This window comes from Panthera pardus, unplaced genomic scaffold (assembly GCF_024362965.1).
Source record: "Panthera pardus isolate Hobbes unplaced genomic scaffold, ASM2436296v1 HiC_scaffold_12, whole genome shotgun sequence".
Classification (NCBI taxonomy): Eukaryota; Metazoa; Chordata; class Mammalia; order Carnivora; family Felidae; genus Panthera; species Panthera pardus.
Genome location: NW_026526677.1, coordinates 53,913,759 through 53,985,847, shown reverse-complemented (window position 1 = coordinate 53,985,847; position 72,089 = coordinate 53,913,759). Strand labels below are relative to the sequence as shown.

The following is a 72,089-nucleotide window of genomic DNA, read 5'->3' as shown; positions in this document are numbered from 1 at the left end:
GTTTTTGGAATAGTTTTGTATAATTTTCTAATATGTTCCTGGTCTAGTACAGCCCACCTATAATTTTATCTTCCCTGACTTTCTAGAACTCCTGTTTAGTGATATGTTGGTGTTCTTGGATTGGCCCTATATAGTTTTTCATCGCAGCCCCCATACTTAACACTTGTCCTTCTGTTCTACTTTCTTATATCTAACTTCTGAGAATTTCATTGTTTTTTTTTCTTTTATTTCTCATATTGCCGTTTAATTTACAAATTATCTTTTTGTTCTCTAATTATTTCTTTTGGTAGTATTCTGTTCTATTTTTTGAAAGACAGAGAAAGACAGAGCACAAGCAGGGAAGGAGCACAGAGAGGGAGACGAAGAATTCGACTGCTCTGAGCTGTAGCACAGAGCCCTACAGGTGGCTCAAACCCATGAATTGAGAGATGACCTGAGACTTAGTTGGAGGCTTAACTGACTAGGCCACCCAGGTGCCCCTTCGATATTTTTATCTCATTACATCCTTAAAGATTTGGCTTCTATGTACATGTTTGCTCTTTGTTTGTTTCTTAGCCCAATATGCTTAAAATACACCTTCTCAAAAAAAACCTGTTTAGGTGACAAAAAGTTCAACCCAAATGAACACCTTGTTTTCTTTGAGTACCTGCATGTTCTAAAACAAAGAGGTTGGCGGCATTTGATTTCAATGATAGATGCATATTTATGAATCCTTCTGGAGAAGAATCCATAGAGAAGAAACTCAACCAGGAAATAAAAAATAAAAGAGGAAAGGAAACAATATATTTTCACTATTTTAATCTTTAGGTTTATTCCTCTTATTAGGCGGTAGCATCCCAAAACCGACCAAATAATAGTTGTCATGGGGTATAATGAAGTGAAAACCATAAAATGCAGACAAATTACACAAAACCAATATACAAAACTGAAGCATTGCAGATAATGTGGCTTCTTAAATGTTGTATTTAATTTTGAGAGATTGTTACTAGTGCGGAGGTTGAAGAAGTTAATCACAGTGAATTTTATGAATAGAGCATCTTTACCAGGTGAATCCGGATCTGCTTGGTCTTGGCACCATAGACAAGTGGATTGAGAAATGGGGGGACCAGCAAGTAGAGGCTAGAAAAGAGGATGTGGATATAAGGGGGAACATGAGCACCAAACCTATGTGTGAAGAAGGAGAAGAAGGCAAGGAGGTAGAACTGGAGGAAGACACACATGTGAGCGATGCACGTGTTGAATGCTTTCAACCGAGCCTCCTTCTGGGGCAAACGAAAAACTGTGGAAAAGATCTGTGCATAAGACAAAGTGATGAATGTGAGGTCAAACACTGCAATGGTGAATGCCACAAACAAGCCATAAATTTTGTTGACCCGCACATCTGATGCAGCCAGTTTCACAATGGCCATATGCTCACAGTAAGAGTGGGAGATGATGGTTGTATGGTAAAACTGAAACCGGAACTTTATCAGTATTAGGCACGGGGCTACTAGGAAAGCGGCCCTGAGTGTTATCACTGCCCCTATCTGGGTGACTAGGCGGTGCGTGACAATGGCAGCATGTCTTAGTGGATAACAGATGGCCACATAACGGTCCAGAGCCATGGCCAGGAGGATGCCTGACTCTATGCACTGAAATGTGTGGATGAGCCACATTTGAAGTAAACAGGAATCAAAATAAATGTCTGGCACACGAAACCAGAAAATTCCAAGCATCTTGGGCATAATGGTGGTAGCAAGCACAATATCTGTGACCCCCAGCATGCCTACGAAAATGTACATGGGCTCATGGAGGCTGCGCTCTGACCTGATGATGATCAGAAGCATGGAGTTTCCAATGATGGCAATGAGATACATGACACAGAATGGAATCCCAATCCAGCACTGCACAGTCTCTAGGCCTGGGATCCCTATCAGCGTCAACACAGAAGGCATGAAGACTGTGATGTTGGAAGTGGACATAATGTCTTTGGGCTTCCAGAAGCAAATGAAAGAAGCTTCTCAGTCAGTGGCACTCTTCTCCTCTACTCTTGTTTTTATAAAGGCATCATAGTGGGTCTCTGATTTTGTCAGAACTCTAAGATCATATCATCCTTCTTATTTATATTATGGAAGGAAAAACATCCGCAGATACACATTGTGTTTTCAGAACGGACATCCACGAGTAGTGTAGCACAATGAGAAGTTACATGGAAGGCAAGTCAATTGCATCACAACCAGCCAGATCACGTGGGTAACAGAGTAACTGCTGATCTCTCTGTTATGTCCCTCTGCACCTGGGGTTACAATAATTATACCTGTTAAACGTGCTTGGAAATGGCATTTCAAGCAGAGTTTGATGAATCTCCATATTCCACATTCCAACTACCTGATAATATTCTGTTATTTTCCATTGTGTCTAGGTCTGGAACTGACACTTTGGATCAACAAATCTGACTCTGACCAGTACATTAGTAGATAAATCTCCATAAGGTTTATATTTTAAGGTGTTTTTTTTTTTAATAGAGAGAGACAGAGATCACAGGAGGGGCAAAGAGAAGGGAGAGGGAGAGTATTCCAAACAGACTCCATACCATCAGCACACAGACTGACATGAGGCTTGAACTCACCAACCGCAAGATCTTGACCTGACCTGAAATCAAGAATGGCACGCTCAACTGAGTCACCCAGGAGCCTCTTTTTCTGTTTAATTCTCTTTTTTATTAAGTGAAAAAACTCCCTATGAAAGAGAACAGAGAAACTGGTCACAACCATAAGCACAATATATTCATCTATCTATATCATTTGTATCTACGTAAGACTGGATGTCTCTCTTTTCCATTAACAATTACACTTTTTAAATTTAAATCCATGTTAGTTAACATGTAGTGTAAGAAGGGTTTCGGGAGTAGAATTTAGTGATTCGTCATTAAATATAATACCCAGTACTCATCCCAACAAGTGCCCTCCTTAATGCCCATCACCCATTTAACCCATCCCCCCCAACACCACCCTTCCAGTAGCCCTCAGAGTGTTCTTTATACCCAGGAGGCTCTTATGGTTTGTCCCCCTCTGTTTTTATCTTATTTTTTCTTCCCTTCCCCAGAAGTCCTTTCAAAAGAAAGTAATGGAAGCGCTTTGAATACATCATCCAAACCCATGCACTTTTGGTGAGTCTGAGTGAAAATTTCATGCCATTTTTACATGCCTCAAAAAACTCTGTTTTATTTTGCCCACATATGAACAATTGAATTCCTGAAAATTAGTGGTGTGCTTAAAATCGCTGACATTTTGGAATACCCATTTCTGAATACCTAGATGGAAGGAATCTCTAGAAAACATGGAAACTCAGAGGCGATAATGTATAGAGGCAAGAGGACTCAATCTTGCTGACAACAGAGTTGGGAAAATGGGTACATGGGTAATTCATGGACGAGAGGCTAGGTTCTTGGGCTTAAACTGCTCACAGCTGCCAGTAACATGAGATTTGGCCAATGTAAGCTCATTAATTCTTAATGAAATATATATCACTTGAACATTTGAATTTTTCATGAGCTCATGCATGAGAAAAGAGTCAAAAATAAAGGGGTGAAAGGACACGTTTCCCAACAGGAGTCCAATATGGACGTAGGAATGGAAGACAGGGAGCAGACTTGGGATACCAGAAATGATGGAGGAGAGGGCTCAACTAACGAACATTTAATCACCTCTATTCATGATGACTGACTTTTCTGAAAACTAGGCTCTTAGTCTAGTTCAGATACATTTGTATCTGAAAAGATCATTGCTTTTAAAAAATCACATATCTTAAGTTAGAAAGCCTCAAGCTACATTAGAAAGTTTCTATTTGGTGAAAAGCAGGGTTCAGTTGTTTCACTCTTTCCTAGTTGGTCCAACACTGTTGCTTTCTGTCAGCAAGCCCATGATCATTTAATCATATATTTATCGTCACTAAAAATGCCAGTAATGCAGGAAGGGCTGTGGTTTATGTGGCTAAACCTCAAGTGAAGGAACCCACTCAACAGGTCCATTCTAGAAGCAAGTCTGTATCAGCTGATGCATATTTAGAATAGACCAGTTAGTTAGTCAACTAAAACATGATTTCCAAAGCTTTGCTCCCCAATGCTTAATCCTAGAGATTCCTCGGTCATGGATTCGTTTATTCACTTCTTCTTTCTAGAGTTAATCGGAATTAGAAGAGAAATCCTTCAGTACCATTTACATTGTCTGGCATAGTTAACAGTAAGGAGCTGATGTGGCAGCATTACCTGACAGGGACAGGTGGTGGGAAGGCAGGTGGGAGAGGACCTAAGTGAGTACAGGGCAGGGGGGATGGAGTGGTTATCACTGGAAAAGCTGGTAGTGAAACATTATTGGGTGAACATGAGGAAGGAGACTTCATGCTTTGTTATTGGGGGCCAGTTGTGTTTTTACAAGACACCTGAAAACCATGGTCCGTCTTCGTAACCCTATCACTCATCACTCATCACTCATCACTCACCTGTCATTCACTCTTTTTCCCCCTGATACTCTCATCTCATTCACTTGTGCTTATGCTGGCAGCATCTCTTTCTTCTCTCTGCACCCTCTAGAACAGCCCGCTGTAAATATAATGAACTCTTATCCATTTGCTGCTCGGCCATCTGCGAAACTGTGCACATCTCTGGAATAGACTTTCCTCTCTTCTTCTGTCCCTGCAAAACAGACTTGCACCCTCTTTTGTGAATGTGTCTGAGCTCCTGTTGGTGGAATCACACTCCAACAAAACTCACAGGAAGGTCTATAATTTGCTAGACACAGCATAACTTTATTAAGCTTGAATTGGCAAGTATAACGTTCCCCAGTGTACATGGAGAGGGAGGAGGTCTGAATATGAGATTTCCTAGCCACTAACCCAAGCCCCCAGGGACCCAACAGCTCATAATGAAGCCCTCTTTGGTCCATCCACATCTAATGTCCCTGAAGCCATTTCTGCAACTTGCAGAATCCCCTTGGTCTCTTCATTTCCTTTTCTCCACCGGGGAGATGTAGAGAAATTAATATATACAATCTGCATTTTTTGACATTCCTTAAAAAATAAAAAGATTTCTGTAAAAATTAAGTAATTATATTTACTTTTGTCAGTTTCTTTCTGCTGTCCTCATTTGGAAAAAGATCAAAAGGACACTTAAACTTAAATGTATGTTCCTGTGCCAATGAGTTACATATAAATAAGTATTCTGTGACCTTATTTCACTGAGACACTTCTGGAGACAAAATCTGTATCCACAATGGCTCTCTATCACACATTTAACACTCATTCTCTTGTAGTATCATTTTTTAGATGTTTATTTTATTGAAGCTTTGTAAATTGGGTAGTATTCTCACAATGACCAGTTATGATGGACATTTCCACATTCCGCTGATTAGTAGACTTTCATTACAGAAAACTACACATCTGATTGTCATTATTATTATTATCAATTGTAAATGATACATAATTATATATAATTATATCAAATTTTTTTTGGAATTATGCTTGTCACTTTTTATGTAAATTCTTACAAAATAGTCTTTGTTTCCTTGCCCCCCGATAACCCAAACTATTTATTTGCATAAATGTTTGCTGAACTCTGACTAGAACATTAAAATTGCCTCCGATGTTTTTTACTTTTATTTCAAAGAAATTGTTATTAAAGCACCACAACCCCTATTGGTAATCCAAGCAAATCCTATCTGGTAAATACTGACATTTATTTTTTTTCATATGAAATTTATTGTCAAATTGGTTTCCATACAACACCCAGTGCTCATTCCAACAGGTGCCCTCCTCAATGCCCATCACCCACCCTTCCCTCCCTCCCCCCCATCAACCCTCAGTTTATTCTCAGTTTTTAAGAGTCTCTTATGGTTTGCCTCCCTCCCTCTCTAACTTTTTTTTTCCTTCCCCTCCCCCATGGCCTTCTGTTAACTTTCTCAGGATCCACATAAGACTGAAAACATATGGTATCTCTCTTTCTCTCTATGACTTATTTCGCTTAGCATAACACTCTCCAGTTCCATCCACGTTGCTACAAAAGGCCATATTTCATTCTTTCTCATTGCCAAGTAGTATTCCATTGTGTACATAAACCACAATTTCTTTATCCATTCATCAGTTGATGGACATTTAGGCTCTTTCCATAATAAACACTGACATTTAAAACAGCCTCCAAAGATGCCTCAGGATAGCCTCTGGATTTACAAAGTGATCAAACTCAGTATTCATTGATAAGGCCCAGTCCATAAAACAAGCCAGAGTATCTACATCCATGTGACGTGCAGTCTAATATTGCTTATGTATATAGTATTTTAAGTGTCCTAAATCAAAGTATGGACATCTGCACACATGTGAATATTTTCCATGCTCTTTTTAAAGTGATCCATGAGCTCAGGTTTTCAGGAACAGCCCACAAGCCTTAAGTTCTCAAGTCATTAATTTGGACAGAACCCTTCATGTGTTCATTAGTACAATAACCTTGAGTGATTTAAAAGCATGATGTTTTAAGCCCACTGAGAAGATACGCTGCCATGTGTCAAATAGATACACACATTCACACACATGCGCATTTTTGGAGTGAAAACTGGCCAGTGACATATGATAGCTTTCAGAATAAATTTCAAAAATTTTGCATAGTGCCCCTAACCATTCTTGATATTTGTAGTTTTCTTGTCTCTACAAGTTGTGCATTACGTTGAGAAAAACTGTGCCATTTCTTGATTCTCTATTTAAGCTCCAAGACCATCTACCTGGCATGGTATGTCCTTACGTACCAGCCATTCATCTGTCATTCCTTAAGACTCCCTACAGGGAAAAACTAATACCACATGATTTCAAGCATATGTAGAATTTAAGAAACAAAACAAACAAGCAAAGGGAAATAAATAAGAGACAGAGAAAGAAAGGACTCTTAACTGTAGAGAACACATTGATGGTTACCAGCAGGGAGGTGTGTGGAGGGATGGGTTATATTGGTGATGGGGATTAAGAAGTCCACTTGTCATGATGAACACAAGGTGTTGTATGGAAGTGTGGAATCACTATATGGCACATCTGAAACTAATATAACACTGTGTGTTAACTAACTGGAATTAACAAAAAACTTAAAAGAGGAATCAGACTTTGTAATTAAAAACCAAAGAAAATAATAATAATTCTACAGATGCTGCTTTCCTTTGGATTTCAATGCTTCACTCTCGTGGCTAACCCCACATTCCAGAGGTACCTCTATTACTTCTTTCATTTTCGTTCCCTGGTCTCTCTCTTTCTCCCAGTAATATTAAGCTATAATGGCTATAAACCCAAAACACATAAACACTGTCAATTTGTCATTATGCTTCTATTCTTGAGTATAGCATTTATAATATTGTAGGGTTTTGATAACACTTGAGGAATTAATAAAGGCATAATTGGTGAGTGTGCATAAAAAGTCCTGAATTGTAAAATAGAATGCTGGATTGTTCATAATGTTTAAACCTTAATGCCCTGAATGACACCGGAAATGTTGAACTTTGAGGAATATGTGTCTTTAGATTGCATACAGTTTTTTGTTTCTTTGGGTTTTTTGTTTGAATAAGAACAAAATGCTTCCTCTCATTTATTTTATTTCTTAAGTTTATTCATTTATTTTAATAAATGGAAAGAAAGTGCACAAGTGAGGAGGGGCAGAGAGAGAGAAGGTGAGAGAGAATCTCAAGCTGGCTTTGTGCTCTCAGCAAAGAACCCAGTGCAGGGCTTGAACTCATGAACCAGGAGATCATGACCTGAGCCAAAGTTGGACACTTAATCAACTGAGCCATCCAGGAACCCCTCCTCTCATTTACTTTAAAGATGATGAGGATGATCCAGAAACAAAAAGAATCAACAATGTGATTTCATCAAGTACCTGGACAATCCAAGACAATGATTCTTGGGTGCTTGGAAATTCACTGAGAAATAGATATTTATGGATCATTGTGGAGAAGAATACTTAAGGAGAAAATTCAATCAGGAACTGAAAAATAAGAAAAAAAACTGGAAATGATACATATTCACTATTGCTGTTTCTACCATTCCCAACTCATTACCTACTAGGATTTAAATGGCACTGACTGATAGGTGTCATGGGCTGTGATCTGAAAACTGCCTAAAATGCAGGCAACTTTCACAAAACAATTAAGGAGACAAGTCAAACATCATGAATAATATGCATATTTCTGTTTTATTCTGTTTTGAGAGATTGTTATTTTGCAGAAAGGAGAAGGTTGAAGGTGTTAATCACAGTGCATTTTATGAATACAACATCTTTACCAGGTGAATCCGGATCTGCTTGGTCTTGGCACCATAGACAAGTGGATTGAGAAATGGGGGGACCAGCAAGTAGAGGCTAGAAAAGAGGATGTGGATATAAGGGGGAACATGAGCACCAAACCTATGTGTGAAGAAGGAGAAAAAGGCAAGGATGTAGAGCTGGAGAAAGACACAGATGTGAGCAATGCATGTATTGAATGCTTTCAACCGAGCCTCCTTCTGGGGCAGACGAAAAACGGTGATAAATATCTGTATGTAGGACAAAGTGATGAATATGAGGTCAAACCCTGCAACGGTGAATGCCACAAACAAGCCATAGATTTTGTTGACTCGTACATTTTCTGCAGCTAGTTTCACAATGGCCATATGCTCACAGTAGCAGTGGGAGATGATGGTTGTATGGTAAAACTGAAACCGGAACTTTATCAGTATTAGGCACAGGGCTATTAGGAAAGCGGCCCTGAATGTTACCACTGCCCCTATCTGGGTGATTAGGCGGTGCGTGACGATGGCAGCATGTCTTAGTGGATAACAGATGGCCACATAACGGTCCAGAGCCATGGCCAGGAGGATGCCTGACTCTATGCACTGAAATGTGTGGATGAGCCACATTTGAAGCAAGCAAGAATCAAAATAAATCTCTGGCACATGAAACCAGAAGATTCCAAGCATCTTGGGCACAATGCTCGTACCAAGTACAATATCTGTGACTCCCAGCATGCCTACGAAAATGTACATGGGCTCATGGAGGCTGCGCTCTGACTTGATGATGATCAGAAGCAAGGAGTTTCCAATCATAGCAATGAGATACATGACACAGAATGGAATCCCAATCCAGCACTGCACAGTCTCTAGGCCTGGGATCCCTATCAGCGTCAACACAGAAGGCCTGAAGACGGTGATGTTGGAAATGGACATAATGTCCTCTGGCCTCCAGATGAAAATGAAAGAAGGTTCTCAGTCAGGGGCACTCTTCTCTTCTACTCTTGTTTTAATTCAAAGTCATCATAGTGAGTCTCTGTGATTTTGGCAGAACACTAAGATCATCTCATTCATCTCATTTATATTATCAAAGGAAAAAGATCCATAGATACACATCACTGTTTTCAAGAAGGACATCCATAAGTAGTGTACCACAATTAGAAGTTATGTACAAGGCAGGCCAACTGCATTAGAACCACCCAGATGACGTGGATAAAGGAATAAATTGCTGATCTTTCTGTTATGTTCTTCTGGACCTGCGCATAAAATAATTATACTTGTTTATTTGCTTGGATATTGCACTTTAATCAGATTTTAATAAATCTCTCCCTTTCCCACATTTCAGCTGACCTTAATGTTCTATTTTTTCCCCCAGACTCTCGGAGTCAGAAACTGTCAGTTTGGACAATCACATAATCAGACTCTAACCAGTATTTTGGTTTAAAAGGCTTCCTATGAAAGAGAAGTGAGATAGACATAGCTTCACCCAGGAACATAATATATTGAGATAACTGTATCTGTGTATTATGTATTTATGTAGGACTGGCTGTCCTTTTAAAAAAATGTGAAATAGAGCTTGAGAAAAGATGATCAAATCCGTGTAATTTTAATCTAAATCAAAGTTCCATGTTGATTTTTACATTATAAGTGAAACTTTATTTTATTTTCCAATATACGTAATAGCAGAATTCTTTGACATGAGTTGTACACATAAAATAATGCAAATTCTGAAATAAACACTACAGAATGAATAGAAGGGAGGAATCTCTAGAAGGCAAAGAAATCTAGAGAAACAAGGCATACACAAGAGGACTCATTCTTGCTGACTATGGGATATAGGTGAATGGGTAACTTAGCCAGAATAAAGGTTAGTTTCTGGGGTTGAAAGTGCTCAGGGTTACCATCACCAAAAGATCAGCAAGTTTAGGCTCATTGATTCTTAATAATATGCAGACCATTTGATTTCTTCACTCATATTGTGAGCTCAAGCCTAAAGAATGAATAAAAATAAAGAGGTGAAAAGACTGTCTCCTTAAGAGGAGTCCAAGATAGAAGTAGAAATGGAAGACAGAAGGCAGACCTTGGGGTTCCAGAAATGATGCAGGAGAGAGGGCTGTAGAGCAACTAAGGAAACTTTAGTTGCTTCAATTCCCTGATGACTGAATTTCCTCAAAACTTGGGTTCTTAGTCCCTATATGAACGTTCTTTCCAGATAAAGATAATTGCTTTTAAGAATTACATATGTAAAATCATGAAATTCTCAAGTTATACAATAGAAAAATATCTGCTGGGTGCATGGGTGGCTCAGTCAGTTAAGTATCCCATTCTGTGTTGTTGTTGTTATTGTTTTTAATGTTTATTTATTTGGAGAGAGAGAATGCAAGCAGGGGAGCGGGGATTGGGGGGTGGGTGCAGAAGATCCACTCACAGCAGAGAGCTCCATGCAGGGCTCCAGCTCCTGAGCTGTGAGGTCATGACCTTAGCTGAGGTCTGAGGCTTAAGGGACTGCAACTGCGCCACTCAGGTGCCCCACACTTCCAACTTTTCATCTTGGCTCAGGTCATGATCTCATGGTTAAGAGATTGAGCTCCATGTCAGGCTCTGCATTCTCTCTCCTCTCTCTGCTCCTTATCATGCTCCTCTGTAAACGAACAAACAACCATTTAAGAAAAAAAAAATAGTTGCTATCCTGTATAAAACAACGTTTAGTTATTTCATTCATTCCTACTGTCTCCAACACTGTTGCATTATGTCATCAAGCTCATGACCATCTAAACATATACTGAATGTTAGGGCCACTGGGGTGGCTCAGCAGGTAAAGCAACTGACTTTGGGTTCAGGTCATGATCTTGTGGTTCATGAGTTCAAGCCCTGTGTCCGGCTCTGTTCTGACACCTTGGAGCTGGAGCCTGTTTCAGATTCTCTCTCTCTCTCTCACCCCCCACTGCTCATACGTGCTCTCTCTTTCTCTCTCTCTCTCTCTCTCTCTCTCTCACACACACACACACACACACACACACATAAAGTAAACATTAAAAAAAATTTAGGGGTGCCTGGCTGGCTTAGTCGGTTGAGCATTCGACTTCAGCTCTGGTCATGATCTCACAGCTCGTGAGTTCAAACCCCGTTTTGGGCTCTGTGCTGACAGCTTGGAGCCTGGAGCCTGCTTCCGATTCTGTCTCCCCCTCTCTCTGCCCCCAACCCACTCGAATTCTGTCTCTGTGTCTCTCAAAACTAAATATTAAAAAAAATTATTTTTAAAAATTTAAACATATGCCATATGCCAAGAGCCACCAAATATACCAGTAATTCAGCAACAGCTGTGGTTTAAGCTGCCAAAACTCTAGTGAAGAATCATAGACAGAGGGACCATTTATGAAGACAGGCTGTATCACCTGACATGTATTTAGGATAGACTAGTCAGTCAGGTAAGTTCTTGATTTCCAAATCATAGAAATCCTTCAGAAATGATCACCTTGTCTGACTTATTCAAGAATTAGGAGCTGACATAGGAGCATTACCTGACAGGTGCAGATGGTGGGAAGGCAGGTGGGAGAGGATCTGCATGAGTACAGAGCAGGGGTGGGGTGGGGGTGGAGTGGTTATCCTTGGAAAGGCTGGAAATGAAACATTATGGGGTGAAATTGGGCGAGAGTGAGACTTCCTTGCCCTTTCTTGTTGGGAGCCAGTTCTGCTCTTACCAGACTCTTGAAGACCAAGGTCAGTCTTCATAATACTATCACTCAGCACTCACTTGTCATCCACTCTTTCTCCTCCTGAGATTCCCATCTCATTCACTTGCATCTCGTGCTGGCCATGCCTCTTCTTTCTATCTGCACCCTCTATAACAGCCGTCTTCAATGTCATGAACTCTGAGCCATTTGCTGCTGGGCTATCTGCCAATACGTGGGAAGTATCTCTGGGAGAGCCTTTCTTGCTTTTCTTCTGTTGCTGCAGGACATGCTCCCTGTTCTGTCAGTTTATCTGAGATCATGTTGGTGGGTTCATCTCCACCAAAACTCCCAGCAAGGTTTGTATCATGCTGAGGCAGCAGCATAAATTTATTGAACTCAAACTGTAGAGAACTCAAACAGTGAATGTGAGAAGGACCCGGTCTGAACACGGACTGAGAGACTTCCTAGCCAGTAGCCCAAGCCACAGGAGGCCCAGCAGCTCATAATTAAGACCCCTTGGGTCCAATCACGTCTCATGTCTCTGAAATCATTTCTAACACTTGCAGAATCTCCTTGCTCTCCTCTTTTCGCTTTCCCACGGGGTAAATGCAGAGAAATTAAAGTACCCATGTTGTATTTTTTAAGAGTTCAGTTCCTTTCCTGCTGTCCTCCTTTGGAAAAAGATCTAAAGAACATTTAAATGTAGGCATGTTTCTATGCCATGAATTCTATAAGTATCCTTTTGACCCATGTTTCACTTAGGCACTTCTGGAAAGAAAAGTCTGTATCCACCAGGGCTTTCTATCACATATTTCACTCCAATTCTCTTGCAGTCTCCTTCCTCAGATTTTTATTGTATTGAAGCTATTTTTGTAAATTCAGTGATTTTCTCAAATGACCAGTTATGATGGACATTTCTAAATCCTTCCATACTGAGCCGTGAATCAGTTGTTGCACATTGGACTGAGCTTTTCTCCATCCCTCCTTTTCATACATTTCTTCCACTTTTCTTGCACTCTTCCTTCAGATTGCAGGTGTTTTATGCCTCATAGATGTGAGGGAATCATGCCATTCTGAACTTGATGCAAATAAAAAGAAGATATGATATATCTTTCAAATTTTTAGAAATGTGTGGAGAAGAATTAGCATATCTTTAATCATGAGAACAAATGATGACTTCTAAAAAAACCAAACAAACTTATATACATTGTACCTTTCTTCTTGATACGATTTACCTGGTTTCCATACCTTTCTTGTATGTTGCTCACCTTAAGAGGTACTTAAAGTAATGTTGAGATGCTGGCAAATTTAGGAAGAATACCTTCAGTATGATGGAGGAAGACATTCATAATGGATTGCAGGGAGAATAAGAGGTGGAGGTCAAAGGGCAAGGGGGCCTTGCATGCTCTTTCCACAATTCCCTCTGTAAAGGAGACTGATACCATGGTATTGAGTCATGTTGACTGCAATTGATTCAGAGGTCAAACTGTCACATGTTGCCTAACAATAGCTCATTGTTAAGTCATCAAGAAAATTAGACTATTATACTTTTGTTTCCTTTTTCTTCCTCTCTTCTACTGACTTTACTTCAATAGATATACTTTCCTTTTTACTACAGTTGTAAGGGTTGTGGGGGCTAGGCTAATGAATCATCTTTAAAGGATCATCATTTGAAAATGTTCTGGTTGGGGGTGCCTGGTTGGCTCAGTCTGTTAAGTGTCCGTCTTCAGTTCAGGTCATGATCCAGTTCCTGGGTTCGAGCCCGGAGTCAGGCTCTGTCTTGACAGCTCAGAGCCTGGAGCCTGCTTTAGAGTCTGTGTCTCCCTCTCCCTGCCCCTCCCCCACTCTTTCTCTCCCTCTAGCTCTTGCTCTCTTGCTCTCACTCTCACTGTCAAAAATAAATAAACATTAAATTTTTTTAAAAAGTTCCTGTTTCTTCTAGCAATTTTATCATTTTCGATATTTCATTAAATTTATAAACCATTTCAAGTTAACTGTTGTATAGTAAAAAGGTTGATTTTGTCTGGATATAGATATCAGCATTATTTGCAGAGAAAACTTCTTTCTCTGTTGAACAGCCATGATATTATTTATGATTTCAATTGACCCCATATGAAGACCTTAATTTCTTAGCTCTGTATTCCACATGATTTAGCAGTGATTTTGGCAATATGAGTCTCTTAATTACTGTAGCTTTCTTAAAGGATGGACAGGAAATTGATTTAATTGATTTTACTCTGCTAAAAACCTGGATTGCAAGATTGATGTATTATTCTTCATCATGAATACGAATCAGTATTTTGGGGAAAAACTTGAGTGATGTTTTTGAACTTAAAATCCGTATACAGAGCTACTAGCAGGCAGCATGAAATTAGTGGGGTGATTTCACACATTTCTATCAGATTTCATGGGAAAGGAATGATTAATAAAATCTAAGTAGTTATTGAGGAAATTCTACCAGGAACAGTGCAATTGCTTTATTTAGATCATTGCCTTTAATCTTCAAAGCATCAAAACTAAACTGTATTTTATCCCCCATTTATAAATGAGTAAATTGAATTCAAACAGGTCAGAACACAAACAATGTCCCATTTATATTAAGAGCAAAATAGCTAGAATATGGATATAAGTATACATATTTAAAATTTTTTCAATGTTTATTTTTGAGAGAGAGACACAGACAGACAGACAAAGCATGAGCAGGGGAGAGGCAGAGAGAGGGAGAGACACAGAACTCAAAGAAGGCTCCAGGCTCCATGCTGTCAGCATAAAGGCCAGCAAAGGGTTAAACTCAGAGTGGGAGATCAGGACCTGAGCTGAAGTCAGAGGCTTAATGAAATGAGCCACCCAGGTGCCCTGGGGGACTTAAGTATATTTAATTCAATCATCCAACATCACATTGCAGACTTCCTTCTTGCAAGTACCACCTTTTCACTGTGTGCCTTTAATAAATTTGCATAAATTCTTTGAGTTTCTTCAATTATGTAATGAGAATCATAATACTAACTAGTTAACAGGATTGTCATGGAGATTGCCACTAATTATTGCTGTGGGATGGCTTCTGAAACTATCTGGAAAAATTAAGAACTGGGTCCAAAAAATATCCTTGTCCATTTTGGTGATTGCTGTGCATTGAGCACTTTCAAAGACAGATATATACAAAATGGAAGAAAACTCAATAAATTGAATGAATTATATAAAAGCAGAAAAAATTATATACATAATGCCACCCATCAACTTATATACTTATCACTTGTTCAAGACAAAGACCTTGATACTCAGTAATTCTTCAAGGCTCTAGTTTATAAGAATATTCATTCTAGTTTGTGGAAAGTCACAACCATGTAGGAAAAAAGGTGAGTCTGCAGACCTGTCTAGGAAGTTTATCTCAAATAGTTCCTTCCCTCCCTCCCTTCCTGTTGATCAAAAGCAGGTCTCCTAATGTCTACTACTGGAAGACTGGTGTCTACCAGAGCTATGAAAAAAGTAGAGGCTTACATATTTTAGTCATTTCCTGCTGAAACCACTGTTTTCAGGTCACTGTTTTTTCTACCCATTAGCTAATTAAAAACAAAATGGTTTCTTAAAGTCAAATAGTTTTGACTGCAAATATTTGTTCTGTGTATTAAATAATTTTCATCTCTGTAAATCATTTCATAAGGTACCAGTTGAAAGGTATCACTGCTTCAGGGCACACACTCAGTGAATATTTAGTATCAGCACAATTAGTGTGTTTTCAAGTTGTTTACTTACAAAAACTTTAAACAGGCACAAAACAAGCATTATAATGAGATTCCATCTACCCGTCACCAGGTTCAATAATTATCAACATTATACCATTCTTTTATCTTCCCTACTCGCACCATATCTATCCCAATAATTATTGTTAGTAATATTATCGTCATCATTATTATTATTTAGAGAGTTAGAAGTAAAATTGACATTCATGGAAGTGTGCAAATCTTAGCTGTACCAATTTGACAAATGAATACAACCATGTAGCTTACAATCCTAACATACGTATGGCATTTCCATCTTCTGGCAAATGTTCTCATGTGGTTCCCCAGTCATTCGGTCACCTCTACATCCATCAGAAGTAATCACTGTCGCAATACACCCATTATAATAATAACACACACTCTTTTTTGTCCTGATTCTTTTCCACTCACAAATATGTATCCCTAAGTTGCATGTACTTGGAAACAAAAACATCCCCAGGACCCAATCTGCCTATCCCTCAGGGAATAAAAACAAAGGAATCAAGTATTTAATAGCAAACAAAGGAATCAAGTATTTAATAGTTAATATTCCTTAACAAAGGAATCAAGTATTTAATTAAGATTGAATAGTGAAACGATGTCCTCACCAGGAAAAATCTCATGGCCCATGCCTCCTTCTAAAAGCTTACATCAAAGTAATGACATTCTCTATTTTCAGGGAGAAAGGTGAGGCTACTTTACTTTCTCCATCTACTAAACCTTGTAGCTTATTCATAAGCAATAATAAACTATGGAATTTTTCCAATTGCAGAGCTCATATCCAGCCAATAAGACCTGATGTAAGTTCCTATGTTCTTAGCGTATTATCTGTCTTGATTAGACCTCATCCCAGTTTCTAGTCAGTGTACGGACAATGCTATTCCAAATTTCCTGAGTATAATACTATGGACGATCCGACTGACCACAGGTGGGAAGAACATGTAGGCATTGGCCATGACAGATTGGAAGAGTGGAGCTAATCGCCACCCAAAAGGATGCAGCAAGGAGAAGCTGATCATGGGCACATAGTACACAAGAACAGCACAGACGTGTGACACACGTGTTGAGTGCCCTCCACTTCCCAGCGCCAGAAGCTACTCCCAGTACCCTATGAAGAATCAACACCTAAGGAACAAGGAACAAGGAGTCCAGCCCAAATGTGGAGGTAATGACAAACAGACCCAGGACGCTATTGGGGCGGATGTCTCCACAGGGCAATTTGATTAGATCTGAATGGAGACAGTAAGAGTGTGTGAGGGTGTTGTAGCCCCAGAAAAGCAGACCTTTCACGGGGAAGAGCAGTGGGAACATGAGTACCACACTTCATAGAGACACCAAGTTCAACAACGGCCAGCATGGCCAGAAAGAGGTACATGGGTTGGTGCAAAGCAGGGTCAATCCGGATGAAGGAAAGAATGATGCCATTTCCTAGGACAACGATGATGTACACCAGGCAGAAAGGGATAGATATCCAAACGTGTTCTGCCTCTTCCCTGGAGTGCCAACAAGGCTGAAGGTTGCAGGTGTGCACTCAGTGGAACCATCGAAATGTCATGGTGAGACTTCATTTGAAGATACAGGGAAACACGTGGGGACTGGAGAATATCAATCTCTGGTCAGTTATTGTATGTCAAATGTCAAGCTCTTGATATCATATATAAGATATTTCCTTACAAAAGAGATGGAAAACGTATTTCTGAAACAAGGACACATGTAAAGCACACTGTGTGGGAGAGAAATGTGTTTAGATGCTGGGCAGAGTGTTTCTACATGGGCCACATGCCAAAAAAAAAGGCATTGAGAGAAATCTCCACAGGGTCATTTATGGCAGTGAAGGTGGTGATAATAAGCATAGAAATGACAGCTTCCTGTGGAAATGGAAGACGGAAGGATCTGGTAACTTTCTGCAGTTTGTGCAAGAGTGATGGAAGTAGCAAAAGTAATGTAGCACAGTGATAAAGAGAGTTCATGGTTCTAACACTTAATGACTTGTGACCTTGGGAGAACCACTTAAGTTATCTGAGATCCAAGTATTTGACATAAACAAATAATACTTATATAAGATAATGTATGTAAATTGTTTACCATTATATTTGGAACAGTAAATACTCAACACAGGAAATAAAAGAAACAATTAAGTCTCTTAGAAAAGGAGGGTAGTTTCTCCCAGTTTTTAGAATTTTCCAATCCCTTATTTAACTTACCAGTTCACTCTTTCTCCCCCTACTCTCCATGGATGATGGCCTTCTCTATATTTTGTAGGAGGGTAAGTGTCTCCTGCTGGAACCCGGGGCCAAAGCTGAGAGCAACACCAAAGCCATTAGGGTCTCACAGGCTGAATATGATGGCGAGGGTGGAGTTTAAGGCGAGGGTTCTTTATCTGGGAACAAGTTCATGAACACTAAAATTCTACTCATCAGTAGCAGAGCCTTGGGTGTTAAGGTTAGGAGCCAGAGGTGGAATTCAAGATCAGGCTTGAGATAGAGTTGATGAGTGAAAATGGGACAGAGATTTTAATAGAGTTGACAGAAAGAACAAGGAGAAAGGAGAGAAGTTTAACTCCATCTGGAATTTGTTTTGGGGACTTGGGTGACTAAGGATTTCATTTAGTTATTCACAAATGTAGAAACCACGTTTAACACATGTGTTAATGGATAGCCTGGTGTTTCCTCAACTATTTTGAGCAACTATAGGTCTCATTTTAAATCTTTATGTAAATGTAGATCTATATCTTGATTCTGTATCCTGCTTTTGGATCCAATGCCTATTTTGTCAGAGTCACAGTGCTGCAAGTATCTGATTTTATAATACATAAGTTCGTATCTAATTGGTCAAGTAATTTTTTGTATTTTTCTGTCTAATTTTTATGTTTCTTCTTTTACATAAACACTACAACTCAGAATGCATAAAAATAGAGCAATGACACAAATATAAAAGTTACAATCATAAAATTCTTGGGAAAAAACATAGAGGTACATTTTCATGACCTTGGATTGAACAATAGATTCTCAAATGCCACACCCAAGCCTGAGGATAAAAATAAAAAACATAGATAAATGGACTTCATCAAAATTAAAATTTCAACATTATCAAATGACATTAACAAAAAGTGAAATGATAAGCTACAAAACGGGATTTGCAAATTATATATCTAATAAGGGATTAATACCCAGAATATACAGAGAACTCAAACAACTCAAAACCAAAAAGATAAACAACCGAATTTAAAAATAGGCAAAGGAATTAAATAATTAATCCGCTAAAGAAAATATGCAAATGCCAATAGCACATGAAATAAAAATCAAAACCACAATAAGACACCACTTCACATCTACTAAAATGTGTATAATTTTTTTACAAATTTAAAAACTAGGGGTGCCTGGGTGGCTCGGTGGGTGGCTCGGTCGGTTGAGTGTCCGATTTCGGCTCAGATTATGATCTTGCGGTTTGTGAGTTCCAGCCCCAGGTCAGGCTCTGTGCTGTTGGCTTGGAGCCTGGAGCCTGCTTTGGATTCTGTGTCTCCTTCTCTCTCTGCCCATCCCCCGCTTGTGCTCTGTCTCTCTCTATCTCTCAAAAATAAATAAGGAAATGTAAAACACAGTTAAAAAATTAAAACACTAACAAGTTTTGACAAAATAGGGAACATTGGAACCATCATACATTGTGGAGGAAATGAAAAATGGTGCACATTCTGTGGAAAACAGTTTGCAGTTTCTTAAAAACTCAGGCAGAATTACATGTAATGCAGTAATTCCACTCCTGAGTATGTACCACCAAATTAAAAACAGGTAATCAAAGACATACTTGTACATGGATGTTCATTACAGCATTATTTACAGTAGGCAAATGGTGGAAGCAACCAAACTGCACATCCATAGATGAATGTACAAAACGATGTATACACACACACACACAAACACACACACAGATGTGTGTGTTTGTGTGTGTGTGTGTGTGTGTATATTTATATGTGTATATATATATATATATATATACATATATATATATATATATACATATATATATATATATATATCGGGAACATTATGCATCAGTATAAAGGACCGAAGGATAAAAACATGCTACAACATGCATGACCTTTGAAAAACTTATATTCAGCGAAATAAGCCAGACAAAAAACATAAATATTATATGATTCCACCTCTACAAGTAAACAAATTCATAGAAATATAAAGTAGGTTAGAGGTTAGCAAGGGAGTGGGGAATTATTACTCAGAGGCATAGGGTTTCTGTTTTGGGTGATGAAAGATTTTGCTGCTGGTGGCAATAGGAACACAACATTGCAAATATGATTAATTGCTCTGAATCGTACACTTAAAAATCATTATTATCACAAACTTTATGGTACAGATATTTTGCCATAATAAAAATTTGAAAAAAATATCAGCATGGAAATGATAAAATATATTAGCATTTATTGGGATTATGGGGAATTTGTAGATCATTGTGGATGCCATATTATCATTACAATGAATAATATGCAATAAATATTTCCTACATGTATTTCAGACACATGTACAGTTTTGTTTACCATTTTAAATGATGTCATTTTCCACTTCATTTTTCTAATCATTCTAGTCACAATAAGACACTAATGTCTTCTCCCCCACCCCTGCCCCAGGTTTACTGAAGTATAAGTGACAATCAGAAATTGCTTATAACGGATGTGTGTAACTGATGACCCAATATATGTATACATTATGAAAAACTCACTAAAACGAAGCCAATCAACATATCCATCACTTCACACCTGTACCATTTTCCTATGTTTTTTCTCTTTTGTGATGAGACTACCCAAGGTCTACCCCTGAACACGTTTCAAGCACACAATCCAGGATAAGTAAATATGGATTAGTATGCCATTCTTGTGGAACTCTGTTGGCTTTACAAAGACTAGGAAAATAATTAAATACAGAAATAAGGAAAAATAAATTAAGACACAAAACCTAGGATTTGTCTTCTTCTTTCCCCACTTCTAATTCTTCCTTAACTTATATTAGCTAAAACCCCAATTATAACACGATATTCTGCAACAGTTTTGACATGGCCAACTAGTGTCTTTAGCCTCTTCCCACTTTTGGATACATTTTCCTAATACCCTATGCTTCATGTCACAGCGTTTCACCATGTCTGAGACCACTTAGGGCAGAGCAGAAACCATCAGAGGAAGATTTGTTCTGACTCCATAGTATCTCTATATCTGCTACTGCTCAGCTACCCAGGTAATGTATTCTTTAACTCGCTGGGTCTCAGAGTCTGATATTAAATGACCCGGTGTCTTCCTCTCATGAAACACTGTACTCACTTTAACAATCTCTCAGTGCTTTTTTTCTTCCACTTCTTCTTTTTCTTTTTTAATTGTACCTGGAAGAGTAGGTCAGTTTTCTCTAAGCCCCTCCAGGGCTCTCCGTTTCTATCGTGCATGGTATACCGTTTTTCTTACTCACTGTGACCCAGCGGGGGACTCTGTGGTCAAGAAGATGGTAGAATGGTAGGATACGGAGCATCCCCTTCAAAATTTCCAGGGCAACGACTCAGTGATTGTGCTTCTACCAGCTCAGCACACACAGTGATATCCTGACTCCATCAGCATCTACCAATCCCTGAGCCCTCACCCTGAAAGCTTCTCTACAATTGAGGCTGACGACTCAATCATTGTTTATTCCTGTCATATTTCATACATTCTGGGTGGGAAATTGGTATTTTCTTAGTTCCTCACTGCCAAAACTCAAGCTTAAAAAACTCTTCTTGTTTTTATTATTTTTTAATGTTTATCTATTTTTGAGAGAGAGAGACAGAGAAAGAGAGAGAGAGAGAGAGAGAGAGAGAGCGCGCCTGAGTGGGGGAGGAGCAGTGAGAGAGGGAGACACAATCTGAAGCAGGCTCCAGCCTCCTAGCTGTCAGCACAGAGCCCGACACAAGGCTCAAACCTCAAACCATGAGATCATGACCTGAGCCGAAGTCAGATGCTTCACCACCTGAGCCACCCAGGCACCCCCTTAAAAAGTTTTCTCCTTGAAGGCTCACTTACACCACTCATTAAATATATTTTGTTATCATTCTGTACTCTATTTCCTCTCTGACTCCCCTTAAATCCTTGGAGAATTTACTTCTGAACCAGAATCCTATTTGCTACAACTTTTAGCAACATTTTATGTGACTTCCATATCTATGATGATGACCCATTCCAACCATTTTTCTATGAATTATTGTTAGCAGGGCTATGTTGAGTTTGGTGAGATCAGTTCTTTGATGTTTCTGTTCATAAAAGTTACCAACACCATCAAAATAAAATTTGCTTTTATTAAATTCCAAATACATCATATGACATATTTCATTTAATTGTCAAGCCAATAAGGAAGGTACTAAAATAATTCCATTTTATTTGTCAAAAACCAATAGTTACATAACAGGACAATTTTATACAGTTAGTGTGGGACTGGGAAAACAGGATTTCTCATATCAAAGGGGTTTTTTTAACTCTTAAAATAGATTTCCTTGCTCAAATTCAAGTGAATATAACATATATTTCAAACCAAAGTAGTTGTCCAGGATTCCAAGGGTCAAGGCAACACACGTTCATTTCCCACATTAATTGTTTTATATATATATCTGATATTATATATATATATATGTATATATATATACATATATATAGATGTATATATATATATATCATTTATATATCATGAACATGCATGTGTATATATGTGTGTTTTTATAATGTGTATACAACATTGTACATATATTAATGTGTGTAGTGTATACAAACACACATCATATATACATAATAGAAAAACAAAGAAAAGAGGCTAACACGGAAAAGGTTGCACGTGTTCAAGGTAATGCTTGAAAGTTCACTGTTAGTCTGTCTTCAAGGGTATATAAGGTCAGATTGCACATTCTCAGAGCATGTGCTAAGGCCTGCTGAAGGAGAGGTTGTAAAAATACTATCTTGAATGTGGAAATTACGGTACAATCTGGAGACAAGCTTCTATAAAATAATATTTGGTGTGAATAGAACCTTTTTAAATACAAATATGTGCAAACATTGTATTTAGTCTTCCACTGCCTTTTAATTTTGGACCTGGGTATGGTATTTTTCATCTGTTAGTCCCTCCCTTGGTGAAGTCTGTTGACACCAGGATGCTTCATTAATGATTTGGCCCCAAGGTCATCACTATGTAGGGAACAAAGTGTGGTCTGAGGTGGGTTGATTTCACTAATTACTTGTTTTCATTCAGTATTATCTGTTCATTCAATAAACCTATACGATGTGCCTTTTCTATACATAGACTTTGTATCAGAGATTCAGAAAATATCCCTTTAGAACTCACATTTTAATTGCCGTGAAAGGTACAGATAGAAATAATTACATAATTATCTTATGTATGCTTAAGAATAAGTTAAATTGCAAGATAATAGGATATCTAGGAGAATTGAGAATATCATTCATTTATTTTTCTCAAAAATTTTATGTGCTTTAGGGGCGCCTGGGTGGCGCAGTCGGTTAAGCGTCCGACTTCAGCCAGGTCACGATCTCACGGTCCGTGAGTTCGAGCCCCGCGTCGGGCTCTGGGCTGATGGCTCAGAGCCTGGAGCCTGTTTCCGATTCTGTGTCTCCCTCTATCTGCCCCTCCCCCATTCATGCTCTGTCTGTCTCTCTCTGTCCCAAAAATAAATAAAAAACGTTGAAAAAAAAAAATTAAAAAAAAAAAAAAATTTTATGTGCTTTAGGAAAATACATTGGAAACTTTGGCATTTATTATCCTTCTGGTTTATTGAGAGTTACTTATGGATTCTCTTTATTCCCATTGCTCATTCAGTGTGTGTGTATGTGTGTGTGTGTGTGTGTGTGAGTGAGAGAGAAAGAGAGAGAAGAAAGAGAGAGAAGTGGGGCGGGGGGGTTTATTCAGAAATAGCCAGCATTACGCATTATTCTCCATTTTAACAATGCGTGCTGATGGGGGAGAAAAGCAAAATTACTCGGTGTTGAATCTGTTTGGTCTTCACCCCGTAAATGATGGGGTTTAGCATAGGGGGCACTACCACATAGAGGTTGGCTACCAGGATGTGGATGTGCTGAGGGACGGTTTTATCCCCAAAACGATGGGCAAAAAAGGAAAAGAATGCTGGGGCATAGAACATAAGTATGACACAGATGTGGGAACCACATGTGTTGAGGGCCTTGAATCTAGCAGACCAGGAAGGTATCTGAAACACTGTGCAAAGGATCATCGCATAGGACATAATGATGAACACAATGTCTAGTCCTGTAGACAGTAGGGCCACAGTCAGGCCATAAATGATGTTGACACTGATATTGTCACATGACGATCTGGCAATGCCCATGTGCTCACAGTAGGAATGGGGAATGATGTTTCTCCCACAATACGTAAGTCGGTGTACCAGGAAGATGAATGGAAAGCAGATGATAAAGCTCCTGACAACAGCTGCGATGCCAATTTTCCCAGTGGCTGAGGAGGTTAAGATTGTGGTATATCTCAGTGGGTGACAGATGGCCACATAGCGGTCAAATGCCATGGCCAGGAGAATAGCAGATTCTACCGCAAAGAGGAAATGGATGAAGAACATCTGAGATACACAACTCCCAAGGATATATCCGTGGAATGGAACCAGAAGATGGCCAGCATCTTGGGGGCTGTGGCTGTGGAGAGCAGGACATCTGATAAGGCCAGCATGGAAAGGAAGACATACATAGGCTCATGGAGACGGCGCTCAGTTACAATCAGGAAGATCAAGAAGATGTTGCCTATGATAGCCAAAATGTGCATAGAACAGATAGGGATGGAGATCCAGGTATGAGAATCTTCCAGTCCTGGGATTCCAGTCAGGACATACCACATGTCCTGGGGATGGGTGTGATTGTAAGAGAAAGGGGCCATCTGGGGCAGTATATTCCAGACCTAGTATCTGGATTAAAGACCACAGGGCTGACTGAGGATTGAGAGGCAGCACCACTTTAGGTGAATGATGTCTCATTAGATTGTTTCGCAATATTTTCTTCTCTGTGAAAAGATAGTGAGATGTATTAATGCACCTAATATTGCACTCTGACTCCTTCCACGGAAGAATTAAGTCGTAACTTGGGAAAAAAAATGCTTCACATTAATAAGTGCTTAATATGTGCCATAGCACTTTATAAATATCATCTTATTAAATCTTCACAGTAGCCTGTTGAAAAGACCTTTACAATGATCCTCAACATGGATACTGTTGTTATTCCAACAGATGCAAAAATATCCTACAGACTTTCAGCTTCTGTGAGTGAAGTGCAGTTATGGGGAGGGGATGTTTAGTGAGTGGGGCTTCATTAGGATATCCGAGATGGGGGAGTAGAGAGTCTAAATGATGGAGGAAACAGAAACAGAGGTAGAAGGGACATAAGACAAATTTTACAGATTTTCTTCTAACTTTCCCAGTGATCTTTTGGGACACCAGTGAGTGATCTATTTTATTGTGTTCCTTTTTGTTGTGATATAGCATTATCACTGCAGCTCCCCAACTTATAACTCTGGACCTCCGGGAAGCATTTTTTATAATATTACTTATGGCAGATTCTGACTGAATCGTGAATATATGCATAGAGGCAGTGTGGTTAATAGGGATTGTGTACGTCTGGGGCACATAGAATTATATTTAAGTGATGGCAACATCCTATTCTGACTGTATTACCACTAAAAACTACTTCATGGGAAGCTTGGTTTCCAGTTGTAAAACACCTAAAAGTAAACATCAATTACAAATGTGGGTCAGTATGTTAGGGTGGTTGCCACATAAGTCAGATACATTTTTAGCTCAGCAACAGATGAGATTAGGGAATTTACAAAATTACCATCATTAAGATTAAAATAATTATTACACTGAACAAGTTCAAATTTTTGGACTTTAAGCTTCGGATCCGCTAGACAGAGATTGAGCTAATTTAGAGTATCCATAAAGGCCAAGACTTACTTTCGTATGCTAGACACAAATGTGAATTGGTAATTTTCACCCCCAATCTATCATTTCTGTCTTACAAGGTGCAGACGGTTCAGCATGGTGAACTTGGCTTAGAAATGGAGTTTTAGGAGCACTTGAGTGGCTCAGTTGGTTAAGCGTCCGACCTCAGCTCAAGTCATGATCTCATGGTCTGTAAATTGGAGCCCTTGGAACCCTGGGTCAGACTGTGTGCTGACAGCTCAGGCTCAGAACCTGGAGCCTACTTTGGATTCTGTATCTCCCTCTCTCTCTGCCCCTCCCCTGCTTTCACTCTGTCTGTCTCTCAATACAAACAAACATTAACAAAAAGAAATGGGGTTCTATTCTAGCCTCATGTTCAGTGTAACATCTTTGTTATATAGGGAAGGGAGTTGAAATCTCTGAGGTTCAGTTTTTTAATCTGTGTTTAGCCCAGCACCTGATGTATAATGAATAGTCAGCAAATTTTAGGGGGAAATACGTGCAGGTATTTACATACATACACATATATATGCATTGTCTTTAACTACTAGACTTGTTTAGTTACGAAGCCTTGCTTTTACTACTGGAACTTGACTCCAAATTCATTGCATCTATGCACAGCATTCAGGGCCACATTTCAAAGAAAAAGAACCATTGCGTAACATATTCTAAAAGGAAAAATGCCCATTTGTGCCCGTTGCAGATGGCCCATTTAGGAAAAGAGCACAAAGAGATACTACAATTGTCCAAGAGTCCCATTACAACCATATCCAATGCCTCATAGGGCAAGGCTGAGAGAAATACAAGATGATCAGGTGCTAGGAAGACGGAGCTACCTCTGGAGTTCCCTAAGATTTTCTTTCTTTCTTTCTTTTTCCTGTGTTTCCAGGTGCCTTTTTCTACATGTCTTTGCTGAGCAAAACTCAGCTTACTTACCTATACTTTCTTGGATCCTGAAGGTATTTAACTGGTTGAGAGGGAAAAATAAAAGCAAGATGATGTTCAGAAGACAAACAGCAAATGTGGAGCTATTTATCCTCCTCTAGGCATCTCTCAGGCCCTAGACCTTCAGTCCCCAGAGGACTGAACTTTACACACTGGTGGAAGGAGATGGCCCAGAGTTGGCTCCTGGGAGAAACACGCCCACTGTCTCTCCCTCTACAGCATGTGCAGGGTTTCCTTGGTCCAGCTCTCTGGGACATCCAAGTTAGCACACACTTGCATTGAGTACCCAGATCTCCTTTGCGTGGCAGAGATTCCTGCTAGTGCAATACTGTCTTGTTCCCATGGAGGCATCTGCAAATGTAGACTGTGAATGCCACATGTGGAAGGATTGTACGCTTTTTCAGGGCACCTAAGACTAGATTCTGTCACCTTACTTACCTTGAATTTTAAGGCTCTTTGGCTTTCTCTCTTTTCCATTGGTCACATGGTAGAATTCGTATCAGAAGGGTCCAGAAATGCCATTAGCTACCATAGAGAGTTTTATTTGGATTTTTATGTGGATTTTTATTTTCTCAGCCTGAGCTGCTCTTCTTCTTTTCTTTCTCCCTTTCCTCCTCCTCCTCCTCCTCCTCCGCCTCCTCCTCCTCCTCCCCTTCTTCCTCCTCTTCCTCCTCCTCCTTCTTCTTTCAGAGACAAAGAGAGTGGACGAGGGACATAGGAAGAGGGAAAGAATCCCTCTTCAGTGCTCAGTGCTCAGCGTGGAGCCTGACATGAGTCTTGGTCTTACAACCTGGGATCATGACCTGATCACGAGTCGAACGCTTAACTGACTGAACCACCCAGATGCCTCTCTTTTCCTTTTCCTCTTTCTTTTTAAACTTTCTCTATCCTGGTAACTTTTCTCTAAATGCATTGGGATTGTTGGGGGGTTGGGCTAAGGTTCTAATTATAATCATAATCTTAATTTCACATTTCTTTTATTGTTTGATTTTGCTTTTAAAAAAAATTTGGAGAATCCTTTCATATATGTAGTAAACCTTTTTTGTCTTTTCTGTATCTATCATGGACCCTCACACGAATTTTGTCTCTCTTGGTTATTATTCTTTCTCCAATCCTATTACAATAGGTTCGCTTTTCCCTTCTGCACACTGTGGAAGGTAATCTGAGAAGCTGACTACAATCATGCCCTTCTCTATCTCTCTGTGTGTGCTGCTGCTATCTTCTGTGGTGGAGCCCAATCCTCCTCCCCTTGAACCTGGGATGACAGTTCTTGTGACCACATAATGTAGCAGGAATGATGGTGATGTTCTTGGGTGACTGAGCCAATGTAATACGAAGTCTGGCAACTTCTACCTTGTTTTTTTATTCAAAGCCAGGCACCCATATTGGGAATAGAACTCCACTGAAATCATACCAATAGTATGAAGAAGCTATCCCCATGGAGAGAGGGTGACTATGGAGATGAGCCCAAAAGCACCAGGCATGGGACTGAAGTCCGTGGACTTTTCAACTCAGCTGAAGCTGAATTCTTAGTTGAATGCTGCCTATTGAGGTACCACAGCCCACTCCTTATGGAAACAGAACCATACGGTCAAGCCTTACGTGGATTGTTGACCCACAGAATTGTGAGAAACAATAAGTCATTGTTGTTTGGAGACACTAAGTTTGGGGATGGTTTGTCACAGAAGAGATAACAATTATAACATAGCAAACATTTTGAAATGATTTCATAATTTTCTTTTGGTCCTGACTGCAAACAATTTGTTAAATTTAATTTTTTTTAAGTTTATTTATTTTTGAGAGAGAGCAAGCATGAACGGGGGAGGGCCAGAGAAAGAGGGAGAGAGGGAGAGAATCCTAAGCAGACTCTGTGCTATCAGCATGGAACCTGATGTGGGGCTTGAACCCACGAATCACAAGATCGTGACCTGAGATGAAATCAAGAGTCGGCAGCTTAACCAACTGAGCCACCCAGGCACCCCAACTTTAAACGATTCTTATATCATATGATCTATTTCTTGTCTATTTCTCTACTGTCTTTATTTTCTTATTTTATTCCCATATCTACCAATTATTCATAGAATGACTTCAGATCGAAGCAATATAATGTAGTTTCTCTAGGACACACCAGTGTGAGTGTGTCTGTGTGTGTTGTGTGGGTGTTCATGCAGGGGAGACAGAGCATTTATCACCAGAAACATTTTTATTTTTATTTTTGGTTTCTATTTTCGACAGAAGCTCTTCACTGGAAATGCTTCCTGTTTTCCAGGAATATTGATAACAGTTGTATACAGGAGAGTGAGGGGGTTCTTTCAGAGTAAGGTGGTTACTAGTTTTTTGTCAGTTTTAACTGACAACCATTTCTGTCATGGTTTTTCCTCCCACAAAATCAACACTTGCTCAAGAGTATTTTCAAGCCTATTTCCATGCACTTTCAACTACTCCTATTAATTCCCCATTTGAGGAATGTCTGACTCAAAAGGCCTCACCCTGTTCTCACTACTTTCCATGACAGGGTGGACTCTCTTTTTTGGTATTTGTGTCGGGGTTTGTGGTATTTTCAGTGTTTTCGCTAACAGTAGGCTACTGTCCCCCAGAAAGTGGGGGATACCTGTACATCATGTCATATACCCTCCATCACAGTATCATACAGATCACTTTCACTACTCTACAATTCCCTGTGCTCCACCCATTCAACTCTCCCTCTCTCTTCCTACACTCCTGGCTACACTAATCTTTATGCTATTTCTAATTTGTATAGTTTTGCCTTTTCCAGAAAGTCATATAGTTGGAATCATATACAGATGTAACCTTCTCTGGATGGCTTCTATCACTCAAAACTGTGCATTAAAGGCTCTTCCATGTCTTTTCATAGCTTGATAGCTCTTTTCTTTTTAAATTTTTTTAAATGTTTAATTGCTTTAGAGACAGAGAGAGACAGATGTGAGCAGGGGCGGGGCAGAGAGAGAGAGGGAGACATGGAATTCGAAGCAGGCTCCAGGCTCCAAGCTGTAGCGCTGAGCCCGGCGTGGGGCTCGAACCCACAAATGGCAAGATCATGACCTAGGCCGAAGTCAGATGCTCAGCCCACTGAGCCTCTGGGGCACCCCTAGCTCTCTCTCTTTTTTAATCAAATACTCACATTACATTTTAAAGAGGTGCCACGGTCTGTTTTTCCCTTCATCTTAGTTGCCTCCAATTTTTGGCAATTAAAAAGAAACCTGCTCTAAACATTTATGTGCGTGTCTCTGTGTAGACATAAGTTTTTAACCCATTTGGTACCATATCTAGGAGTGCAAGGCCAACCACATGGTAAGACTATGTTTTGTTCGGTGAGAAATGCAAAATTCTCTTCCAAAGTGGCTGTACTATTTTGTATTTTCACCAGCAATGAGGAGAGTCCCTATTATTCTATATCCTCACCAGCATTTGGTTTTGTCAGTATTTCAGGTTTTACCCATTCTAATAGGTGTGTATGGTATCCCATTGTTTCACTTTGCAATTCCTTAATGACAAATGATATTGAGCATCTTAAAACATGCTTAATGCTATTTGTTATGTCTTTTTGGGGTGAAATATGTTTTCAGATTTTTGCCTACTTTTTAAGCGACTTGTTTATTTCCTTATTGTTGAGATTTAAAAGTTCTTTGTATATTTTGGATATATGTCCTTTGTTAAACATGTATTTTGCAAATACTTTATGCCAGTCTGTAGCCATAGGCTTTTCATTTTCTTAACTTACTATGAAATTGTATTCTTTTTTCCCAGGGTACACGGTGGATATTCCCAATTTGGATTTGTGTCCTTTGGTTTTTGGAATAGTTTTGTATAATTTTCTAATATGTTCCTGGTCTACTACAGTCCACCTATAGTTTTATCTTCCTTGGCTTTCTAGAACTCCTGTTTAGTGATATGTTGGTGTTCTTGGATTGACCCTTTATAGTTTTTAATCACAGCCCCCAGAGTTAACATGTGTCCTTTTGTTCTGGTTTCTTATATCTATCTTCTGGGAGTTTCATTGTTTTTTTTCTTTTATTTCTCATATTGTTGTTTAATTTACAAATTACCTTTTTGTAAACATGTTTGTTTTTTGTTTGTTTTAGTACAATATGCTTAAAATACACCTCCTCAAAAAAAAACCTTTTGGTGACTAAAAAGCCACATGAACACCTTGTTTTCTTTGAGTACCTGCACATTCTAAAACAAAGAGTTTGGCTGCATTTAATTTCAGTGATAGATGCATATTTATGAATTCTTCTGGAGAAAAATCCATAGAGAAGAAATTCAACCAGGAAATAAAAAATAAAAGAGGAAAGGTAACAATATATTTTCACTATTTTGATCTTTATGTTTATTCCTCTTATTAGGCGGTAGCATCCCAAAACCGACCGAATAATAGTTGTCATGGGGTATAATGATATGAAAACCATAAAATGCAGACAAATTAAACAAAACAAATATACAAAACTGAAGAATTGCAGACAGTGTGGATTTTTAAATGTTATATTTAATTTTGAGAGATTGCTACTAAGGCAGAAGGTTGAAGGAGTTAGAGTGAATTTTATGAAGAGAACAACTTTGCCACATGAATGCGGATCTGCTTGGTCTTGGCACCGTAGACAAGTGGATTGAAAAATGGGGGGACAAGCAAGTAGAGGCTAGAAAAGAGGATGTGGATATAAGGGGGAACATGAGCACCAAACCTATGTGTGAAGAAGGAGAAGAAGGCAAGGAGGTAAAACTGGAGGAAGACACACATGTGAGCGATGCACGTATTGAATGCTTTCAACCGAGCCTCCTTCTGGGGCAAACGAAAAACGGTGATAAAGATCTGTGCATAAGACAAAGTGATGAATGTGAGGTCGAACCCTGCAACTGTAAATGCCACAAACAAGCCATAGATTTTGTTGACCCGTATATTTTCTGCAGCCATTTTCACAATGGCCATATGCTCACAGTAGCAGTGGGAGATGATGGTTGTATGGTAAAACTGAAACCGGAACTTTATCAGTATTAGGCACGGGGCTACTAGGAAAGCGGCCCTGAGTGTTATCACTGCCCCTATCTGGGTGACTAGGCGGTGCGTGACAATGGCAGCATGTCTTAGTGGATAACAGATGGCCACATAACGGTCCAGAGCCATGGCCAGGAGGATGCCTGACTCTATGCCCTGAAATGTGTGGATGAGCCACATTTGAAGCAAACAGGAATCAAAATAAATGTCTGGCACACGAAACCAGAAAATTCCGAGCATCTTGGGCATAATGGTGGTAGCAAGCGCAATATCTGTGACTCCCAGCATGCCTACGAAAATGTACATGGGCTCATGGAGGCTGCACTCTGACCTGATGATGATCAGAAGCAAGGAATTTCCAATCATAGCAATGAGATACATGACACAGAATGGAATCCCAATCCAGCACTGCACAGTCTCTAGGCCTGGGATCCCTATCAGCGTCAACACAGAAGGCCTGAAGACGGTGATGTTGGAAATTGACATAATGTCTTTGGGCTTCCAGAAGCAAATGAAAGAAGCTTCTCAGTCAGTGGCACTCTTCTCCGCTACTCTTGTTTGTATAAAGTCATCATAGTGGGTCTCTGATTTTGTCAGAACTCTAAGATCATATCATCCTTCTTATTTATATTATGGAAGGAAAAACATCCGCAGATACACATTATTCTTTTCAGAAAGACATCCACTAGTAGTGTAGCACAATAAGAAGTTATGTAGAAGGCAAGTTAATTGCATTACAACCAGCCAGATCACGTGGGTAACAGAGTAACTGCTGATCTCTCTGTTATGTCCCTCTGTACCTGGGGTTACAATAATTATACCTGTTAAACTTGCTTGGAAATGTCATTTCAAGCAGAGTTTGATGAATGTCCGTACTCCACATTCTAACAACCTGATAATATTCTGTTATTCCCATTGTGTCTAGGTCTGGAACTGACACTTTGGATCAACAAATCTGACTCTGACAAGTACATTAGTAGATAAATCTCCATAAGTTTTATATTTAAGGTGTTTTTTTTAATAGAGAGAGACAGAGACCACAGGAGGGGCAAAGAGAAGGGAAAGAGTGAGTAACCCAAACAGACTCCATACCATCAGCACACAGCCTGACATGAGGTTTGAGCTCACCAACCCCAAGATCTTGACCTGACCTGAAATCAAGAATGGCATGCTCAACTGAGACACCGAGTAGGCTCTTTTTCTGTTTACTTCTTGATGTTTTTTAAGTGAAAAAACTCCCTATGAAAGAGAACACAGAAACTGGTGACACCCATGAGCACAATATATTCATCTATCTATATCATTGTATCTACGTAATACTGGATGTCTCTCTTTTCTTTGTTTTTTTTCTTTTCCAATAACAATTTCACTTTTTAAATTTAAATCCACATTAGTTAACATATAGTGTAGGAAGGGTTTCTGGCGTAGAATTTAGTGATTCGTCGCTTAAATATAATACCCAGAACTCATCCCAACAAGGGCACTCCTTAATGTCCATCACCCATCTAAACCATCCCCCCCCCCACCCTTCCAGTAACCCTCAGAGTGTTCTTTATTCCCAGGAATCTCTCATGATTTGTCCCCCTCTGTTTTTATCTTATATTTCCCTCCCTTCCCCAGAAGTCCGTTCAAAAGAAAGTAAAGGAACCACTTTGAAAAGATCATCTAACCCCATGCACTTTTGGTGAGTGTGGGTGAAAATTTCATGCCATTTTTACATGTAGTTAAACTCTATTTTATTTTGCCCACATACTAACAATTGAATTCCTGAAAATTAGTGGTGTGCTTAAAATCGCTGACATTTTGGAATACCCATTTCTGAATACCTAGATGGGAGGAATCTCTAGAAAACATGGAAACTCAGAGGCGACAATGTATAGAGGCAAGGGGACTCAATCTTCCTGACAACAGCGCGTGGGAAAATGGGTACATGGGTAATTCATGGACTAGAGACTAGGTTCTTGGGCTTAAACTACTCACAAATACCAGTAACGTGAGATTTGGCCAATGTAAGCTCATTAATTCTTAGTGAAATATATATCACTTGAACATTTGAATTTCATGAGCACAGGCATGAGAAATGAGTCGAAAATAAAGGGGTGAAGGACATGTTTCCCAACAAGAGTCTAATATGGAAGTAGGAATGGAAGATAGGGAGCAGACTTGGGATATCAGAAATGATGGAGGAGATGGCTCAACTAACGAACATTTAATCACCTCAATTCATGATGACTGACTTTTCTGAAAACTAGGCTCTTAGTCTATTTCGGATACATTTGTATCTGAAAAGATCATTGCTTTTTAAAAATCACATATCTTAAATTAGAAAGGCTCAAGCTACATTAGAAAGTTTCTATTTGGTGAAAACAGGATTCAGTTGTTTCATTCTTTCCTAGTTGGTCCAACACTGTTGCTCTCTGTCAGCAAGCCCATTATCATTTAATCATATATTTATCGTCACTAAAAATGCCAGTAATGCAGGAAGAGCTGTGGTTTATGTGGCTAAACCTCAAGTGAAGGAACCCACTCAACAGGTCCATTCTAGAAGCAAGTCTGTATCAGCTGATGCATATTTAGAATAGACCAGTTAGTTAATCAACTAAAACATGATTTCCAAAGCTTTGCTCCCCAATGCTTAATCCTAGAGATTCCTCGATCATGGATTCTTTCATCACTTCTTCTTTCTAGAGTTAATCAGAATTAGAAGAGAAATCCTTTAGTAGAATTCACATTGTCTGGCATATTTAAGAGAAAGAAGCTGATGTAGGAGCATTTCCTGACAGGCACAGGTGGTGGGAAGGCAGGTGGGAGAGGACCTAAGTGAGCACAGAGCAGGGGGGATGGAGTGGTTATCACTGGAAAAGCTGGTAGTGAAACATTATTGGGTGAAATTGAGGAAAGGGACTTCATGCTTTGTTGTTGGGGGCCAGTTGTGTTTTTACAAGACAACTGAAAACCATGGTCTGTCCTCGTAACACCATCACTCATCACTCATCACTCACCTGTCATTCACTCTTTTTCCTCCTGAGACTCTCATCTCATTCACTTGTGCTTATGCTGGCAGCATCTCTTTCTTCTCTCTGCACCCTCTAGAACAGCCTGCTGTAAATATCATGAACTCTTATCCATTTGCTGCTCGGCCATCTGACAAACCGTGGACATCTCTGGAATAGACTTTCCTCTCTTCTTCTGTCCCTGAAAAACAGACTTGCACCCTCTTTTGTAAATTGTGTCTGAGCTCCTGTTGGTGGGATCACACTCCAACAAAACTCACAGTAAGGTCTATATTTGCTAGACACAGCATCACTTTATTAAGCTTGAATTGGCAAGTATAACGTTCCCCAGTGTACATGGAGAGGGAGGAGGTCTGAATATGAGATTTCCTAGCCACTAACCCAAGCCTCCAGGGACCCAGCAGCTCATAATGAAGCCCTCTTTTGTCCATCCACATCTAATGTCCCTGAAGCCATTTCTGCAACTTGCAAAATCCCCTTGGTCTCTTCATTTCTTTTTCCCCACAGTGGAGATGTAGAGAAATTAATATATGCAATCTTTTTTTTTTTTGACATTCCTTACAAAATAAAAAGATTTTTGTAAAAATTAATAATTACATTTACTTTTGTCAGTTTCTTTCTGCTGTCCTCATTTGGAAAAAGATCGAAAGGACACTTAAATGTACTTAAATGTATGTTCCTGTGCCAATGAGTTACATATAAATAAGTGTCTGTGACCCTTCTTTCACTGAGACACTTCTGGAGACAAAATCTGTAACCACAATGGATCTCTATCACACATTTGACACTCATTCACTTGTAGTATCATTCTTCAGATCTTTATTTATTGAAGCTTTGTAAATTCAGTATTCTCACAATGACCACTTATGACGGACATTTCCACCTTCCCCTGATTAGTAGACTTTCTTTACAGAAAACTACACACCTGATTGTTATTAGTGTCAATTATAAATGATTCATAATTATATATAATTTCATCGAAATCTTTGTGGAAATATGCTTTGTCGTTTTTTATATAAATACTTACAAAATAGTCTTTAAATGTTCCTTTGCCCACGATAACCCAAACTTTATTTGCATAAAAGTTTGCTGAACTCTGATTAGAATATTAAAATCACTTCTGATGTTTTTTTTTACTTTTATTTCAAAGAAATTGTTACTAAGAACCACAACACCTATTGGTAATCCAAGCAAATCCTATCTGATAAGTACGGACATTTCTTTCTTTTTTTTTCATATGAAATTTATTGTCAAATTGGTTTCCATGCAACACCCAATTCATCCCAACAGGTGCCCTCCTCAATGCCCATCACCCACCCTCCCCTCCCTCCTACCTCCCATCAACCCTCAGTTTATTCTCAGTTTTTAAGAGTCTCTTATGGTTTGTCTCCCTCCCTCTCTAACTTGTTTTTTCCTTCCCCGCCCCCGTGGTCTTCTGTTAAGTTTCTCAGGATCCACATAAGAATGAAATCATATGGTCTGCCTTTCTCTGTATGACTTATTTCACTTAGCATAACACTCTCCAGTTCTATCCACGTTGCTACAAAAGGCCACATTCCATTCTTTCTCATTGCCAAGTAGTATTCCATTGTGTATATAAATCACAATTTTTTTATCCTTTCATCAGTTGATGGATATTTAGGCTCAATCCATAATACATACTGACATATAAAACAGCCTCCAAAGATGCTTCAAGATAGCCTCTAGATTTACAAAGTGATCAAATTCAGTATTCATTGATAAGGCCCAGTCCATAAAACAAGCCAGAGTATCTACATCCATGTGACGTGCAGTCTAATAAATTCTTATGTACACATTGATTTAAGTGTCATAAATAAAAGTATGGACACCTGCACACATGGGAATATTTTCCATGCTCTTTTTAAAAATGATCCATGAGATCAGGTTTTTGGAACAGCCCACAAGCCTTAAGTTCTCAAGTCATTAATTTGGACAGAACACTTTATGTGTTCATTAACGCAATAACCTTGAGTGATTTAAAAGCATAATGTTTTAAGTCCACTGAGAACATACGCTGCTGTATGTCAAATAGATACACACATTCACACACTTGTGCATTTGGAGTCAAAACTGGCCAGTGACATATGATAGCTTTCAGAATAAAGTTCACCCATTTTGCATAGTATCCATAGCCATTCTTGACATTTGTAGTTTTCTTGTCTCTACAAGATGTGCATTACATTGAGAAAAACTGTGCCAATTCTTGATTCTCTTTTTAAGCTCCAAGATCATCTACCTGGCAAGGCATGTCCTTACCTACCAGCAATTCATCTGTCATTCCTTAAGAATCAGCCCCCTATAGGGGAAAACAAATACCACATGATTTCAAGCATATGTGTAATTTAAGAAACAAAACAAACAAGCAAAGGGAAAAAAAAAATAAGAGACAGATAGAAATCAAGAAAGGACTCTTAACTTTAGAGAACACATTGAAGGTTACCAGCATGAAGGTGGGTGGAGGGATGGGTTATATTGGTGGCGGGGATTAAGAAGTCCACTTGTCATGATGAGCACAGGTGTTGTATGGAAGTGTGGAATCACTATATTGCACATCTGAAACTAATATAACACAATAGAATATGCTTCTATTCTTGAGTATACATTTATAATGTTGTAGGGTTTTGATAACACTTTAGGAATTAATAAAGACATAAATGGTGACTGGGCATAAAAAGTACTGAATTGTGAAATAGAATACTGCATTGGTCATACCGTTTAAACCTTAATGCCCTGAATGACACCAGAAATGTTGAAATTTGATGACTATGTGTCATTAGATTGCATACAGTTTTTTGTTTCTTTAGGTTTTTTGTTTGAATAAGAACAAAATACTTCCTCTCATTAATTGTACGTTTTAAGTTTATTTATTTATTTTAAAAGAGGGAAAGGAAGTGAACAAGTGGGGAGGGGCAGAGAGAGAGAAGGTGAGAGAGAATCTCAAGCTGGCTTCGTGCTCTCAGCAAAGAACCCAGTGCAGGGCTTGAACTCATGAACCAGGAGATCATGACCTGAGCCAAAGTTGGACACTTAATCAACTGAGCCATCCAGGAACCCCTCCTCACATTTACTTTAAAGATGATGAAGATGATCCAGAAACGAATAGAATCAATAACGTGATTTCATAAAGTATCTGGACAATCCAAGACAATGAGTCTTGGGTGCTTGGAAATTCACTGAGAAATAGATATTGTGGTACCTTGTGGAGAAGAATATTTAAATGAGAGAATTCAATCAGGAATTGCAAAATAAGAAAAAAAAGGGAAATGATACATATTCACTATTGCTGTTTCTACCACTCCCATTCTCATTGCCTAGTAGGATCTAAATGGCACTGACTGATAGGTGTCATGGGCTGTGATCTGAAAACTGCCTAAAATGCAGGCAACTTTCACAAAACAATTGAGGAGACAAGTCAAGCATCATGAATAATATGCATTTTTCTGTTTTATTCTGTTTTGAGAGATTCTTATTTTGCATAAAGGAGAAGGTTGAAGATGTTAATCACAGTGCATTTTATGAATACAACATCTTTATCAGGTGAATCCGGATCTGCTTGGTCTTGGCACCGTAGACAAGTGGATTGAGAAATGGGGGGACAAGCAAGTAGAGGCTAGAAAAGAGGATGTGGATATAAGGGGGAACATGAGCACCAAACCTATGTGTGAAGAAGGAGAAGAAGGCAAGGAGGTAGAACTGCAGAAAGACACAGATGTGAGCGATGCACATATTGAATGCTTTCAATCGAGCCTCCTTCTGGGGCAGACGAAAAACGGTGATAAATATCTGTATGTAGGACAAAGTGATGAATGTGAGGTCAAACCCTGCAACAGTGAATACCACAAACAAACCATAGATTTTGTTGACCCGTACATTTTCTGCAGCCATTTTCACAATGGCCATATGCTCACAGTAGCAGTGGGAGATGATGGTTGTATGGTAAAAATGAAACCGGAACTTTATCAGTATCAGGCACGGGGCTCCTAGGACAGCGGCCCTGAGTGTTACCACAGCTGCTATTTGGGAGACTAGGTGGTGGGTGAAGATGGCAGCATGTCTTAGTGGATAACAGATGGCCACATAACGGTCCAGAGCCATGGCCAGGAGGATGCCTGACTCTATGCACTGAAATGTGTGGATGAGCCCCATTTGAAGCAAGCAAGAATCAAAATAAATCTCTGGCACATGAAACCAGAAGATTCCAAGCATCTTGGGCACAATGCTCGTGCCAAGTACAATATCTGTGACTCCCAGCATACCTACGAAAATATACATGGGCTCATGGAGGCTGTGCTCTGACCTGATGATGATCAGAAGCAAGGAGTTTCCAATCATACCAATGAGATACATGACACAGAATGGAATCCCAATCCAGCACTGCACACTCTCTAGGCCTGGGATCCCTATCAGCGTCAACACAGAAGGCCTGAAGACGGTGATGTTGGAAACGGACATAATGTCCTCCGGCCTCCAGATGAAAATGAAAGAAGGTTCTCAGTCAGTGGCACTCTTCTCTTCTACTCCTGTTTTAATTCAAAGTCATCATAGTGAGTCTCTGTGATTTTGTCAGAATTCAAAGACCATCTCATCCATCTCGTTTATATTATCAAAGGAAAAAAATCCATACTTACACATCACTGTTTTCAAGAAGGACATCCATAAGTAGTGTACCACAATTAGAAGTTATGTACAAGGCAGGCCAACTGCATTAGAACCACCCAGATGACGTAGATAAAGGAGTAAATTGCTGATCTTTCGGTTATGTCCTTCTGGACCTGCGGATAAAATAATTATACTTGCTATTAATTTAAATTTATATAAATTTATAAATGTTATAAATTTAAATTAAAATTAATTTGCTTGGATATTGCACTTTAATTAGATTTTAATAAATCTCTCCCTATCCCACATTTCAGCTGACCTTAGTGTTCTATTTTTTCCCCCAAACTGTCGGAGTCAGAAACCATCAGTTTGGACAATCACATAATCAGACTCTAACCAGTATTTTGGTTTAAAAGGCTTCCTATGAAAGAGAAGTGAGATAGACATAGCTTCACCCAGGAACATAATATATGGAGATAACTGTATCTGTGTATTATGTATTTATGTAGGACTGGCTGTCCTTTTAAAAAAATGTGAAATAGAGCTTGAGAAAAGATGATCAAATCCATGTAATCTTAATCTAAATCAAAGTTCCATGCTGATTTTTACATTATAAGTAATACTTTATTTTATTTTGCCTATGTAAGTAATGGCAGAATTCTTTGACATGAATTGTACACTTCAAATAATGGAAATTCTGAAATACATGCTTCAGAATGACTAGAAGGGAGGAATCTCTAGAAGGCAAAAAAATCTAGAGAAACAGTGCATAGGCAAGAGGACTCATTCTTGCTGACTAGGGGATATAGGTGAACAGGTAACTTAGCAAGAATAAACGTTAGTTTCTGGGGTTGAAAGTGCTCAGGTTACTATCACCAAAAGATTGGCAAGTTTAGGCTCATTGATTCTTAATAATATGCAGACCATTTGATTGCTTCACTCATATTGTGAGCTCAAGCCTAAAGAATGAATAAAAATAAAGGGGTGAAAAGACAGTCTCCTTAAGAGGAGTCCAAGATAGAAGTAGAAATGGAAGACAGAAGGCAGACCTTGGGGTTCCAGAAATGATGCAGGAGAGAGGGCTGTAGAGCAACTAAGGAAACTTTAGTTGCTTCAATTCCCTGATGACTGAATTTCCTCAAAACTTGGGTTCTTAGTGCCTGTATGAACGTTCTTTTCTGATAAAGATCATTGCTTCTAAGAATTGCATATCTAAAATCATGAAATTCTCAAGTTGTACAATAGAAAAATATCTGCTGGGTGCAAGGGTGGCTCAGTCAGTTAAGTATCCCATTCTGTGTTGTTGTTGTTATTGTTTTTAATGTTTATTTATTTGGAGAGAGAGAATGCAAGTAGGGGAGCGGGGATGGGGGGTGGGGAAGATCCACTCACAGCAGAGAGCTCCATGCAGGGCTCCAGTTCATGAGCTGTGAGGTCATGACCTTGGCCACGGTCTGAGGCTTAAGGGACTGCAACTGCGCCACTCAGGTGCCCCACACTTCCAACTTTTCATCTTGGCTCAGGTCATGATCTCATGGTTAATGAGATTGAGCTCCATGTCAGGCTCTGCATTCTCTCTCCTTCTCTCTCTGCTCCTTCCCATGCACTTCTCTAAACAAACAAACAACGATTTATGAAAAAAAATAGTTGCTATCCTGTATAATACAGCTTTTAGTTATTTCATTCATTCCTAGTCTCTCCAACAGTGTTACATTATGTCAGCAAGCTCATGATCATCTAAACATATACTGAATGTTAGGGCCCCTGGGAGGCTCAGTAGGTAAAGCAACTGACTTTGGCTCAGGTCATGATTTTGTGGTTCATGAGTTCAAGCCCTGTGTTGGGATCTGTGCTGACACCAGGGAACCTGGAGCCTGTTTCGAACTCTCTCTTTGTTTCTCTCTCACTCTCTCTCTCTCTCTCTCTCTCTCTGCCCCTCATCTGCTCATTATATATATATATATCTCATACATAAAATGAACATTAAAAAAATTTAGGGGTGCCTGGGTGGCTCAGTCAGTTGAGCATCTGACTTCAGCTCAGTTCATGATCTCACAGCTCATGATTTCAAACCCGTGTCGGGCTCTGGGCTGACAGCTTGGAGCCTGGAGCCTGCTTCCGATTCTGTCTCCATCTCTCTCTGCCCCTAACCCACTCGCATTCTACCTCTGTCTCTCTCAAAACTAAACATTAAAAACATTATTTTTAAAAATTTAAACATACACTGAAAGTCACCAAATATACCAGTAATTCAGCAATAGCTGTGGTTTATGCTGCTAAAACTCTAGTGAGGAATCATAGTCAGAAGGACCATTTATGAAGACAAGCTGTATCACCTGACATGTATTTAGGATAGACTAGTCAGTCAGCAAAGTCCTTGATTTCCAAAGCATAGAAATCCTTTAGAAATGATCACCTTGTCTGACCTATTCAAGAGTTAGGAGCTGACATAGGAGCATTACCTGACAGGTGCAGACGGTGGGAAGGCAGGTGGGAGAGGATCTGCATGATTACAGAGACGGGGTGGGGGGGGGGGGGATGGAGTGGTTATCATTGGAAAAGCTGGAAATGAAACATTATGGGGTGAATTTGGCCAGAGTGAGACTTCCTTGCCCTTTCCTGTTGGGAGCCAGTTCTGCTCTTACCAGACACTTGAAGACCAAGGTCAGTCTTCATAATAAAATCACTCAGCACTCACTTGTCATCCACTCTTTCTCCTCCTGAGATTCCCATCTCATTCACTTGCATCTCGTGCTGGCCATGCCTCTTCTTTCTATCTGCACCCTCTATAACAGCCGTCTTCAATGTCATGAACTCTGAGCCATTTGCTGCTGGGCTATCTGCCAATGTGCGGGAGGTATCTCTGGGAGAGTCTTTCTTGCTTTTCTTCTGTTGCTGCAGAACAGACATGCTCCCTGTTCTGTCAGTTTATCTGAGATCATGTTGGTGGGTTCATCTCCATGAAAACTCCCAGCAAGGTTTGTATCATGCTGAGGCAGCAGCATAAATTTATTGAACTCAAACTGTAGAGGAAAGCCCCTGACCACCACTTGTAATGTTCCCCAGTGAATGTGAGAAGGACCCGGTCTGAACACGGACTGAGAGACTTCCTAGCCAGTCGCCCAAGCCACAGGAGGCCCAGCAGCTCATAATTAAGCCCCCTTGGGTCCAATCACATCTCATGTCTCTGAAATCATTTCTAACACTTGCAGAATCTCCTTGCTCTCCTCTTTTCGCTTTCCCACGGGGTAAATGCAGAGAAATTAAAGTACCCATGTTGTATTTTTTAAGAGTTCAGTTCCTTTCCTGCTGTCCTCCTTTGGAAAAAGATCTAAAGAACCTTTAAATGTAGGCATGTTTCTATGCCATGAATTCTATAAGTATCCTTTTGACCCATCTTTCACTTAGGCACTCCTGGAAAGAAAAATCTATACCCACCAGGGCTTTCTATCACATATTTCACTCTAATTCTCTTGCAGTCTCCTTCCTCAGATTTTTATTTTATTGAAGCTATTTTTGTAAATTCAGTGATTTTCTCAGAATGACCAGTTATGATGGACATTTCTAAATCCTTCCATACTGAGCCTTGAATCAGTTGTTGCACATTGGACTGAAGTTTTCTCCATCCCTCCTTTTCATAGAATTATTCCGCTTTTCTTGCACTCTTCCTTCGGATTGCAGGTGTTTTATGCCTCATAGATGTGAGGGAATCATGCTATTCTCAACTTGATGCAAATAGAAGATATGATATATGCTTTCAAATTTTTAGAAATGTGGGGAGAAGAATTAGCATATCTTTAATCATGAGAACAAATGATGAGTTCTAAAAAAAAACAAACTTATATACATTGTACCTTTCTCCTTGACATGATTAACCTGATTTCCAGACCTTTCTTGTATGTTGCTAATCTTAAGAGGTACTTGAATTAATGTTGAGATGCTGGCAAATTTAGGAAAAATGCCTTCAGTATGATGGAGGAAGGCATTCATAATTGATTGCAGGGAGAATAAGAGGTAGAGGTCAAAGGGCAAGGGGGCCTTGCATGCTCTTTCCACAATTCCATCTGTAAAGGAGACTGATACCATGGCATTGAGTCATGTTGAATGCAATTGATTCAGAGGTCAGACTGTCACATGTTGCCTAACAATAGCTCATTGTTAAGTCACCGAAAAACTTAGACTATTTTATACTTTTGTTTCCTTTTTCTTCCTCTCTTCTACTGACTTTACTTCGATAGATTTACTTTCCTTTTTCCTAAAATTGTGAGGGTTGTGGGTGGTAGGCTAATGGATCATTTTAAAGGTTCATCATTTGCAAACGGAATTTGCAAATTATATATCTAATATGGGATTAATGCCCAGAATATACAAAGAACTCAAGCAACTCAAAACCAAAAAGATAAACAACCGAATTTATTTTTTTTACTGTATTTTATTTTATTTTTTTTTAATATATGAAATTTATTGTCAAATTGGTTTCCATACAACACCCAGTGCTCATCCCAAAAGGTGCCCTCCTCAATACCCATCACCCACCTTACCCTCCCTCCCACCCCCCATTAACCCTCAGTTTGTTCTCAGTTTTTAACAGTCTCTTATGCTTTGGCTCTCTCCCACTCTAACCTCTTTTTTTTTTTTCCTTCCCCTCCCCCATGGGTTTCTGTTACATTTCTCAGGATCCACATAAGAGTGAAACCATATGGTATCTGTCTTTCTCTGTATGTCTTATTTCACTTAGCATCACACTCTCCAGTTCCATCCACGTTGCTACAAAAGGCCATATTTCATTTTTTCTCATTGCCACGTAGTATTCCATTGTGTATATAAACCACAATTTCTTTATCCATTCATCAGTTGATGGACATTTAGGCTCTTTCCATAATTTGGCTATTGTTGAGAGTGCCGCTATAAACATTGGGGTACAAGTGCCCCTATGCATCAGTACTCCTGTATCCTTTGGATAAATTCCTAGCAGTGCTATTGCTGGGTCATAGGGTAGGTCTATTTTTAATTTTCTGAGGAACCTCCACACTGCTTTCCAGAGCGGCTGCACCATTTTAAATTCCCACCAACAGTGCAAGAGGGTTCCCGTTTCTCCACATCCTCTCCAGCATCTATAGTCTCCTGATTTGTTCATTTTGGCCACTCTGACTGGAGTGAGGTGATATCTGAGTGTGGTTTTGATTTGTATTTCCCTGATAAGGAGCGACGTTGAACATCTTTTCATGTGCCTGTTGGCCATCCGGATGTCTTCTTTAGAGAAGTGTCTATTCATGTTTTCTGCCCATTTCTTCACTGGGTTATTTGTTTTTCAGGTGTGGAGTTTGGTGAGCTCTTTATAGATTTTGGATACTAGCCCATTGTCCGATATGTCATTTGCAAATATCTTTTCCCATTCTGTTGGTTGCCTTTTCATTTTGTTGGTTGTTTCCTTTGCTGTGCAGAAGCTTTTTATCTTCATAAGGTCCCAGTAATTCACTTTTGCTTTTAATTCCCTTGCCTTTGGGGATGTGTCGAGTAAGAGATTGCTACGGCTGAGGTCAGAGAGGTCTTTTCCTGCTTTCTCCTCTAGGGTTTTGATGGTTTCCTGTCTCACCTTCAGGTCCTTTATCCATTTTGAGTTTATTTTTGTGAATGGTGTGAGAAAGTGGTCTAGTTTCAACCTTCTGCATGTTGCTGTCCAGTTCTCCCAGCACCATTTGTTAAAGAGACTGTCTTTTTTCCATTGGATGTTCTTTCCTGCTTTGTCAAAGATGAGTTGGCCATACGTTTGTGGGTCTATTTCTGGGGTTTCTATTCTATTCCATTGGTCTATGTGTCTGTTTTTGTGCCAATACCATGCTGTCTTGATGAGTACAGCTTTGTAGTAGAGGCTAAAGTCTGGGATTGTGATGCCTCCTGCTTTGGTCTTCTTCTTCAAAATTACTTTGGCTATTCGGGGCCTTTTGTGGTTCCATATGAATTTTAGGATTGCTTGTTCTAGTTTCGAGAAGAATGCTGGTGCAATTTTGATTGGGATTGCATTGAATGTGTAGATAGCTTTGGGTAGTATTGACATTTTGACAATATTTATTCTTCCAATCCATGAGCAGGGAATGTCTTTCCATTTCTTTATATCTTCTTCAATTACCTGCATAAGCTTTCTATAGTTTTCAGCATACAGATCTTTTACATCTTTGGTTAGATTTATTCCTAGGTATTTTATGCTTCTTGGTGCAATTGAGAATGGGATCAGTTTCTTTATTTGTCTTTCTGTTGCTTCATTGTAGTGTATAAGAATGCTACTGATTTCTGTACATTGATTTTGTATCCTGCAACTTTGCTGAATTCATGTATCAGTTCTAGCAGACTTTTGGTGGAGTCTATCGGATTTTCCATGTATAATATCATGTCATCTGCGAAAAGCGAAAGCTTGACTTCATCTTTGCCAATTTTGATGCCTTTGATTTCCTTTTGTTGTCTGATTGCTGATGCTAGAACTTCCAGCGCTATATTAAACAACAGCGGTGAGAGTGGGCATCCCTGTCGTGTTCCTGATCTCAGGGAAAAAGCTCTCAGTTTTTCCCCATTGAGGATGATGTTAGCTGTGGGCTTTTCATAAATGGCTTTTATGATCTTTAAGTATGTTCCTCCTATCCCGACTTTCTCAAGGGTTTTTATTAACAAAGGGTGCTGGATTTTGTCAAAGGCCTTTTCTGCATCGATTGACAGGATCATATGGTTCTTCTCTTTTTTTTTTTGTTAATGTGATGTATCACGTTGATTGATTTGTGAATGTTGAACCAGCCCTGCATCCCAGGAATGAATCCCACTTGATCATGGTGAATAATTCTTTTTATATGCCGTTGAATTTGATTTGCTAGTATCTTATTGAGAATTTTTGCATCCATATTCATCAGGGATATTGGCCTGTAGTTCTCTTTTTTTACTGGGTCTCTGTCTGGTTTAGGAATCAAAGTAATACTGGCTTCATAGAATGAGTCTGGAAGTTTTCCTTCCCTTTCTATTTCTTGGAATAGCTTGAGAAGGATAGGTATTATCTCTGCTTTAAACGTCTGGTAAACCTCCCCTGGGAAGCCATCTGGTCCTGGACTCTTATTTGTTGGGAGATTTTTGATAACCGATTCAATTTCTTCGCTGGTTATGGGTCTGTTCAAGCTTTCTATTTCCTCCTGATTGCGTTTTGGAAGAGTGTGGGTGTTTAGGAATTTGTCCATTTCTTCCAGGTTGTCCAATTTGTTGGCATATAATTTTTCATAGTATTCCCTGATAATTGTTTGTATCTCTGAGGGATTGGTTGTAATCATTCCATTTTCATTCATGATTTTATCTATTTGGGTCATCTCCCTTTTCTTTTTGAGAAGCCTGGCTAGAGGTTTGTCAATTTTGTTTATTTTTTCAAAAAACCAACTCTTGGTTTCGTTGATCTGCTCTACCGTTTTTTTAGATTCTATATTGTTTATTTCTGCTCTGATCTTTATGATTTCTCTTCTTCTGCTGGGTTTAGGCTGCCTTTGCTGTTCTGCTTCTATTTCCTTTAGGTGTGCTGTTAGATTTTGTATTTGGGATTTTTCTTGTTTCTTGAGATAGGCCTGGATTGCAATGTATTTTCCTCTCAGGACTGCCTTCGCTGCGTCCCAAAGCATTTGGATTGTTGTATTTTCATTTTCGTTTGTTTCCATATATTTTTTAATTTCTTCTCTAATTGCCTGGTTGACCCACTCATTCGTTAGTAGGGTGTTCTTTAACCTCCATACTTTTGGAGGTTTTCCAGACTTTTTCCTGTGGTTGATTTCAAGCTTCATAGCATTGTGGTCTGAAAGTATGCATGGTATAATTTCAATTCTTGTACACTTATGAAGGGCTGTTTTGTGACCCAGTATATGATCTATCTTGGAGAATGTTCCATGTGCACTCAAGAAGAAAGTATATTCTGTTGCTTTGGGATGCAGAGTTCTAAATAGATCTGTCAAGTCCATCTGATCCAATGTATCATTCAGGGCCCTTGTTTCTTTATTGACTGTGTGTCTAGATGATCTATCCATTTCTGTAAGTGGGGTGTTAAAGTCCCCTGCAATGACCACATTCTTATCACTAAGGTTGCTTATGTTTGTGAGTAATTGTTTTATATATTTGGGGGCTCCGGTATTCGGTGCATAGACATTTATAATTGTTAGCTCTTCCTGATGGATAGACCCTGTAATTATTATATAATGCCCTTCTTCATCTCTTGTTACAGCCTTTAATTTAAAGTCTAGTTTGTCTGATATAAGTATGGCTACTCCAGCTTTCTTTTGGCTTCCAGTAGCATGATAAATAGTTCTCCATCCCCTCACTCTCAATCTAAAGGTGTCCTCAGATCTAAAATGAGTCTCTTGTAGACAGCAAATAGATGGGTCTTGTTTTTTTTATCCATTCTGGTACCCTATGTCTTTTGGTTGGCGCATTTAATCCATTTACATTCAGTGTTATTATAGAAAGATACGGGTTTAGAGTCATTGTGATGTCTGTATGTTTTATGCTTGTAGTGATGTCTCTGGTACTTTGTCTCACAGGATCCCCCTTAGGATCTCTTGTAGGGCTGGTTTAGTGGTGACAAATTCCTTCAGTTTTTGTTTGTTTGGGAAGACCTTTATCTCTTCTTCTATTCTAAATGACAGACTTGCTGGATAAAGGATTCTCGGCTGCATATTTTTTCTGTTTAGCACACTGAAGATATCGTGCCAAGCCTTTCTGGCCTGCCAAGTTTCAAAAGAGAGATCAGTCACGAGTCTTATAGGTCTCCCTTTATATGTGAGGGCACGTTTATCCCTTGCTGCTTTCAGAATTTTCTCTTTATCCTTGTATTTTGCCAGTTTCACTATGATATGTCGTGCAGAAGATCGATTCAAGTTACATCTGAAGGGAGTTCTCTGTGCCTCTTGGATTTCAATGCCTTTTTCCTTCCCCAGTTCAGGGAAGTTCTCAGCTATAATTTGTTCAAGTACCCCTTCAGCACCTTTCCCTCTCTCTTCCTCCTCTGGGATACCAATTATGCGTATATTATTTCTTTTTAGTGTATCACTTAGTTCTCTAATTTTCCCCTCATACTCCTGGATTTTTTTATCTCTCTTTCTCTCAGCTTCCTCTTTTTCCATAACTTTATCTTCTAGTTCACCTATTCTCTCCTCTGCCTCTTCAATCCGAGCCGTCGTCGTTTCCATTTTGTTTTGCATTTCGTTTAAAGCGCTTTTCAGCTCCTCGTGACTGTTCCTTAGTCCCTTGATCTCTGTAGCAAGAGATTGTCTGCTGTCCTCTATACTGTTTTCAAGCCCAGCGATTAATTTTATGACTATTATTCTAAATTCACTTTCTGTTATATTATATAAATCCTTTTTGATCAGTTCATTAGCTGTTGTTATTTCCTGGAGATTCTTCTGAGGGGAATTCTTCCGTTTGGTCATTTTGGATAGTCCCTGGAGTGGTGAGGACCTGCTGGGCACTTCCCCTGTGCTGTGGTGTATAAGTGGAGTTGGTGGGTGGGGCCGCAGTCCGACCTGATGTCTGCCCCCAGCCCACCGCTGGGGCCACAGTCAGACTGGTGTGTGCCTTCTCTTCCCCTCTCCTAGGGGCAGGATTCCCTGTGGGTTGGTGTGTCCCATCTGGGCTACTTGCACACTGCCAGGCTTGTGGTGCTGGGGATCTGGCGTATTAACTGGGGTTGGTAGGCAAGGTGCACGGGGGCAGGAGGGGCAGGCTTAGCTCGCTTCTCCTTAGGTGATCCACTTCAGGAGGGGCCCTGTGGCAGCGAGGGAGTCAGATCCGCTGCCGGAGGTTTGGCTCCGCAGGAGCACAGAGTTGGGTGTTTGTGCGGAGCAAGCAAGTTCCCTGGCGGGAACCGGTTCCCTTTGGGATTTTGGCTGGGGGATGGGCGAGGGAGATGGCGCTGGCGAACGCCTTTGTTCCCCACCAAACTGAGCTCTGTCGTCCGGGAGCTCAGCAGCTCTCCCTCCCTTTGTCCTCCAGCCTTCCCGCTTTCTGAGCAGAGCTGTTAACTTATGACCTCCCAGACGCTAAGTCACACTTGCTGTCAGAACACAGTCCATCCGGCCCCTCCGCTTTTGCCAGCCAGACTCGGGGCCTCTGCTTGGCCGGGGAGCCGCCCCTCCGCCCTGGCTCCCTCCCGCCAGTCCGTGGAGCGTGCACCGCCTCGCCGCCCTTCCTACCCTCTTCTGTGGGCCTCTCGTCTGCGCTTGGCTCCGGAGACTCTGTTCTGCTAATCCTCTGGCGGTTTTCTGGGTTCTTTAGGCAGGTGTAGGTGGAATCTAAGTGATCAGCAGGACGCGCGGTGAGCCCAGCGTCCTCCTGCGCCGCCATCTTCCCCTTACTCGATAAACAACTGAATTTAAAAATAGGCAAAGCAATTAAATAATTAATCCTCTAAAGAAAATATGAAAATAAAATAAATAAATAAACGCTATGGAGCTTGCTTTGGAATCTGTGTCTCCTTCTCTCTCTGCCTATCCCCCGCTTGTGCTCTGTCTCTCAAAAATAAATAAGGAAATGTAAAACACAATTAAAAAATTGAAACACTAACAAGTTTTGACAAAATAGTGAAAAATTGGAACCATCATACATTGCCAGAGGAAATGAAGAATGGTGCACATTCTGTGGAAAACAGTTTGGCAGTTTCTTAAAAACTCAGGCACAGAATTACATGTAATGCAGTAATTCCACTCCTGAGTATGTACCCCCCAAATAAAAACAGGTATTCAAAGATATACTTGTACATGGATGTTCATTGCAGCATTATTTACAGTAGGGAAATGGTGGAAGCAACCTAACTGCACATCCATAGATGAATGTACAAAACGATGTATACACACACACACATATACATATACATATATATATAAAGGAAACATTATGCATCAGTATAAAGGAATGAAGGATAAAAACATGCTACAACATGGATGACCTTTGCAAATCTTATGTTCTGTGAAATAAGCCAGACACAAAACATAAATATTATATGATTCCACCTCTACAAGAAAACAAATTCATAGAAATATAAACTAGGTTAGAGGTTAGCAGGGGAGTGGGGAATTATTGCTTCAGAGACATAGGGTTTCTGTTTTGGGTGATGAAAGCTTTTGCAACTGGTGGCAATAGGAACACAACATTGCAAATATGATTAATTGCTCTGAATCTTACACTTAAAAATCATTATTATCACAAACTTTATGGAACAGATATTTTGCCACAAAAAAAATTGAAAAATTATCAGCATGCAAACGATAAAATATATTAGCATTTATTGGGATTATGGGCAATTTGTAGATCATTGTGGATGCCATATTATCATTGCAATGAATAATATACAATAAACATTTCCTACATGTATTTCAGACACATGTACATTTTTGTTTATCATTTTAAATGATGTCATTTTCCACTTCATTTTTCTAATCATTCTAGCTACAATAAAACACTAATGTCTTCTCTTTGACCCCTGCCCCAGGTTTACTGAAGTATAGTTGACAATCAGAAATTGCTTATAACAGATGTGTGTAACTGATGACCCAATATATGTATACATTATGAAATACTCACTAAAACGAAGCCAATCAACATATTCATCACTTCACACCTGTAGCATTTTCCTATTTTTTTTTCTCTTTTGTGATGAGACTACCCAAGGTCCACCCCTCAACAAATTTCAAGCACACAATCCAGGATAAGTAAATATGGATTAGTATGCCATTCTTGTGGAACTCTGTTGGGTTTACAAAGTATAGGAAAATAAATACAGAAATAAAGAAAAATAAATTAAGACACAAAACCTAGGATTTGTCTTCTTCTTTCTCCACTTTTTATACTTCTTTAATTATATTAGCTAAAACCCCTATTATAACACGATATTCTGCAACAGTTTTGACATGGCAAACTAGTATCTTTAGCTTCTTCCCACTTTTGGATACATTTTCCTAATACCTATGCTTCATGTCACAGCGTTTCACCATGTCTGAGACCACTTAGGGCAGAGCAGAAACCATCAGAGGAAGATTTGTTCTGACTCCGTAGTATCTCTATATCTGCTACTGCTCAGCTACCCAGATAATGTATTCTTTAACTCGCTGGGTCTCAGAGTCTGATATTAAATGATCCGGCGTCTTCCTCTCATGAAACACGGTTCTCACTTTAGCAATCTCTTAGTGCTTTTTTTCTTCCACTTCTTTTTCTTTTTTAATTGTATCTGGAAGAGTAGGTCAGTTTTCTCTAAGACCCTCCAGGGCTCTCCGTTTCTATCTTGCATGATATACCGTTTTTCTTACTCACTGTGACCCAGCGGGGGACTCTGTGGTCAAGAAGATGGTAGAATGGTAGGATACGGAGCATCCCCTTCAAAATTTCCAAGGCAACGACTCAGTGATTGTGCTTCTAGCAGCTCAGCACACACAGTGATATCCTGACTCCATCAGCCCCTACCAATCCCTGAGCCCTCACCCTGAAAGCTTCTCTACAATTAAGGCTGATGACTCAGTCATTGTTTATTCCTGTCATATTTCATACATTCTGGGTGGGAAATTGGTATTTTCTTAGTTCCTCATTGTCAAAAATCAAGCCTTAAAAAGTCTCCTTTTTTTATAATTTTTTAATGTTTATCTATTTTTGAGAGACAGAGACACAGAGAAAGAAAGAGAGAGTGACAGAGAGCCTGAGTGGGGGAGGAGCAGTGAGAGAGAGACACATTCTGAAGCAGGCTCCAGGCTCCTAGCTGTCAGCACAGAGCCCGACACAGGGCTCAAACCTCAAACTATGAGATCATGACCTGAGCCAAAGTCAGATGCTTCATCACCTGAGCCACCCAGGCACCCCCTCAAAAAGATTTCTCTTTGAAGTCTCACTTACACCACTCATTTAATCAAATATTTTGTTATCATTCTGTACTCTATTTCCTCTCTGACTCCCCTTCAATCCTTGGAGAATCTAATTCTGAACCAGAATCCTATTTGCTACAACTTTTAGCAACATTTTATGTGACTTCCATATCTATGATGATGACCCATTCCAACCATTTTTCTATGAATTATTGTTAGCAGGGCTATGTTGGGTTTGGTGGGAACAGTTCTTTAATGATTCTGTTCATAAAAGTTACCAACACAATCAAAATAAAATTTGCTTTTATTAAATTACAAATACATCATATGACGTATTTCATTTAATTGTCAACCAATAAAGAAGGTACTAAAATAATTCCTTTTTAAGGGCAAGAACCAATAGTTACATAACAGGACGATTTTATTTATTTTTTTTTAATTAAAAAAAAATTTTTTAACGTTTATTTATTTTTGAGACAGAGAGAGACAGAGCATGAAAAGGGGAGGGGCAGAGAGAGAGGGAGACACAGAATCTGAAACAGGCTCCAGGCTCTGAGCTGTCAACACAGAGCCCCACGCGGGCTCGAACTCACGAACCGTGAGATCATGACCTGAGCCGAAGTTGGTCACTTAACCGACCGAGCCACCCAGGCGCCCAAAGGACAATTTTATACAGTTAGTGTGGGACTGGCAAACCAGGATTTCTCATATCAAAGGGTTTTTTTTTAACTCTTAAAATAGATTTCCTTGCTCAAATTCAAGTGAATATAACATATATTTCAAACTAAAGAAGTTATCCAGGATTCCAAGGGTCAAGACAACACGCTTTCATTTCCCACATTGATTGTTTTATATATATATATATGTGATATATATATATATATGTATATATGTGATATATATATATGTGATATATATATGATGTATATTACATCATGTGTATATATACATCCTATATCATATATATATCATATATATATATATATCATTAACATGCATGTGTATATATGTGTTTTTATAATGTGTATATATATTACATTGTACATATATTAATGTGTCTAGTGTATACAAATACACATCACATATACATAATAGAAAAACAAAGAAAAAAGGCTAACCCAGAAAAGGTTGCACGTGTTCAAGGTAATGCTTGAAAGTTCATTGTTTGTCTATCTTCAAGGGTATATAAGGTCAGATTGCACATTCTCAGAGCATGTGCTAAGGCCTGCTGAAGGAGAGATTGTAAGAATACTATCTTGAATGAAGAAATTACGGTACAATCTGGAGACAAGCTTCTATAAAATAATATTTGGTGTGAATAGAGCCTCTTCAAATACAACTATGTGTAAACATCCTATTTAGTCTTTCACTGCCTTTTTTTTGGACCTGGGTATGGTATTTTTCATCTGTTAGTCCCTCCCTTGGTGAAGACTCTGTTGATACCAGGATGCTTCATTAATGATCTGGGCCCAAAGTCTTCACTATGTAGGGAACAAAGTGTTAACTTTTAAGTTGTCTATGTGGTCTCAGGTGGGTTGATTTCACTTATTATTTGTTTTCATTCAGTATTATCTGTTCATTCAATAAACCTATACGATGTGCCTCTTCTATACAGTAGACTTTCTATCAGTGATTCAGAAAATATCTCATTTTAGAACTCGCATTTTAATTGCTGTAAAAGGTACAGATAGAAATAATTATTGTTTATTGTTTATTGTTTGTTGTGGCTTCAAGCTCCTGGCCCAAGTATTTACTGACTGTGGTGGGAGTGTTTTATATTTCAGCAGAATTTCAACTGTCTCTACAAACACTCAATGACTCACTATTTTCGCTTCCCAATCTACCCAACACAATTCCATCTGGGTTTAACCCTAAAATATGTTTTTCTTAGTGTTATCTTGTGTATGCTTAAGAATAAGTTAAAATGCAAGATAATAGGATATCTAGGAGAATTGAGAATATCATTCATTTATTTTTCTCAACAATTTTAAGTGCTTTAGGAAAATACATTGGAAACTTTGGCATTTATTATCCTTCTAAGTTTATTGAGAGTTACTTATGGATTCTCTTTATTCCCATTGCTCATTCAGTGTGTGTGTGTGTGTGTGTGTGTGTGTGTGTGTATGTGAGTGAGAAAGAGAGAGAGAAAAGTTGGGGGTGGTTATTCAGAAATAGCCAGCATTTCGCATTATTCTCCATTTTAATAATGCGTGGTGATGGGGGAGCAAAGCAAAATTACTCGGTCTTGAATCTGTTCCCCGTAAATGATGGGGCTTACCATAGGGGGCACTACCACATAGAGGTTGGCTTCCAGGAGGTGGATGTGGTGAAAGACTGTTTTACCCCCAAGGCGATGGGCAAAAAAAGGAAAAGAATGCTGGGGCATAGAACATAAGTATGACACAGATGTGGGAACCACATGAGTTGAGGGCCTTGAATCGGGCAGAATGGGAAGGTAACTGAAACACTGCAAAGGATCATTGCGTAGGACATAATGATGAACACAATGTCTAGTCCTGTAGACAGTAGGGACACAGTCAGGCCATAAATGATGTTGACACTGATATTGTCACATGACAATCTGGCAATGCCCATGTGCTCACAGTAGGAATGGGGAATGATGTTTCCCCCACAATACGTAAGTCGGTGTACCGGGAAGATGAATGGAAAACAGATGATAAAGCTCCTGACCACAGCTGCGATGTCAATTTTCCCAGTGGCTGAGGAGGTTAAGATTGTGGTATATCTCAGTGGGTGATAGATGGTCACATAGCGGTCAAATATCATGGCCAGGAGAATAGCAGATTCTGCCACAAAGAGGAAATGGATGAAGAACATCTGAGATACACAACTCCCAAAGGATATATCCATGGAATGGAACCAGAAGATGGCCAGCATCTTGGGGGCTGTGGCTGTGGAGAGCAGGACATCTGATAAGGCCAGCATGGGAAGGAAGACATACATAGGCTCATGGAGATGGCGCTCAGTTACATTCAGTAAGAACAAGAATATGTTGCCTATGACAGCTAAAATGTACATAGAACAGATAGGGATGGAGATCCAGGTATGAGAATCTTCCAGTCCTGGGATTCCAGTCAGGACATACCACATATCCTGGGGATGGGTGTGATTGTAAGAGAAAGGGTCCATCAATGGCAGTATATTCCAGACCTAGTATCTGGATTAAAGACCACAGGGCTGACTGAAGATTGAGGAGCAGCACCACTTTAGGTTGAATGACATCTGATTAGATTGTTTTGCAGTATTTTCTTCTCTGTGAAAAGATAGTGAGATGTATTAATGCGCCTAACATTGCACTCTTACTCCTTCCATGGAAGAATTAAGTCATATCTTGGGGAAAAAATGCTTCACATTAATAAGTGCTTAATATGTGCCATAGCACTTTATAAACATCACCTTATTAAATCTTCATAATAGCCTGTTGAAAAGACCTTTACAATGATCCTCAACATGGATACTGTTGTTATTCCAACAGATGCAAATATATTCCACAGACTTTCAGCTTCTTGTCCCAGGTCCCATTGGATTCAGGGTCAGACAGCGTAGATTTGAAAGCTCTGAGATCAGCCACCACCCGCTACTCCCTATAAAAATAAAACTAGACACAAAAACATGTCATCAAAATGTTCACTCTCATATCCCTGAAGTATTATACTTTTAAGGAAGAGGGAGGGAATTCGTTTTTAACTAAATACATTTTGGGCAATACAGTACATATGCTCTTCTCAACCTTGATGGGCCGCTGGAATGATGCTAAGGGCCATGATAGGCACTAAACATCCACAGGTGACTTCATTGATTCTTGTCAGCTTATCAACATATTTCTTAAAATTATACGATGAATATTAAAAATCTAAAGAATATGCAGTCTCAAACTGAGTTGGACTCTTAAATGGATGGATATGCGTGACAAGTTGTGAAGGAAAAATACACTGTCCCATTTGGGTCCCTGCTTGAAAATTAGACAATATATTACTTTAAAATACCCCCAAGCAGGAAGTAACAGGGTTTCACATAAGGAAGTGGGGTCCCCAGGCCTTCAATAAAAGGGAGGGAGGGTAATCTACAGTTACTACTTTTCTGTAGTTGCAACAGAATGGATAAAAGCAAGGGATGTGTTGGGTGAAATGCCAGCAAGGAGATAGCCCATTTGAGTGGGATGTGTGTGTGAAGGGGCGTGTTCCTATAAACACATAGCTATGAGGGAGGGTATAGATATGGATACAAAGCAGGTGGATGACAAGTGGCTTCCATCCTCCCCCAGTCCCCATTCTCAAATCAAAGGGGGCTGAATATATTTGCTTAAGAGGAACATGGGCTTAAGAGATGCCTGCCTTTTTACCTCTTGATTGCATTGGAGTCAGTATCATTGTGCAGCACAGTTTTACCACCTTTACTTTCAGTTTTTATTAGGTGTTCAATATTCCAGTACTTCATATCATATGATTGAAATATTTGGAATCCATTTCTCCCTTTTTCTTTTTTTTAACTGAAGTATAGTTGATACACAATGTAGCATTAGTTTCAAGTGTACCACACTGTGATTCCACAAGTCTATACGTTATAGTATGTTATATACTTGCCATGAGTGTCCCGTATGTCACCACGCAATCCTATTACAATCCCACTGACTAGATTCCCCATGCTTGGCATTTATTCCTGTGACTGCAAGCTTCTATCCCTCTCTCCCTTCCTCATGTTGCCCGTCGTCCGACCTGCAGCCTGTTTGGCAAGCATTAGTTTGTTTTCTATATTCATTTGGATGCCATTTTTTGAGTTAAAGTTTAGTGGACATAATACTCAAAGGGTCACCCCATTAGGACTTTCCTTAAGTTGGTATATGATTCTTTCAAAATAATGTAATAAAATGTTGAGATGCTTAAGTCTATCGATCTACTTTAGTTACATAAACCAACTGTGTAGCCATTTAACATAGAGCTAAAATTAATTGCTGGAAATTTATTTCCAATTGGATTACAGTGTTTTGGGGACAGAAAGAAAAGATTAATCTGTGTGTGAAGTGCAGTTATGGGGAGGGGATGTTTAGTGAGTGGGGCTTCATCAGGACATCTGAGATGGGGAAGAGGAGAGTCTAAAAATGGAAGAAAAAGAAACAGAGATAGAAGAGACATAAGACAAATTTTACAGATTTCCTTCTAACTTTCCTGGTGATCTTTTGGGGCACCAGTGAGTGATCTGTTTCATTGTATTCCTTTTTGTTTTGATATAGCATTATCACCTGCAGCTCCCCAACTTATAACTCTGGGGCTCTAGGAAGCATATTTTATAATATTACTAATGGCAGATTCTGACTGAATCATGAATATATGCATAGAGGCATTATGTGGTTAATAGGGATTGCATACATCTGGGACCCATAGAATTATATTTAAGTGATAGCTACATCCTATTCTGACTGTATTACCACTAAAAACTACTTAATGGGAGGCTTAGTTTCCAGTTGTAAAACACCTAAAAGTAAACATCAATTACAAATGTGGGTCAGTATGTTAGGGTGGTTGCCAGGTAAGTCAGATACATTTTTAGCTCAACATCAGATGAGATTAGGGCACTTGCAAAATTACCTTCATTAAGATCAAAATAATTATTACATTGAACAAGTTCAAATTTTTGGACTTCAAGTTTCGGCTCCTCTAGACAGAGATTGAGCTAATATACAGTATCCATAAAGGCCTAGACTTACTTTTGTATGCTAGACACAAATGTGAATTGGTAATTTTCACCCCCAATCTGTCATTTCAGTCTTATAAAGTACAGGCGATTCAGCATGGTGAACTTGGCTTAGAAATGGAGTTTTAGGAGCACTTGGGTGGCTCAGTCAGTTACGCATCCAACTTCAGCTCATGTCATGATCTCATGGTTTGTGGGCTGGAGCCCTACGCCAGACTCTGTGCTGACAGCTCAGGCTCAGAGCCTGGAGCCTACTTTGGATTCTGTATCTCCCTCTCTCTCTGCCCCTCCACTGCTTTCACTCTGTCAGTCTCTCATATATAAATAAACATTAAAAAAAAAGAAATGGGGCTCTATTCTATCCTCATGTTCAGTGTATCATCTTTGTTATATAGGGAAGGGAGTTGAAATCTCTGAGTTTAGGTTTTTTTAATCTGTGTTTAGCCCAGCACCTGATGTATAGTGAATAGTCTGTAAATTTTAGGGGGAAATGCATGCATGTATTTACATACATACACATATATGCATTTTCTTTAACTACTAGACTTGTTTAGCTACAAAACCTTGCTTTTACTACTGGAACTGGAATCCAAATTCATTGCATCTATGCATAGCATTCAGGCCCACATTTCAAAGAAAAACAACCATTGCGTAACATATTCTAAAAGGAAAAATGCCCATTTGTGCCCGTTGCAGATGGCCCATTTAGTAAAAGAGCACAAAGAGATACTACAATTGTCCACGAGTCCCATTACAGCCATATCCAATGCCTCATAGGGCAAGGCTGAGAGAAATACAAGATGATCAGGTGCTAGGAAGACGGAGCTACCTCTGGAGTTCCCTAAGATTTTCTTTCTTTCTTTCTTTTTCCTGTGTTTCCAGGTGCCTTTTTCTACATGTCTTTGCTGAGCAAAACTCACCTTACTTACCTATACTTTTTTGGATCCTGAAGGTATTTAACTGGTTGAGAGGGAAAAATAAAAGCAAGATGATGTTCAGAAGACAAACAGCAAATGTGGAGCTATTTATACCTCCTCTAGGCATCTCTCAGGCCCTAGACCTTCAGTCCCCAGAGGACTGAACTTTACACACTGGTGGAAGGAGATGGCCCAGAGTTGGCTCCTGGGAGAAACACGCCCACTTTCTCTCCCTCTACAGCATGTGCAGGGTTTCCTTGGTCCAGCACTCTGGGACAACCAAGTTAGCACACACTTGCATTGAGTACCCAGATCTCCTTTGCGTGGCAGAGATTCTTGCTAGTGCAATACTGTCTTGTTCCCATGGAGGCATCTGCAAATGTAGACTGTGAATGCCACATGTGGAAGGATTGTATGCTTTTGAGAGGGTACCTAAGACTGGATTCTGTCACCTTACTTACCTTGAAATTTTAAGGCTCCTTGGCTTTCTCTCTCTTCCATTGGTCACGTGGTAGAATTCGCATCAGAAGGGTCCAGAAATGTCATTAGCTACCATAGAGAGTTTTATTTGGATTTTTATGTGGATTTTTATTTTCTCAGCCTGAGCTGCTCTTCTTCAATTCTTTCTCCCTTTCCTCCTCCTTGTCCTCCTCCTCCTCCTCCTCCTTCTTCTTTCAGAGACAAAGAGAGTGGACGAGGGACATAGGAAGAGGGAGAGAAAGAATCCCTATTCAGTGCTCAGTGCTCAGCGTGGAGCCTGACATGAGTCTTGATCTTACAACCTGGGATCATGACCTGATCTCGAGTCGAAGGCTTAACTGACTGAGCCACCCAGGTGCCTCTCTTTTCCTTTTCCTTTTTCTTTTTAAACTTTCTCTATCCTGGTAACTTTTCTCTAAATGCATTGGGATTGTCTGGGGGGTTGGGCTAAGGTTCTAATTATAATCATAATCTTAATTTCACATTTCTTTTATTGTTTGATTTTGCTTTTAAAAAAAATTTGGAGAATCCTTTCATATATGTAGTAAACCTTTTTTGTCTTTACTATATCTATCACGGACCCTCACATGAGTTTTGTCTCTCTTGGTTATTATTCTTTCTCAATTCCTATTACAATATGTTTGCTGTTCCCTTCTGCACACTGTGGAAGGTAATCTGAGAATCTGACTGCAATCATGCCCTTCTCTATCTCTCTGTGTGTGCTGCTGCTGTCATCTGTGGTGGAGCCCATTTCTCCTCCCCTTGAACCTGGGATGATAGTTCTTGTGACCACATAATGTAGCAGGAATGATGGTGATGTTCTCGGCTGTCTGAGCCAATGTAATATGAAGTCTGGCAACTTCTACCTTGTTTTTTATTCAAAGCCAGGCACCCATATTAGGAATAGAACTCCACTGAAATCATACCAATAGTATGAAGAAGCTATCCCCATGGAGAGAGGGTGACTATGGAGATGAGCCCAAAGGCACCAGGCATGGGACTGAAGTCCGTGGACTTTTCAACTCAGCTGAAGCTGAATTCTTAGTTGAATGCTGCCTATTGAGGTATCACAGCCCACTCCTTATGGAAACAGAACCATACGGTCAAGCCTTACGTGGATTGTTGACCCACAGAATTGTGAGAAACAATAAGTCATTGTTGTTTGGAGACACTAAGTTTGGGGATGGTTTGTTACACAGGAGATAACAATTATAACATAGCAAACATTTTGAAATGATTTCATAATTTTCTTTGGTCCTGACTTCAATTTGTTAAATTTAATTTTTTTTTAAGTTTATTTATTTTTGAGAGAGAGCAAGCATGAATGGAGGAGGGCCAGAGAAAGAAAGAGGGAGAGAGGGAGAGAATCCCAAGCAGACTCTGTGCTATCAGCACGGAGCCTGATGTGGGGCTTGAACCCACTAATCGCAAGATCATGACCTGAGATGAAATCAAGAGTCGGCAGCTTAACCAACTGAGCCACCCAGGCACCCCAACTTTAAACGATTCTTATATCATATGATCTATTTCTTGTCTATTTCTCTACTGTCTTTATTTTCTTATTTCATTCCCATATCTACCAATTATTCATAGAGAGAATGACTTCAGATCGAAGCAATATAATGTAGTTTCTCTAGGACACACCAGTGTGTGAGTGTGTCTGTGTGTGTTGTGTGGGTGTTCTTGCAGGGGAGACAGAGCATTTATCACCAGAAACATTTTTATTTTTATTTTTATTTTCTATTTTTGACAGAAGCTCTTCACTGGAAATGCTTCCTGTTTTCCAGGAATATTGATAACAGATGTATAAGGAAGAGTGAGGGGGTTCTTTCAGAGTAAGGTGGTTACTAGTTTTTCGTCAGTTTTAACTGACAACCATTTCTGTCATGGTTTTTCCTCCCACAAAATTAACACTTGCTCAAGAGTACTTTCAAGCCTATGTCCATGCACTTTCAACTACTCCTATTAATTCCCCATTTGAGGAATGTCTGACTCAAAACGCCTCAGATCTGTTCTCACTACTTTCCATTACAGGGTGGACTCTCTTTTTTGGCATTTGTGTCAGGGTTTGTGGTATTTCCAGTGTTTTCGCTAACAGTAGGCTACTGTCCCCCAACCCTCTCTCCCTAGACAGTCTTTTGGGTGTGGCTTGGGGGCTGGCTCAGAAAGTAGGAGTTTGTTTTTCTCCCTATACATGAAAATATGGGTTGGCTCTTCTGCTCTTTATCGATTGAGGGAGGGCAAGGAACGTGTAAACATACTGAGATACAAGTGTCTACTGTTATCGTCTGGATCCCAGTAGCTTTCCTCAACATTTCACAGGGATTTTATGCTATCTTCTAGATCCTGTGTTACTGTGGAAATCAGCAAGGCCATTCTGTTTTCCAATCCTACAGGTATCAGCTGTTTGTTTACTAACTTATTCGTTTCCCTTTTGAAGCTACTAGTGTGTCCTTTTTACTACTCCCATTTTATATAAAAACTTAATGATTGCATGTCTGATTTTTAAACAATTGAGCCAATATTGATGCATTACTATTAACCAAAGCCCACAGTTTACATCAAGATTCACTTTCTCTGTTGCAGTTCTATGGTTCTGATAAGTACAGATCTATCCAAGAGTAGAACTTTCCTATGGAACGATTCCTGAGGTGAAATGGCATAAAACAAAGAAGCAATTACCATTAATTCATTTGAAAAATTGTTTTAGCATTTCCAGTCCCCCAAAATAACCTCTGTTAAGGTTTTCTGGCGCCTTTAGATATGTCTTGCTAACAGATGCACAAAATTAATCCGGATAAAGCACAGATGCTCAGAGACACGTTTCAAAACTCTGGGGGGTTGATGCTGTGATGTTGAGTGTGGGTCCCCAGGAAGGCTGGCCTCCTCTCGCTCCCTCTGTTATGGCTCAATGCAAAACACACACTGAATGCTTGTTTTGCTTTTCGCTTATTTTGTAAAAGTGAAAATACTCTTCAGAGTTCTTTCAAGTAGTGACAACAGGTACTGATGTAGGTCTTTCCGAAGAGCTAAGGAGCATAACGTGAACTTTCAAAAAGTGGGGGATACCTGTACACAATGTCATGTACCCACCATCACAGTATCATACAGATCACTTTCACTACTCTACAATTCCCTGTGCTCCACCCATTCAACTCTCCCTCTGTCTTCCTACACTCCTGGCTACACTAATCTTTATGCTATTTCTAATTTCTATAGTTTTGCCTTTTCCGGAAAGTCATATAGTTGGAATCATATACAGATGTAACCTTCTCTGGATGGCTTCTTTCACTCAAAACTGTGCATTAAAGGCTCTTCCATGTCTTTTCATACCTTGATAGCTCTGTTTTTTTTTAATTTTTTTTAATGTTTATTTGCTTTTGAGACAGAGAGAGACAGAGTGTGATTAGGGGAGGGGCAGAGAGAAAGAGAGAGACAGAATCCGAAGCAGGCTCCAGGCTCCACGCTGTCAGCACAGAGCCCGATGCGGGGTTCAAGCTCACAAGCTGTGAGATCATGACCTGAGTCAAAGTCAGACTCCTAGCCGACTGAGCCACCCAGGCCCCCCCAGATGGTATTTTTAATACCTGTGGTAGGTCTGTCAATTCTCAATGTGAGGACCCTAGCTGATGGCTCTAAAATTGCCATCCTCCCTAGGAAGGGGTTTAGTTATTTTATGTTAGTGCTCCAAGATAGAGAGGCCTATGTAAAGCATACAATCCAAAGCACAAACTTTCCTAACTTGTTCCTTTCTGTGTAAAACCCAGTAATCAGGAAGTGTATTTTCATCAGCTTCCTTCCTTCATTTTCCTTCCTTTGACCCCCTTCCACTGGGTCATGGATTTTAAGACAATCTGAAGTTCTTCACAAGTCTCATCATTATAGTCTGAATACCCAGTTCTAGAACCAGCTGTGATTTCTGAGTATGTACCAGATATTTTCAAGCCCATTGTCCACAGCCATTGGTTCCAACTATTTTGGCTCATATTCCTACAAGTTGCCATAATCTGAGGTACAGATACTCAGAGCCTTGATGAATAGAGTCTTCAAATGGACCTTCCCACTCCTCATATTAAACATGACTCTCCAACCAATTACTCAGGTGTGTTAGGTATATGTATCTGTTCCGTTAACTCCATATAAGTTCACATCAGTCCTCCCAGCATGCCTGGCAGGGCAGAACATGTCCTGCACCTGCAGAGGTCCCTGCTTCCCCCAAACGGAGTCAGTGCTGAGCAAAGGTGATCATGTAGCATCAAGACATTGAAGGGAAGCTTGTCTAGCCGCTGAGCGATGTGTGCCCAAAGATGATCCGTGAGACACAACATGACCTCTGTCGACTCAGTAGCTAACTCTCGTTTCATTCTAAAACTGGGTCATACGGATCTTGTGAAATTGGCACATGCCAAGGTGCTTTGCTCTGTCCAGGAACTATTTATTTCCCCACTTTTAAGCGGTTGGAAACTAAAGTGTGTCTTTTTGCTTTCTACACTGACTACTTAATTGAATGGAACAATAACAAGGAGAGAAATATATAAACACAAGTCTGAAATAAAAATTTTAAGTACAGGGGCACCTGGGTGGCTCAGTTCGTTAAGCATCTGACTTTGGCTCAGGTCATGATTTTGCAGTTCGTGGGTTCAAACCCCGTCTCTGGCTCTGTGCTGACAGCTCAGAGCCTGGAGCCTGCTTCAGAGTCTGTGTCTCCCTCTCTCTGCCCCTCCCTGCTCACGCTCTGTCTCTCTCTGTCTCAAAAATAAATAGAAATAACATTAAAAAATTAAAAATAAAATTTAAGTACATAGATTTAGGTTCATATCTAAAAATATTAAGAAATACTTGCTTCCTTGGTGTAAGATTACTCTGATGCATTAATCTGCTGAGTATTAGCTAACACTTTCCTCCTTAGGTACCTAAGAGATTTTAATAATATTAAACCAATTATTTTCTCTTTATCTCTGCACAGATACCTTTTTCCTTTCTTTCTTCCCTTCTTTTGAAAATTGAACTATATTACTTAGAAGGGAACCTATTTATGTTTTTTATATATTTTTTTTTAAATAAGAATCAATCAGGGGCACCTGGGTGGCTTAGTCGGTTAAGCATCCAACTTCAGCTCAGGTCATGATCTCACAGTCTGTGAGTTCGAGCCCCGCGTCGGGCTCTGTGCTGAGAGCTCAGAGCCCGGAGCCTGTTTCAGATTCTGTGTCTCCCTCTTTCTCCCTCCTCCCCCACTCATGCTCTGTCTCTCTCTTCTCAAAAATAAATATATGTTAAAAAATTAAAAAAAATAAATCAGAATCAATCATAAGCCTAAAGTTTCATCTGCTCAGATTATTCCCCTATTTAGATTTAAAAGTGAAGGATTTGGAGCCAAATCCACTCCCACATATGGAGTCTACATATAAAATATAACAAGTGAGGATTCCAATTTAAGGTAGATGTGACGGATGCCTGACTGGATCAGTTGGTAGAACATTCCAACTCTTGATTTGGGGTTGTAAGTTCAAGCCCATGTTAAGTATAGAAATTACTTTAAAACATTTTTAAATCTTTAAAAAATAAATAAAGTAGATGTGGGGAAAATTGAATCCATAGTCATATTCCATTTTGTGTGCTCTTTATACTTGCAGTGTCCAATAAAGCAGCCACTGCATTGTCCAAAACAACCTTCTTTTAACATTTAAATATAAATTAACTACAATTAACCAGATCAAAAATGTACTTGCCCAGTTATATTATTTACATTTCAAGGGCTCAATAGCCACATGAAGCTATTGTTATATGTTCGTCTATATTATTCTATATTAGAAAACGTCTCCATCCTTTTAGAAAAATTCTACTGCACAATTCTGGTCCATCTAGTTATCACAACATCCTTGTGAGTTGGGCACTTTCCCCATTTTGAAGATTAATTGAGTCTCAGAATTAAAGAAGCTTCAAGGTATCCACCTTTGAAACCAGAAGACCTAGGATTTGAATCCAGCTCTGTTTCAATGCAAAGAAAATACTTGAATATCCATTTGGGGCACAATAACTAGTTTTATCCTTTCTTGAATATGATCATACTTATGGCATGAACATACTGTCTTGTTTTACACAAATTGACAGTTGGTAGAAAATTTATGGAATGTTTCAGATGGAGTCTCCCACCTCTAGCCCTAAGAACAGTTGACTTCCAAAACATAGCCTAAAATGGGACTTGTTTCTGCATTTATGTTTAAAATGTATTTTAAAATCAAGAATCATAGACCCTGGGCTAAATCTCTAATTCTAATAAAATTCATTTTTTGGTGTTGAATTTTGTGTGTTAGTTATTGTTGCTGTTTTGTTTTTTTAAAGACCTGAGCACCTCAATATATTTTCAGAGAAAAGAGTCTGAGCATTCTGCTACGAATCTGCTGGGTCTTGACACTGTAGATGATGGGGTTCATCAAAGGTGGAAAAAGGATGTAGATGTTGCCCATAAGTACATGGACCACAGGGGAGAGATGCTTGCCAAAACGGTGCATCATTGTGAGGCTAATGATAGGGATGTAGAACACGAGAACAGCACAAATGTGGGAGACACAAGTCTGAAATGATTTATGCCGCTCTTCCTGAGAGGCAATTACCAGCACTGACCTAAGAATCAGGAAATATGAGTAAAGGATCAGAATAGCATCCAACAATAGTGTGAAAATGACCAGCATCAGGGCATAGTAGCTATTGAATCTTATGTCTGAGCAAGCGAGGCGGAGAAGATCCTGGTGTAGGCAGAATGAGTGAGAGAGGATGTGGGAATGGCAGTAATGGAAAAATTTCAGGTTGATGATGGGGGGTGTAATAAAGAAGAAACTCCTACCTACTATGGTGAGCCCAATTTTGAAAATCCTGGAATTAGTCAGAATGGAGGAATAACGCAGTGGATTACAAATAGCAACATACCTATCAAAGGCCATCGTAAGGAGAACAGAGGACTCCATGAAGGAAAGACCATGGATAAAATAGGACTGGGCAATGCAGGAATTCAGGCTGATTTCTCGAATGAACCCCCACAGGATCCCCAGCACTGTGTGGAATGTGGACAGCCCCATGCACAGGTCAGTGAGGGCCAGCATGGCCAGGAAGTAGAACATGGGCTGGTGCAGGCTGGGCTCTGTCCAGATCACATGTAGCACCATGCAATTGCCCGAAAGCACCATGGCATAGATGGTCAAAAAGGGAATGGAGATCCAGGGATACTGCTGCTCCAGGCCAGAAAATCCAGTGAGAAGAAAGGAGGAAGAATTCATGATAGGGCTTACCAAACCGGTAATTCTGGAACTGAGATACTTCTTCCAAGCAGAAAGAAAGTAGTTTTCAAAAGAAATCCTCCAATTTCAGATGAGTAAGGTGAAATTTCTAAGTAAATGAAAATACACCTAAGGTTAATTAAGTTTACAAAGTATTAGATGAGTAACTCTCTTCTTTAGCCATGTATTATCTGCTACCTGGAAGAGAATAGTGTTCTCCTGATGTCATTTAAGAGCCATTATTCATCCACTGGCAAGATGCATAGATGTCCTTAGAAGCCACAAGTGAAAGCCAATAGACTAGAGGAAGCTAATTTTCAGAAAAGATATGTTACCTGGAATATTTTCCCAGAGGTTCTGGTAAAAGGTGTACCTATAAAATTGAGAGCTGAGGTTTTAAAGTAATTATTAGTTTCTTCCCTCTAATTCATTAAGCATTGAAAATAAAGAGTAAGAATTGGCAGGGCAACTGGGTCGTTCAGTCAGTTGAGTGTCCAACTTCAGCTCAGGTCATGATCTTGCCGTTGGCGAGTTCGAGCCCTGTGTTGGCGAGTTCAAGCCCTGTGTTGGGCTCTGTGCTGACAGCTCAGAGCCTGGAGCCTGCTTCAGAGTCTGTGTCTCCCTCTCTCTCTGCCCCTCCCCCACTCATGCTCTGTCTCTCTTTGTCTCAAAAATAAATATAAACGTTAAAAAAAATTTTAAAGAGTAAGATTTAGCTTTTAAGTATCCAAAATCTGTTTAAATAGTCACTGTGTACCCATAGTTTTCCATTTTCTGCTGCTCTCCAAGTATATTTTTCCTCCAAATAGTACTTAGGGAAAGAGGCTCCTGTTTTATTCCACTTCAGATAACATAGCCAAGAAGTACTTTTTGTTCTCCTGTGGTGATAAGTAGAGAGTAATATTTATGCAAGAGGCCTTTGGTGAGTGATTTCCCAGAAGAATTCTCACCCCCTGAGATGTTCAACTTATCTGTGCCCTTGTGATATGGAGACTTAGGTTGAAGAGAGTCTCAGACACCAGCCCACTTAGTCATTTATTGAATCAGTAGGTTAAGTATTCATTTAATATACATTTATTGAACGTATGAGCAGGGTTTTTTTTTTTCTCTTCCCGAGAACCTACCATTCTAAAGATTCGAAAGAGGGCCAATGTGAGACAGTTAAGTCCAGAATTTTAAAAAGCCTCATTGCAACAGAATTGACTTGCTTCTTCCTCACATTGAGTTCTGCCCCTGGGAGTCATGATAAAAGGTTTAAGCCTCTTATAATGTAGGCAGATGTTTAAAAGTCCATACTGGCTTTTGTGTTTGATTTAATTGTTCCAACATGTTAAATTAGCCTCAGATTCTGACTTCATCTTGTGACCTATTTCCCATCTTTGTCATACTAGCCCACCAGGCAGCTCTTCAGGCTAACCTTCTTCTGAATGCACCCTGTTTCCCTGTGAGACCTTTTCTAGAATCCTGTCTATTGTTATTGCTTGCCCTGAACCCCTCTCCGCATTAGATAACTTAGCCTGCTATTTTTAATTGTCTCCTTCGTTGAATGATTGGAGTGTTTGCTCTTGGAAGACAAATCTGTTAGCCTCAGCCTCAAGCACTTACCTTCTTTTATTTCTCAAACACCATTTTTCTTCTTTCATAAGATTTCCGTCCAAATATTCTTTCTGCCTAAGATGCTCTTTTCACAGAGATGGTCTTTCCCATCTTCTCCCCAACCTCTCCTCCACTTTTAAAACCAGCCTGTCCCTTTCATCTTCAATTCAACTATTACTTCTCAGGAAGCCCCTTAACTAAGACAGATTTCCCCCGCATATCTATTATTTGGGTAACCATATTTATCTTTATATAACTTATTGAATTTACAATTTGATATTCATTAGCCTACATAAGAGACTAAGGTCTCTACTAAGTTCCCTGAGAGGGGGCATAGTGTTAATTTTTATTCACCATTGTAGCCTGAAATTTACACCTCAAAGTCCTCACCTCTCTTGTGAGCTCATACTCATGGATACAGCTGCCTACTTTGATATCTTCATCTGGATATTTCATCTCAAAACTCAAGTTATAACAAAAAATATTTGGTTTTCCTCATAAAATGCCTTCACCAATCTCAATATTGCTTAAGAAAACTCTCAAGAATCTTTCTCAATTCTTCCCTTTCCTTCCTTTTCCTGGATATCAAATCCTTCATCTATTTCTATAGTTTCCACCCTAAAAAATACCCAGAATGTGTCCACTTCTTACCTATACATTACACACTGTCACTGTAGTGGTAACATCATCAACTGTTCCTTGGCTATTGTAATTGGCTAATTTACCAGCTAGATTTATTGTTTTTGCACTTGCCCCTTAAAGTTGTATTTTCCCCAAAGAAACCAGATTGCTCTTCTGCAAACATCTACTGGATCACATGAGCTTATGTTAAACAAAACAAAACAAAGCAAAACAAAACAAATGCCACTGATGGATTTTCATTGCTCTTAAAATAAAAAATAATTTATTTCTCATAGTCAGAAAACTTTAAATGATCTGACCCTCACACACCTCTCCATCTACATCATAGACCACTGTTATTTTAGCTCCCTAATATCCAGGAATCTTTAATTCCTCAAAACAAATTAAGAGTATTCCTGCCTCAGAGTCTTTGTTCTTAATCTTCTCTCTGCTTAGAATGATCTGTTTCAAGTATTTGCACAAAACCTCTTTTCTTCATTCAAGATTCTCCTGCTCCAGATGACATAGCCAACAATTACTTTTTCTTCTTTGGTAAAGTTCATTGTGGCTTCCTCAGAGGGATTTTTGTAACACACCAACATTTCTTCTTTCTCTCAAATAAGTTACTCTTGGCACAATACCCTGCTTTATGTTTATACCACTTATCGTATGCTGATTTTCCATTAGATCTATTGGAAGTTCTGGAAGACCAGGAGCCATGTCTGGTTTATGCTCACTGAAATGCAAAATGAGGTTTAGCACCAAGTGGGCATTTAGCAAATAATTATTGAATTATTTGAATTAATGTATGAGTTAAGAGCTGCACAATTACAAAGGTATAAAAACAAATTAGGGTTGCCTGGGTGGATCAGTAAGCTAAGAATCTAATTCTTGATTTCAACTCAGGTCATGATCTCACAGTTTATGGGTTCAAGCTACATAGCCTGCTTGGGATTCTCTCTCTCTCCCTCTCTCTCTATCCCTCCCTTGCTTGCATGCCTTCTCTCAAATAAATAAACAACAACATCAAAAAAGAAAAAAGAAAAACAAGATAAATTCAAATACATTGTAAAAAATATTGTGAAATCTAAACACTCATATCTTGAATTACACATCTGGCCCTTGCTGGCCATGTGCTACAAAACATGTGTCATCCTATGTAAGTTTTATATGATATGTAAAACAGATACAGCCCTAGGCATTCCTGCTGACCCTGAACACAATACTCAGAACCCAAATATGATTGTTATCGTTCACAACCTGACCCAGACATGGAAGCTCGGCCATGGGATTGGTTACAAAAATTGAAACATTCTGTGAGTATAGGCATACATTAAAAGCCATACTCTCATTCAGGCTTCTTCACACTAGTCACGAAGGTTAATGGTGCTGCCTCAATGTTGGAGAATTTTTTTAAATTCTATTTTGAGATAGGGTGGAAATTAGGAGAAGATAGGGCTGATGAGATGAATAAATGAAGATTTCAAGAAGAAAGTGGTTAGATATGTCAGATGCACTGTATGCTCCATCTGTATCAACAAGGGAAAAAAGAATATCATTTCCCCAAACATCATGCTATGCTATGGTCCCTCAAAGTCAGTGTGTGTAATATTTCTTTCTGAATTTCTGGCAACCAGAACAATGCCAGGCACAAAATAAATAATTAGTGAGGACAAGCAGCAGTGAAGTTGAGTCGAAGGCAGTGGTAGGAGATTATGGGGCTGGCTCTGTACGCTTTGTCTGGAATGTTGATTTGGAAACCCTATCTGTGATCAAATTAAACAGACCGTTCTTTCAGAAGAGTCTTTTCTTACATCCTCCAATTCAAACTTACCTACATGTTCAGTCACCTCTGCATTTCTTTTATTATTTTTTCTGTTCTTTGGAAATGATCCTCTATTTGATTACTTGCTGCCTTTTTTTCAGATTAGGAAGGGTAATGACCAACAGTCCTTATTTACCCTAAAGGAATAAAGGAAGATTGTTGGATCTAAAAGTCAGAGCCTTTTCAGTATATTGAATAAAAAACATCTGTTTGCCAGGATAGTCCGGGTTTATGCTTGTTTACTCATAAGATTATTTAATGACACTCATACACAACCTGCTTTGGACAATAAATTAAATGGTCTCATTCTTTGAGTAATCCCTCTAATGGTCCCATTTGGACACCAGCAGGGGATAGAAACAGCCCATTGAATTTTACCCTCTTCAGGGATGCATAAAGCAAGTTTGCTTTAGAACTGGGTAAGTGTAAGTGAGGCCAAGCCCTTCGGAGTCTTGGCATGGCTGAAGAAATAAGCACTTTCTATAACACTGATCCAAAAAACTGGGCGTTCAGGAGTTCTCAGTATGTTAGCGTTGGAGGTGACTTATTTACCACAAACCCACAATAGGCTTAAAATCCCAGTTTACAGGGATGGTTACTATTATTCATTTTGTGAATATTCTCTTTATTATGTATTATTTATTTATCTATTCTTATTATATATTTCTTACTAATTGTATTATATAAGATGTCTATAAATAATAATCTCATTATAGTTAAAATATTGAAAAATGATTATCCATAATTTAGAACCATGATAAAAATTTAACTGTGGTCATTCTGGTGTTTGAGAAGTTTCTGTCAGGATTCTTATAGTTTGATTGTACTATGATTCAAATGATCTGTATCAAGGAATTTTTCTGTTTTAATGCTTCTTCTATATTTAAGACAATGTAAGAAAACTGAAATAAAAACCAGACATAATAAGATGTCAAACACTGAACGAAAGACAAAAAACAAGCGGAAGTGGTTGTAAGTGGCAACTAAATCTATCTTTAATCATACTAAAATAAGCAATTAATTTTTTTTGCGGGGGGAGAGTGTGTGCACAAGTGGGAGAGAGGGGCTGAGGGAGAGAGACAGAGAGAGACACACACAGAGAGAGAGAGAGAGAGAGAGAGATTCTTAAGTAGGCTCCATTCTCAGCACCAAGCCTAATGAGGGACTCAATCTCAAAACACTGGGATTATGACCTGAGTTGAAATCAAGAGTCAGATACTCAACCCACTGAGCAACCGAGCCCCAGCAGTTAAATTTTTTAGTATAAGCACTGCAAGTGTTACAAATGTTTTTTTTTAATTTTTTTTTAATTTACATCCAAGTTAGTTAGCATATAGCGCAACAATGATTTCAGGAGTAGATTCCTCAACGCCCCTTACCCATTTAGCCCATCCCCCGCTGCCACAAACCCTCCAGTAACCCTCTGTTTGTTCTCCATATTTAAGAGTCTCTTATGTTTTGTCCACCTCCCTGTTTTTATATTATTTTTGTTTCCCTTCCCTTATGTTCATCTAGTTTGTCTCCTAA

General features: G+C 39.4%; 5 protein-coding genes and 2 pseudogenes across 5 annotated transcripts; all 7 read right to left on the bottom strand.

Annotated features, from left to right (window-relative positions):
* Window positions 1-1,022: 1,022 nt before the first annotated feature.
* Window positions 1,023-1,961, bottom strand: LOC109260042 (olfactory receptor 52A1-like). Its single transcript, XM_019438028.2, has one exon. The coding sequence runs from the start codon at window positions 1,959-1,961 to the stop codon at window positions 1,023-1,025; it is 939 nt and encodes a 312-aa protein (XP_019293573.2).
* Window positions 1,962-8,265: 6,304 nt separating this feature from the next.
* Window positions 8,266-9,204, bottom strand: LOC109260002 (olfactory receptor 52A1-like). Its single transcript, XM_053899230.1, has one exon. The coding sequence runs from the start codon at window positions 9,202-9,204 to the stop codon at window positions 8,266-8,268; it is 939 nt and encodes a 312-aa protein (XP_053755205.1).
* Window positions 9,205-23,668: 14,464 nt separating this feature from the next.
* LOC109259999 (olfactory receptor 52Z1P-like) lies at window positions 23,669-24,633 on the bottom strand (annotated as a pseudogene).
* Window positions 24,634-31,190: 6,557 nt separating this feature from the next.
* On the bottom strand, window positions 31,191-32,129 carry LOC109260041 (olfactory receptor 52A1-like). The gene has a single exon (XM_019438027.2). The coding sequence runs from the start codon at window positions 32,127-32,129 to the stop codon at window positions 31,191-31,193; it is 939 nt and encodes a 312-aa protein (XP_019293572.1).
* A 6,062-nt stretch (window positions 32,130-38,191) lies between these two features.
* LOC109260039 (olfactory receptor 52A1-like) lies at window positions 38,192-39,130 on the bottom strand. The gene has a single exon (XM_019438026.2). The coding sequence runs from the start codon at window positions 39,128-39,130 to the stop codon at window positions 38,192-38,194; it is 939 nt and encodes a 312-aa protein (XP_019293571.2).
* A 15,207-nt stretch (window positions 39,131-54,337) lies between these two features.
* Window positions 54,338-55,293, bottom strand: LOC109259998 (olfactory receptor 52Z1P-like; annotated as a pseudogene).
* Window positions 55,294-65,599: 10,306 nt separating this feature from the next.
* LOC109259997 (olfactory receptor 51V1) lies at window positions 65,600-68,572 on the bottom strand. The gene is made up of 2 exons (XM_053900624.1): window positions 68,507-68,572; window positions 65,600-66,562 (listed from the first exon to the last, which is right to left on the bottom strand). The coding sequence occupies exons 1-2, from the start codon at window positions 68,570-68,572 to the stop codon at window positions 65,600-65,602; spliced, it is 1,029 nt and encodes a 342-aa protein (XP_053756599.1).
* Window positions 68,573-72,089: the final 3,517 nt, after the last annotated feature.

Bases quoted from the DNA above. Each gene is read 5' to 3' on its own strand.
- LOC109260042 (XM_019438028.2), bottom strand. From the start codon at position 1,961: ATGTCCACTTCCAACATCACAGTCTTCATGCCTTCTGTGTTGACGCTG.
- LOC109260002 (XM_053899230.1), bottom strand. From the start codon at position 9,204: ATGTCCATTTCCAACATCACCGTCTTCAGGCCTTCTGTGTTGACGCTG.
- LOC109260041 (XM_019438027.2), bottom strand. From the start codon at position 32,129: ATGTCAATTTCCAACATCACCGTCTTCAGGCCTTCTGTGTTGACGCTG.
- LOC109260039 (XM_019438026.2), bottom strand. From the start codon at position 39,130: ATGTCCGTTTCCAACATCACCGTCTTCAGGCCTTCTGTGTTGACGCTG.
- LOC109259997 (XM_053900624.1), bottom strand. From the start codon at position 68,572: ATGAAATATCCAGATGAAGATATCAAAGTAGGCAGCTGTATCCATGAG. The intron at 66,563-68,506 runs GTGAGGACTTTG...TCTGCTTGGAAG, and splicing joins AGTATGAGCTCACAAGAGAG to AAGTATCTCAGTTCCAGAAT.